We start from the raw sequence: 69,059 nt of genomic DNA, 5'->3' as shown, positions 1-69,059 counted from the left end.
CTCGAAGAAAGATATTGAAACAATAAGAGAGATGATGAAAAACTTGAGATATGCAAAAAAAATGTTATCAGCACTCTTGAGATAAGAACTGGAAAATAATAAGATTTGCATCCAAACTGTGTATATACATCAAATTGTTTGTCTGGTTCTGATAACCACAATAGCTAGTTTAGATAAAATAAAACTCTCCACCACTAATCATCTAGAGTCCCAATAAATAGAAACTCTATCTAATACCTATATCAATAGTATTAGACAAACTATAAAACAAAGCATAAATAATTAATAAAAGATAGTCGATGATGATGTTCACATTTCTAACCTGTAGAAAAAAAAAAATTTAATTCAGTGAAATTCCTTCCACATACAAATTCTAAACTGGAGAGTTACGTTACAGTAACCCAATTCAATTCCGGACATGTGAAGTAAGAATGAAAATCACAATAGAATTATAATAAAAGCAAGCACGACTCTAAAGCCTCAACCCATTTACAGACGATGCCAAATAGAGAAAAAAATATATACGATATCCTTTTTTTTTTTTTTTTAATATCTGTCTTGAGCCAAAACCATAGAAGAAGAAAAACTGCAATCTTTTCTTCTTGTATTGCTTTCTCCGTTTCTTCTCTTTGCTATATTTCTTCTACCTGTTGTGCAAGGGATTTGGACCAGTGGGGACTACTCTTTTGTCTTCAGAAGTAGAGTTGTTTTGAAAACCCTTGGATAAGTTGCAGAAATAAGGCTTCTTTGATTTGCACATATCGACAGTAACAGCAACAACCGACCCATGTGATCTTTTGTTCCCATCTCCGAGCTTTCTCCCAACATAGAAACCATCAGAAATGTCCACATGAGAGCCTAGTACCAACAGACAGGCCAAAACCATAGCCAGAACACACCTCATCTCGCCAAATTGGAAACAAAAATGTAAAACCCGGAGATGAAATGAAAAGGAGAAAGAGACCCACCTACAAAATGCTTAAAAAGTGATGGGAATTTTCTTAGAGAGAGAGAGTAAATGTGGTGAGCAAAAGGAATAGGTCGGTTGTATTGGAAGGAAAGGGGGTCATTAACTAAAGGTACCTCGGATTTACAGTTTCATCTGAAACATCCACATCATCGGTCAGGCCTCCACCAAACCTCATTAAAAGCCCTTCAATTCCTTTCCAGAAAACACAAACCTGATTTCTCCCTCTCCAACTCCAAGACCCTTTCTTTCTCTCTCCAAGACCCTTTCTTTCTTTCTTTGTTTCACGTGTCTGGATACCTCTGTCTGAAATTTCAAAAATGGAAGAAAAACTAAACTATTTTTGAATACATAATAGATGTTTTTAGTTTTCTATTGTATTGATTGAAGTTCTTTTGCTTGTAAGGCACGTCAGGAAAGAGGTTAGAGTGAAGGGAGGTTGGTTTTATTTGCCGGCAAGTGAGATGGAGGGCACCGACAAGTATCTGGGATAGGGCGGGTATCCTGCCGGCATGACCTCAGACACTAGGGTCGGCACAATGACCGCTCTTCTCCATTTTTACACGTAGGCTTAGGTACCCTTTGACCATATTTCATATGGTATGCCACTCTGTATTACTAGGTAGGCTTTGGGTGTAACCTTCATGCATTCATACTATAGTTTTTCCACATGGGACTTCACGGTGGGGCACCATATAGTTTCTCTTGCTATTACCATGGTTTTAAATTTGGGTTTAGGAATGCGTAGATAAGTTATCTACACTCTAGCTCAAAAATTCGGAATTTCGCCCAAAATCAGGTACACAATTAAAAAATAATATTTTATTTAGAGAAAACGGTTCCTACACTACACACTAGCTTAAAATACAGTGGAGGGCATATTGTTTGGGTGATCCAAACCTTTCATTTGATTGACCCTCACATTGATAGAGTGTCCATAAAAAATCAGTTCCATAGGATCATCCCGACCCTACGATTTGTGGAAGTAAAATGGACTTGTATAAACCTTTACAAATCTGTCAATTTTTTGCTCCTACGGTTCAAAGGGTTAGGATGATCCTATGGAGCTAATTTTTTGTGGACACCTTATCTATGTGAGAGCCAATTAAATGAATGGTTTGGATCACCCAAAAAATGTGGGCCTCAACTGTATTTTAAGGTAGTGTGTAGATAACTTATCTACACATGGGTGTAGAAACCGTTTTCTCTTTTATTTAATTCCAAATTTCAGTCGGGAAAATGGCTATTTAATTAAAAACATTGAGATTTTTGGGTTGAATTTCTTGAACTTTAGGACGAAATAATAAAACCACAAAATTTCTATCGAGTACCGTTTTGGGTATCGGCAGTGTCGAAATTTAAAACCATGGTTGTTACAGGGAGATGATATTATCAACCCCACTGCATTAACTCTTTTTGACGTGAACAGTGGACAACTTTAAAGCTTTTTTCACGTCAAATCAGGTTACAAGGAGGCGCATGTCGCGAGGGGGTGAAAATATCATCGCCCTTCTTATATCGTGAAATCGAAAATTTCGTAAGGAAATACACCTATCAGTATGCGTGTACGTATTGTTCTGATGTAATGTTTATAGGGCTAAAAAGTCAGTGTTTCGGCCGACAAATCCTATGTTTTGAGAGATCAACATACGAGGTCGAAGAAAAAGTCTTTAACAATGCGAAAATGATGGGATCCGTTAACCCTAGGCCGGTGATTCACTTTAATCGGTTAATCCTAGGCCATTGATTCATCAAGCCTTTTTCAGGTTTAGCCAACAAAAGCTAGACAGTTGGTTGTTTTAAGAAACCAAAGGCTACGACTGAGTTGGGATTGCTGCAACTCGCCACGTGGCTACTGGAAACTGTACATCGCTTCTCTCCAAGCAGCATTTGCCACGTACGTGTGTTAGTGAAAAAGTGCACCTTGCTCAACACGTGGCGCATTCTAGTTGTTGGGTTCTCCTTCTATTCTTATTCTCGGTTCTAATATCATTTTTCATTTTTTAAATAAGCATTGGATTTTCGTTCGGAATGAGATTAGTGTCATGATTTCCCTGAGATCAATTTCTTGATTTCATATACATATATCCCTGTGTTGGGCCCAAAAATTCCATGTTATAATGGGTCAACGACAATGATAGTCTACCTAAGTTGATCTGGAAAAACCTGCCCAACTACAAGTTTTCTAGTTCTAAAATAAGTGTGTGCGCCACTATACACATGCTATACACATGTGTGGTGTTATCAGGACCGCTGATCTGATGCAAATTCATGAGTTTCTGAGAATCATTGCTTGCCCGTTCATCTACCCGTCTCTTGGATGGGACAATGCTACACACAAAGCCAGTTGGATGGGCTAATAGTTTCCTTACTTCTCCACGATAGACATTTAGATCGTTAGATAGAAGTCTCTTTTACAATCAATGGTAAAATGCAATTTTCAGGCCTGAAAATAGGCCCCACTGGGGACGATCATCCTACGCCTAAGACGTATAAAAGCTTAAAAAATCAATTCTTTGGGTTTGTTTTTTGGGATGAGCTCTAAATAAGCTTTGATGGATCAAGGGCCAAGAATCGTCCGATCAAGGTTTTCTCAATAACATTTGGCCTGATATATGGTTGCCCTTTGGATCAGCAGATATGATCACTTAAATGAGCCAGAAGCATACCCAATTAAGTTTTTTTTTTAGGAGGGAGTTTCATTTTTGTATTTTTCCACGGAAATAATTTATTCATTGTTGAGTTTTTTTTTTCTTTAATTTATGCATGGGATTTGCTAGGCAATTTCGAGGAAAGCCATTCGCGGCTGACATTTGAAGGAGAGAACTGCCACATCAGATGAATTAAATGAATACCTTTATACATTTGTTTTGTTAATTAATGACTCTCCTTTGTCCTCTCTCTATCTTAGAATCTTCCAAGTACCCAACAGGAGTGCCATTATAAAAACAAAGGAGCACGGCTATCATCTTCAAATGCCTAGTTTTAAGTTTTAGGGTTTTGTTAACAAGGGGCACTCGTTAAGGTGCATTGGGAACATGTTTTCACAGTTATTTACAACCAAAAAGTTGTAAAACTGTTGGGAATATCTCAAAACATTATCGTAACATGAGTAACAACATGTTCCCAATGCACCTTAACGTTAGCAAAACCCTAAGGCTCTGTTCACTTGTGTTCCCTGGAAAGCAAATCTCTGGAAAACAGTCTCTTTTTTTTCTTGACAAGATCTTTACAAGACAGAATTCTGGTGTTAACTTGTTTTCTAGTGAAAATAAAATTACACATGGAATTTCTATAATAAGTCAAAAAATGACTTTGAAAAGCCCATTTTCCCCTTTCATTTCCGACAAAAACCACACGGATTTTGTTTCCCTAGGAAACTAGTGCAAAAAGAAGGGCAAGCAGTTTCCCTGAAAACCTTTTCCTGCGCAAGTGAACAGTCCAGAAACAGTCAAAGGAAACCTTTTCCTGCACAGATTCCATGGATTTCTTTTCCTAATGCCACGTCAAATTACCGGGAAACATTTTCTTTTCCTTTCCAAGGAAAACAAGTGAACAAAGCCTAAATTTTAACAAGTTTAGTCAACGACTGTCCTTCAATAAGCTGCCCAACTTTCCGCATTGGAGAGGCAACATGAAATAAGTATAAATAGAGGAATGATAGAACAAAGGGTGCCCCTGCAAAAATCAGCTAAGGGCGTCCTTATTAATTGATTTATGCAAAGTCAACACGGTTTTCACTTTTTCAGGCTCCATCCACTTTATTAGGCGCCACACTTTGTTGAAATTAACCAAGTGGGGCGCCCTTCATTCTATCAATCCTCGATCAGTTCTCAACCTCTTGTATATAAAAAGTTACCTAATTTCTTCTTGCTAATGACAGGAGAGAAGCACCCTCCTTTTAAATTTTAATGACGGTTTAGTGGCTCTTACCCAACCTCCAAAGACATATATTGACTGTTAATTGTAATAAGATTAATGATCTCATTCTTATAATATAAAACCAATTTTTTTTTTCAAATATGTTTTTAAAATTTTCACATGAGCCAAAGACGACCGGAGCGGCCATGGACGACGGTGCAAGCGTCAAAGAAGCAGGTTCTCGACGTCTGTTTTCTTATGGAATTATTTATAGAGATGACGTTGCAAAACGTCGTATCTTTGCCATATTCTTATGAAATTCAATGCGGTCATGATTTAAGAGTTGGGTCCGGCAGGAAAACAAGAGGGTTGGAAAAGCAAAAGCTTTTCAAATCTCATTTTCCATCTGGTTCTACTTATACCATCATTTTGCCTACGCATGCGTTCTCCACAAAGACAACAAACCAGTCAAACTCCCCATTATTTCATAACCTCCGCATCTTCTCTAATTCATCGCTCCCCTTTCTTTTCACAGCAACTTTTCCTTCTCTTTTTACAACTTTCCCGCATTTCCACTGCACGTTACAACCACCGGCATATGGCCCACTTTCTCATCCGACCAAATACCATAGTCAAAAATAAGTTTATCATCAATTGCACTTCATTAACCAAGTCCATTTTTGGGTGCCTTAATCATATGCTGGAGAGCCTATTTTTAGGGATTTGATAATCAAGGAATTGGGCTTGTCTTCAAATTTGAATGGGGATTTGATAATCAAGGAATTGGGTTTGTCTTCAAATTTGAATGGTAGAAAGAACCAAAAAGATAAAATATGGAGATAATAAGTAGGTGTCTTTATCCATCGATTGCACTTCATTAACCAAATCCATTTTTGGGTGCCTTAATCATGTGTTGGAGAGCCTATTTTTGGGGATTTGATAATCAAGGAATTGGGTTTGTCTTCAAATTTGAATGGGGATTTGATACTCAAGGAATTGGGTTTGTCTTCAAATTTGAATGGTAGAAAGAACCAAAAAGATAAAGTATGGAGATAATAAGTAGGTGTCTTTATCCATCGATTGCACTTCATTAACCAAATCCATTTTTGGGTGCCTTAATCATGTGTTGGAGAGTCTATTTTTAGGGGATTTGATAATCATAGAGAAATTGGATTTGTCTTTAAATTAATTAGAATGTGAATGCGATTTTATTTGTGGCCTGGTATTGGTGTAAACTCCGAAAATTTTAGATGGTATGAAAGCATGACAGTTGCTTTTTGGTTTCGTTTATTAATGGTTGGGCCGGCCAACGACTAAGACTATCTACTCTTGCTTCAACGTCTTCATGATTTTTGGAGTTAAAAGAACAACCCTTGAATATGATCTTTAATGCCCTAACTTGTCATTTCTTGAATAGTATATATAGCGGCTTCAATCTTTCAGTGGGCTTATAAGTTGGCGTATGTGTTTTTAAGGTTTGCAACCAATATGGACAGTTCCAGGGCTTTCTGTGCTAAATCAACCATGATTTTGTCTGGGCTTCTTAATAAGAAGGCTCTAGTAGACAAGAAAGTGCGTATATTTAGCGAGATGAAATCCACACCGTTGCTATGATACTAGAAGTCCACTCTTCATTAAACACCCATTTGATTAGCTGTTGATTAGGGGTGCAATCCGGATCCGGTTGGTTAGGGTTAAAGCCATTCCTAGCCCAAGTACCCTTCCCTCAACCCTAACCTGACTCAATACGAGCATCGCATTGAGGAGGGTCAACCCTAACCCAAAAACTGCCTCAAAAGTCCAACACAACCTGTCTATCCCAATTTTCCAAATAGGAACGGGTTGGGTTTGAGTTATGTTCGAGTTGGCCCTAGGAAAAAATACAAAAAATATACGGTATGATTTTAAAAATCCTAATCGTGATAAAATTAGAGAGATACGGTTGGGTTGCCCAAGGCCTCAACCCTAACCCAAACTCAAATTAAATCGGGTTGGCTTTTTCCAAACCCAACTTGAGGAATTGCCGACCCAACGCAAGCCAAAACCATGTTAAACCCGTCGGATTTATTTATTTATTTGTTATCAGTAACCTGTATTCAATTAAAAATGAACATTACAACCGGGGTAGCAAGAGCCACTACAATCATTTTTAACAATTACATCAAGCGGGGGAGGGATAAAGGATAGAGGAATGTCATCCCCTTTAATTGGGCAATCCAACTTGGACAAGTAATCAGTGCTTCTCACCATGTATGACTAATGTTCCAATTCTCGAAAAGCTAGAGAGTATCCCTAATAGTTTGACAAATTGTGATTTCCTCCAAGGGCATTTGAACTCTCCTAACATAACTTTGACGGCGACCATCGAGTCCGATTCTATCCACAGACAGTTTATGTTTCTGCTTCGAGCCAAATTGATTCCTTGAAAAATGACATCCATTTCGAGTTCATGGATGTTGGCACCTTGGGTGTTAATTGAGAACAAGCCAATAACCTTTCCATTTGGGGTGCGTAATACACCTCCAATCGCAGCTCCAATGCTGGTGAGAGAGGCGTCTGTGTTTAATTTGGTGAACCCATCGGGCAGACTGATGCAGCTGCACGATTGCTGAATCCTGTGTTTATGAAACATCGGCAAGTTAAGATTCAGTGCAGTCAAATTGCGGTTGAGCCCAGCCCTAACTAAGTTGTAACAGTTCCTTTGCCCTGTTTGGATTACAGGAAAAACATTTCTGATGAAATATTATTTTCTGTGGAAAGTTTTTTTCACAATTTTGAGGAAAATAGTATGATTATGGTTAATTTAGAGGAATATCATCATAAATTGAAGGTCCCTCTAATTAAAAATTGAATAGGGCTGGTTCAAGTTTTTTTTTTTTTCATGGGTTAAAAAAGTAGGCAATTTTACAAATATTTTTCCTTACCAAAATTTTCCACAAAATTCCACCAATCCAAACAGGCCTAAGTGGAAAGAGGGGAAATAAAGCCGGAAGAGGCTGTTCTATGCCATTCCCCATTGGTGGATTAATGGAACCTCCCTGGCATGATATGATGCACCCCATCCTCCCCCCATGTGCCACCTCCACTTAAATGCAGCAAGTACTATGGGGATCCGGTTGGTACGTTACTTGGCCCCGCCATGGATACAATGGTCCAAAATCTAACTGATCAAGAGATTTTAATTCAGCGACTTGGAATTAGATGGATAAAACTAAAGTGGACAAACTTCCACAGTCAATAATCAGTAGTCCATTAGGCAGACAACTAGGATCCTCTAATAGTTAAAATATCTCCACTATGGCGATTGATTATTCTGATTACATTACCTTAAATTTGGGTCAGATAAGTAAGGTGGGTGTGGCACAACATATGTTCACTTTTCTGTTAAATCTGGTATATGTGGAAACCCATTATGGTCATTTTAAAGATATTGATGGGAGATGAAGAGACTTCTTCTTATGATTGAGGAGAGGGTAAGAAGTCTTTAAAAAGCCGGGGAAAGTTAAATACTTTGATTATAGTTTTTCTTTTCATTTTTTTCAGACTTTTCTAACCCTCTCCTATCTTAGGCCTTCTCTCCTAGTCCTTAGTGTTAGAGAATTTCCAAAATGCAAAGTAGTATTTGGAAATTAAAATATTTTTACAAGTTTTTAATTTTAAATATAAAAAGAATTTAAGACAAGGCCGGTCGACCGGAGTTTTCTGGGCTACCGTGGATTGGTTACTGGAAACTTAATTGATTTCCAGAGAAGTGTCGGAGGTCGACCGCGGTTCTTTGGATCGTAAAAAAATAAAATCGACAGAAGCATTCCGGCGGGTGACCGCGGTAGCCTGGTCGACCGCTGCTGTTCGAAAAACTATCCGTTGGGAGAAAATAGACATGGCTTTTCACTTCCGCTTTTCGTCTTTTCTTCATGTCTTTTGCTTCCCAAGAGTCATGGATGTTTTTCAAACACAAAGGACACTTTGTGGGTGATCCAAGACACTTAAATCACCAAGAGTTGTGATCAAAATGGTCATTATTCAAACCAATCAAAGGGATGTTTTTAAGAGATGTTTCTCTCAGTGAATAGACATCAAAGATTCTATAAAAGAAGCAAAAACCTGTCTTTTAAAGAATGAGAAAAAACAGTTATTGCTGTAGTTTTTCTTCTCTCTCTAGCAATCTCTCTCTCTCTCTCTCTCTCTTGTATTTTCAAGATAGTTTTATTCATAAAACAGTGCACTAAAATCTGTTTTTCTACAGAAACAGTTTTAGTGATTTTTCTCTAAAGCTTGAAATTCTAAAAAGGTGTTTTGGGTTTGATTCCGCTTGTGGAAAGCGTCATCAAACATTTGTAGAATTGTTCTACAAGGCTTCATTGTATCTTGGAGGCAGTTCGCGGATCCCCTTTGCACACAACTGGTGGGGGCGAATATTGTCTTAAGAAAAGCGATTACGCGCCTTGAAGCTTATCTTCTTCTTTTCATATCCTTGACTGAAGGACATTACCACCAACACTTGGCCACTTGAAAAACTAAGGGTTGAGCCTCTAGCTCGATATAGTAAAAAGTTTTCTTAATCAACTAACAGAACGGAGGTTCAATCCCAGCTTACCTACCAAAAGAAAAAAAACTAAAATTCCATGGGATAAAATTTCATTGCAGCCAAACATGGTTTTTTTTTTTTTTTTGATGATGTAGGGTGTCCCCACACCACTTTGTAGAGTGGGACTAATTCCCTCCGGATGCGCGCAATCACCTTGTTGTACCATATTATTAAAAGTAAAATAGGATATGGAAAATGTTGAACATACCGCCACATAATAGGTGCTAACTTACCATTGAAAAAAATATAATCGGTGCGAACTCACCTTGTCTTATTTGCTTAACCAGTTTTATCAAGTCCAAAAACACTGTCCTATCAGCAGCCTTTGAAAGCTGGTTAAAGTATCTACCACAGGTTGAGTTAGTGCCTATTACATGGTCGTGCCTATATAATTTGCCTCTATATAATTGGAAAGTTTGATATGGAGTCTAATGAAAATGTTTGTATGCCCTGGCATTTTCTCTGTCAGCTTATAAGGAAGTCGGATCTTAAGAAAAACCTTCGTTTCCCATCCTTGGACTTGTTTGCAAAAAAAAGGTTGTCGGTTTGGAGAGACATTCTAAAAATGTCTTCTCTATTCTAGTTAAATGTTAGATTTAGAGTGTATAGGGGCGATAGAATATCATTCTGGCAGGATGTGTGGTGTGGGGATGTGTCCTTTAAGTGTAGATTTTCGAGATCATACAATATGGTTTTAAATAGGGAGGCCTTTGTTAGCGATTGCTTTGAGTGGAATGAGGGTGTTCTTGTGTGAAACCCGGGGTTTAGAAGATCATTTTTTGAGTGGGAGGTGGAATTGGTCTCTAGCCTGCGGGCCCTTCTTGAGGGATGTTACATTAAAAGGAATGGGGAGGATAAAAGACTTTGGACTGAGGAACCTTCTTGGACTTTCTCGGTTAAATCTTTCTATAAAAGTATTATGCCCATTTCTAACCCTTCATGTTCGGCAAAGGTATGGAAATTTCATTGCCCACCTAGAGTTTGTATCTTTGGTTGGGTGGTTTGTCGTGAGAGAATACAAACTATTAATTTTCTGAGAAACCGTGATATGTGGCTTATTGATCATTGCCCACTATGTCTGCAAGATGGGGAATATGTGGTTCATTTGTTTATGCATTGTTCGGTCACTAGGATCATATGACGATTCATCTTCATGAGATTTGAGATTTGTTGGATTTTTCCAAAATCTATTCCGTCGCTATTGCACCAATGGGGAAGGGTTCCTTGGAAGGAAAAAGGAAAAACCTTGTGGAATTTTTGTTTACTAGCTACGTGGTGGTATATATGGAATGAGAGGAACTCTAGAGTCTTTGAGGGGAAAGCCATGAATCCTCATTGGATTTACTTGAAGATCATCACCTTGGTTATATCTTGGGTGAGATGCCTCCCCTCCTTCCAGTTTGTATAGGCTTTTGATCTTTGGGAAGGATGAAGGGAGGTGTGCTTTAGTGTTGAGCGGAGAGATCTTATTTCGCAAAGGTGGGAGCCCCCTGCTCAAAACATGTATAAGGTTAATTTCGATGGTGCGAGTTCCAACAATATCCGGGTCTGGCAGGAGTGGGAGGGGTTTGTCATAATGATAAGGGGGATGTTGTGTGGGCATACTACGACTCTATTGGTGTGTCTGATTCCTCAGAAGCGGAAGTGAGGGCGGCACATTTTGGCATTTTGAATATTGATCGAAGGTTGATGGATCAGACAATTGTTGAGGGAGATTTGTTAAATCTGATTCGTTGGCTGAAAGATGGGGTGGCTCCTCCATGGAGATTTCTTTCCATTTTTTATGAGATTGAGGACTTAACTGCGGGGTCCACTATCGGCTTTCAACATGTTAGAAGATCGGCAAATGATAAGGTGGATGCGCTAGCTAAGCATGGTGTTTCTGGTGGTTCTATTATGTGGTTCGACCTCCTTCCTCTCTGAGGAGGGGTTCTCTCTGTATTTTGTTTTTTCTCCGTTCCTGTTTTTTTGTTGTTTCCTATTGTAAATATGGGGGGTCCATCTCGGCCTCCTATTTGCTATGATATATAATTATTGCCTTTTCAAAAAAGAAGAAGAAGAGGGATGCTAGAGAGGAGGTGAGGTAGATGGAGATTAATTTATGGCAAAAGAGAAAGATGAGGATAAGGACAGAAAAAGAACAAGGCAGACTTGAGTTTTTTCAAACTGGAGTCTTTTCGTACTTGAGTTTTTTCAAGCAACAGGATCCGGTTTTTCTTTTTCTTTTTTTTCCGTCGAAACAGGACCCGTTATAGCAGAATATTTGAAAATAACCAAACAATTTATTACAGGAAATGGTATCAGCACTACTGTATTTTGATGATAGTCCTCCTCACTTTATTAAAAGTACGGTATGGCCCCACCGTAGGATGATCCAAACCATCCATTGGATGGGCCACACAGCCTAATAGGTTGTGCCTTAAAAATCATTTCCATAGGTTGATCCTAACCCTGCGATCATCATCAAAATACCGTAGTGCTGATAACATTTCCCTTTATTATGGCTACTTACATTGACACTACCATGTTTTGATTATTAATTGCACAAACCCATGTTGTCTTTTATTAATTAGTTGGTTTCTGAGAGCATTTTGGGGAACTGTAATAACCCTAATAATAAAAGTCAAGATGGGTTTGTGCAATTTTCAAAAATGGTAGTGCCAATATCAGTAGGCCTTTATTATTCACGAGATCCCATATTCTTCAAGGTACCTAGACCTGTTATATAGTTGCGATGGGGAGGGCTAGTTGAATTGGTCAGCTGCCACAAAAGTCATGCGTTGGACAGGAATGGCTTGTCACGTACCTTATCCCTCGTGACAAGTCACCACTTTTGGCACCAGGTCTCAGCCATCTAGAACAATGTTTCGTCCATCTTGTTTTATTTATTTAAAATGCCTCAAAACAATCCCAGCTAACTTTTACTATATTAATCACTTTTGGGTCCCATATAATAATGTTCCCAGCACTTTGATCTATTAGATCTTATTTATGAGTCTGCTATGAAAGCTAAACTGTTGATTGTTTTTATAGGTCTAATCTAATGGATGAGATGCCCCTTCCGCATAAAATCAGAGGTCCAGAACCATATGGGTCACCTCGTGATGGTCTGGTAGATAAACGGTCCTGTTCACACTTGCATGTCCCAGTAGGAGACCCACTGTTTATCATTAGGATTGATTCTAACAATGATATTTTAAGTAGTCATATTAGCTAGCATTGTATAACAAAAGAAATGATAGAAAAGGAAAGAAGAAGAACATATCTATTGGTAGTCTGTATCAACCTTCCAATTATTCAAAGTGGGTTGCTGGGCCTCTCGGAAACGCTGAACCTTCTCAAAGACTAGTGTCTCCACGCTACCTAATCTTTCCCTTTCTTACCCGTACAATGTATGGTTTCAAATAGGAAAATAATATCAGCACGTCCTTGTTTTTATAAGGGCACACTCTCTTTGTGTTGCACTTCTCTGATTAACACAGCCAACAAGAAATTAATGTGATTACCAAAGGAGAGGAACGCTTAAGTGGGGGCACAACCTCAGTCTATTAGAATGGGGTTCGCCCACTATGTCGTAGTGGGTCCCACCTTTGATATATCCGAACCATCCATCTGATATATCTTGATTTGGATTTCCCGTGGCCGGAAAACTATGTAAATCACGATCGCATGATTGCAACATCCAATGGCTTCGAACTTTTACTCGTTGAACATGGATGTCAAGAACTGCATCTAAGCAACGGTTCAGATCCAGAAAAAATACACATTATTGGAAATTAGGATTGAGTAATTGGAATGACTTTTGGGCTATAAGAGATCCAAAGTAAAGTCCATTAAATGGATGGTTTAGATCATTCAAAGGTGGGCCCCACTATGCTATAGTTGGCCTCCCTCCTTTCATTCCAACCAGGTCGTACGTGCCCTACGGGAGTAATCCTCTATCAAAGGGAGGAGTGCCATTATAAAAACAAGGGACTGCTAAAACTATCTTCCTTCGAAATATAGAAGAACCAATTAATTATGTGCATGCATTATCAACGAGGATTTTAATGATACAACCCAAAAGCTACGAAATCTACAGCTGTTTCATGAAGCATGCAAACCTACCACCTCCTACCAAGGAAAAATCAAATTCAAGAGCCCATTTGATTTCCAAAAAAGGCAGCAACCAGCTGTACAACATTCACTGCTGCCATTCTTTGCCTATATAATGACATCAATACAATCCTACTTTTCAACATGAACCCATTTCTCAGCGTTCAAAAATGTCTAATCATTCGGTTAAGTTGCTGCTTTTGTTGCTATCAAGCTCTATGATGGCTGCTTTTGCTGGTAATTTCTACCAAGACGTCGATATTACGTGGGGTGATGGTCGCGGTAAGGTATTAAACAACGGAAAACTGCTTACCTTATCCCTAGACAAGCCTTCTGGCTCTGGTTTTCGATCCAAAAATGAATATATGTTCAGCAAGATCGATATGCAGTTGAAGCTCGTCCCAGGGAATTCAGCTGGGACTGTTACCACCTATTACGTGAGCTTCCCTCACCCATATATTTCTTACACTAGTATTCAATTTCTTCTTGGTTACCTTTAACTTCTTTCCATTTCGATGTTGCAGTTTCTAAAAAGTTGCAAGTTGACACATCTAATAAAAATGCCTAAAATAAAGGAGAAATTATATGATGCCCGACCGTCAAAATAAAAGGCGGAGAGAGACAAACCCCCTCTCCCTTGATTTTTAATCCAAGGGAAAGCACCGTTTTTTTCACTTTTCCTTGGTTCAAAAACCAAGGCAGCAGGTTTTGTCTCCTTCCGGCCTTTACATTTTGACGGTCGGGCATCATATAATTTCTCAAAATAAAGAGCTATAAAAACAAGGGTATGTAAATGCCTGGGGAATTGTATCTTGCCCGGCTAGATAGAAGTACAGAGGATGACCATTTTTTTTAATCATCCAGACCAGTGTTTAAAAACACAGATGTGACACACAAGACGGCTAAGAAAAATCCTTGTCGACTCGGGGCGGATGCGGCCAAGAATGCAGTTGACGCGGTCATAACTCGGGAGAGTCGAATGAGTTTATTGACTCAATAGGGTAAAACGCGGAACACGGCCAAGGCAAAAAGGAGTCGACTTCGGGGAGTTCCTTGTCGAGTCAAGGAGTTTTTAAACACTGATCCAGACAATTACTTTGTTATTTAGGATCATCTAGTCGCTGAGATCCTCTTGAAGTGGCCACCGTCAACTTCAGGAACCCATTGCTTGGGGGCTCCCAAACCTGAGAATAGGTCGTCTTCTGATTAGAGCCGCTACAAATCTCTCCAAACTTTCGACAATTCAAATGCTGAGACAAAGCGGAAGCTAGGCAAGAACTTATCCTAAAAGATGGTCAGCGTGATTACCTTATTAAAGAGGAACTGCAGGGACTTCACTAAGCCTCTAAATACTTTCTAGTGACCATATGCATGCTACCTAGGGATGAAGTATCTGACTACCATTTTAGGTCTCGTAAAAAATATGTTTAGTTTTTGAGAAATCTGCTGGGTAATATCCTATCAGTTCGTGTGCAAAGAAACGTAACAGTAGAAATAGACAAACCACAAAGATGTGTATACCGAGAGATTTGGCTTAGCCAGGATGCCTACGTTTACGATCTTTCACTGTTGGTTTCAGTATTAGATGACAAAAAATACAAGGATTACAACAGATTAACCAAAGCCCACAACTTTCCCTTTTTCCTTGCCCTCTCCACCAAGACTGGAGCAACCCAAGAGAGAAACGAAAACACACAAACACAGCCCACAACTTTCCCTTTCATGGACCGACTGTTGCAGGAGAGAACTGTTGCATCAGATTTTGTCTTATTCATTTAATTAATTCAGCTAACGTGGTTGCTTTCTCATGCAAAGTCTTCGAAATGCCTTATGGGATGGTCCCTAGCAAATCCCTAGGTAATATGATGGCATGAAAAAGCAACGGCCAACAACTTGGTTCTTGGATTCCCCTACCTGGCTACCTTCGGGTTTGGGTTCAGTCTTGGAGGTTTACAAATTTCTTATAATTCCTGATTCGGGGCATGTTTGGTAACCATGCGAAGTTTTTCCGGAAAAAAATTCTTAAAAAACGATATTAATTTCCGTGCTTGTTAATACCAATTGTAGGTAAACAAATTTCAGTAGAACATTCCCCTAAAAAAGAGTTGGTAAACCTTGGAGAAAAACATTTTCCAAGGGAAAAATTCATTGTTGCGTAACATGCTTTTAGGCCCTGTTTGGATTGTAGGAAAAACATCTCTTGCCGAAAGCTGTGTCCGTTTTTTTATTTCACAATTTATTAGGAAATGATATGGTTATGACTTATTTAGATGTATATCATTAGGGATTTGCCAGGGTCCATCGCAAAAGGCATTTCGTGGCTGGTCTGTCACAGACAATAGCATTATATACAAGGTCCATGTATATAAAACTTTAATCGAGGTAGTACAAGTTACTTTTTTTTCATGTTTATATAATGAAAAACAATGAAAAAGCAAAAAAATCTAGAAAAATTTCTTTCCCAACATTTTCAAGAACATCCCTGCAATGTACATCAAAATAAGTCAAAAATTATTTGCAAGAGGAATGCTAGCTGCAGAGGTGTATGCAGATGCACCTCAAACACGCATACACACGGAGACCAAATCATGTTTTGAGCATCTTCATGTTAAAAAACATAGGAAGTATGCTTCAAGTTAGGGTGCATCCACAGACATTTTATCTGTAGGTAAGCATGCTTCTATTTTTAAATAAAGCCATATGTTGGTGGTATTGAAAAGAGTCCCTAGCTAAGAGAGAATATTATATCCAGAGAGTTTTGTTGTTAAACACAATTATCTGCAAATAATGGTTATAATAGTTTTAGAAATGATGTAGCTAATGGATTACAAAAAGGCCTTAATGTCCCATTTGTAAATATGATTAAATTAAAACAACCTTAAGTGCAAATACGAACTAATTTTGGTGACATCCCATGCGAGAGAAAACAAAAGATAATGGAAAACTCTCTTATTGTGAGAGTTGTAGTATATTATTTTAGAATCACTACTCTCAACATAGAGAAGCCCAAGTTTCAGATTTGGAAGGTGGAAATTCATTCAAACCAAATGTTTTTCTTTTTCGATTCGTAATTAGTACATTTTTGCCGAATCATTGCGACTGGTTGGGGATGCACTGATTTGCAATTTAACATTTTAAAAGCTAATTATAAGTGCATATATTGCAGCTTTCATCTACATCGCCAAACCAAGACGAGATCGACTTCGAATTCCTTGGAAACCTTAGTGGAGACCCTTACATTGTCCACACCAATGTCTTTACCCAAGGAAAGGGTAACAGGGAGCAGCAATTTTATCTATGGTTCGATCCCACCAAAGACTTCCACACATACTCCATCTTATGGAACCCCCAAAATATAGTGTAATCACTCATATCCCTCTTAATCCATATAATTATGAATTAAACACCCATTACTGAATATCCTCTTTACATTAGATCATAACTCAGTGGTGTTTATATCTTTCTTGTAGCTTCTCTGTGGACGGAATTCCCATCAGAGAATTCAAAAATGCAGAATCAAGCGGCGTTCCTTTCCCAAAGAACAAACCCATGAGGGTCTACTCGAGCCTTTGGAATGCAGATGATTGGGCGACAAGAGGAGGGCGTGTCAAAACCGATTGGTCTCAAGCGCCCTTCACTGCCTCCTATAGAAACTTCAACGCTAATGCATGCGTGTGGTCTTCTGGCAAATCTTCTTGTGCTTCCAACAGTTCCTCTTCTTCATCTAATGCCGCTTGGTTGTCTCAAGAGCTTGATTCTACCAGTCAAAAGAGGCTGAGATGGGTGCAAAAGAATTACATGATCTACAACTATTGTACAGATTTGAAACGCTTCCCACAAGGCCTCCCTCCAGAATGCTCAATCGCGTCTTAGAGGAGTTGATGATTATTGAATATATTTTGCTGTTCTGTTGATCAATATGATGTTAGTTATTTTTCAACATTATTCTTGTTGAAATAGGATATTGTAAGGCAGATAATTTTTTTGTTGTCCGTGAAGTGAAGGGAATGTAAACCAAATACTTAATTTGATTGATTACTCAATACAAACTCAATATGAATAGTTTGGGGCCTTCTTATTTCGTGGGTTTTCTTATCCGTGTTTGCTCTCACGGTAATTGTGCTACGAGTACGTTGTGTGTATGGATGGATATCCAAAGTCGTAGATCCAAGGAATGAATTTTTGCTATCGTGGCTTGCAACCTAGTGCTTATATCAAGCACTTAAGAGATACATATAGAGTTAAGAATAAGCAAAGAAAAATATACTCTTAATGCAACCTACTACTTATATCTTTGTTCTTTTAAGATTATGACAAACGATTGTGAGCCCAAAACCAACTATTGGACTCAAAATTAAACACAATTTTGAGTCCAATACTTGGTTCTGGGCTCGCAATCGGTTGGCATAATCTTAAACGAACATGGCCTTAACCTAACATAGTTACCTAGTCTAACACCTTGATGATCTAATGGTTAGAAATTATGATGATATCTGACAAATCGATTAGTAATGATTGTATTCGGGCACTCTCGGATCTTACCAGATGGTCTGCTAATCATACGCAATAGAAGATGAATGTGGTGGCTAGGGCAGGCAACCTGGCATTGGACTGTTGGAACTGGAAGTAGTAATATAAAGAAGGGCACTCCCTGTAATTTTTGAACTGATATCCGCACAACCATGTTTTAATAACCTTACTTTATATTTATTTAACCAGCTGTCAAAAGCTATTACCATCCCCAGAAATCTCTCAGCAACCAATTAAATAAGTGTGAGACAGGATGATTCGCCCTCTTATTAAAACATGGTCGTGCTGATATCAGACACCTACTTTTTATAGAAACAATTAAAAAGGACAACCTAACTAGCTTTTTTCTCACAAAAATAGGAGATGATATCAGCACAACCATATTTTGATATTTTCACTACCTAGGCACTATATTCACTGTACTTAAGACCTTCCCCCAGAGAATGATCCTAACCGTTTGCAAAAGGACTTGTGGGTGGATGACATGACACGTATTTAGTGGTTCGGATGGACATGTATTGGGTCCCAACATGGGAACACCCTAGCCATTCAGTGGTTTCAGATATACGGTTGAGACACAAAAAATCCCAAGAAGTCACATAACAAGCGAAACCCCATGGAATGAACTAATATAATCTTTCAAAAATATCCCCATGGGTCCCACCAGATGATGAGTTCTGATAATAATACATATATGTGCATCTATGTGCCACGCCTATGGTCAGAGTTCGTAACATTTCGAACCTTCTAGGTTGCTATGACCCTCGTTAACAAATGCTTATAAAGTATAAGAAACGTTAAAATACACTGCTGTTTTGTGACGTGTGCTTTTCCCACGGCCAACCACAGAACCGCGTGACGCGGAAACAAAGCCTAACACAGGCAGCTACTAGCTGTCTCAACAACACTCGCGGATCTCTAAGTCACTCTCACACACCTACATGGAAATTTCATCCCCCCTTTCCCCACCGCCTCCCTAACACATATAAATAGGCATCCTTACTCTCTATTCCACACCATCTCAATCCAACTTTAACCATTTCTTTGCATTCCTTCTCTCAATCTCCTCTTTCAAACCTATTCGTCTAGCTTGAAGCAGGTCTTTGAACAGTACTTGCTACGAGAATGGCGTTCTTCTCTTCTTCTTTTAATCATTGGATAGTCATGTTGCCCTTGCTATTAGCAAACTCAATATTGGTTGCTTCTGCGGGTAATTTCTACCAAGACTTCGACATCACATGGGGGGATGGCCGGGGTAAGATATTAAATAATGGAGAAGTGCTTACATTGTCTCTTGATAAGGCCTCTGGCTCTGGTTTCCAATCCAAAAATGAGTATCTCTTCGGCCTGATTGATATGGAGTTGAAGCTCGTCCCCGGCAACTCTGCTGGCACCGTCACTGCCTATTACGTACGTCTCTGTTTCTTCTTCATTTTATTTCCTTCATAGCTTATGCCTCTCTATTTGTGACTAACATGATTGATGGTGTTGCAGCTATCATCTAAAGGGTCTACATGGGATGAAATCGACTTCGAATTCCTTGGTAACCTCAGCGGAGACCCTTATATCCTCCACACCAATGTCTTCAGCCAAGGAAAGGGTAACAGAGAGCAGCAATTCTATCTCTGGTTTGACCCCACCACAGATTTCCACACCTATTCCGTCCTCTGGAATCCCGACAACATCATGTAAGCCCTCCAATCAAATTCCCTTTTAAAAATATACCCAATCATCAAACACCCATGACTTGAAATAGATTGATTTATCTATATATACAGTGGTCTTGTTATATGCTTCTTACATTTTTGCTTGGTTACCCTCTTTTCCAGCTTCTCTGTGGATGGCACTCCCATCAGAAAATTCAAGAACTTGGAATCAATTGGGGTTCCCTTCCCAAAGAACCAAGCCATGAGAATCTATTCTAGTCTGTGGAATGCAGACGATTGGGCAACCAGGGGTGGACTCGTCAAGACTGATTGGACCCAAGCGCCCTTCACCGCCTCCTACAGAAACTTCAATGCCAATGCCTGCATATGGTCGTCCGGTGCCTCTTCTTGTGGTTCCACATCTCCCTCATCATCTTCTTCCGCGAATGCTTGGCTCACCCAAGAGTTGGATTCTGCGAGCCAAGAGAAGCTAACATGGGTGCAGAAGAATTACATGATCTACAACTATTGCACCGATTTGAAACGATTCGCTCAAGGCCTCCCGCTAGAATGCTCTATTGCCTCTCAATCTTAGAGAGAGAGAGAGAGAGCTTATGTACAGTCATTCATTTTTTGTTGTCTTCTTGTGTTAGGTTGCATACCAAATTCTTTTATTCATGACCATTAAAGTCATTAAAGTCATTGTAACACAAACAGCTTGAAGGATTATTTTGTTAATTTAATAATCTCTCTCTCTCTCTCTCAAGTCGTGAAAGCAAAAGGGGTATTGTATATTGTACGTCATACAAAGGTAGTCCAATTAAAATTAAGGGTTCCAGTATCAAATCCATATTTGTATTTTTCAATTTTGAAGTATTATAATAATTAAGAAAATAGATTATGGAATTGATGTACTAGCAAACTTCACTGGGCCTCACACTCGACCTAATGATCAAGTTGCAATCTGCGTTAGAGGAACCATTTATTTGATTACCACCAATTGAACATTTAGGCGATCTTCACAGTACACATAGAAGTGATTACATCCTTGAGATATCAATTTCCAAAGGCCCTGTTCGTTTTAGAATTTGACAACCGATTGTGAGACAAGAACTGATTTTGCTTCCAACAATTGCATTTAGGTCTTGCTATGGATGGGTCACGCACCTAAATCCATTCTAACCTTCTACTCTGCGTTCGTGAACACAGACTGTTCCTTCATTTTCTCACTGTACATTCAAGGCTATTTGCTCAATTATCCAAACCGCCTATAATGTAGGCCTTTGCTATGGATGACTTGGGCAAAATCCGCACCCATTGATGAGTATTATTAAAAGGTTCTGACTATATATTTGGAAAGAAATAAACAATTGCATCTTCAAAGAGCAAAAGCGATGATCTGGATGAATCATGTTAGATATCAAGACCGATCTCATAACGTGGAGTAGGAATGACAAGGATGCTGTATGCTATAGCAGGGAAGAGATCCTCAGAAATTGAAAGAGGATAGTCTTTGAGAGAAAAAAAAAGGCTCAAAATGTTGCCAAGGTGGAACCTGTCACCTATTCCATGGGTCAACGTTAATTTTGATGGGAGCTCAAAGGGTAATCCGGAGCGTAGGTGGTCTATTCCGTGATTCCAATGGGAGAGTAATCCAATCTTTTTTCAAATTCCTCAGGAGGTGTGTGTGAATCCAATGAGGCGGAAGCAAGAGCTCTTTTATGGGCTTTGAGATGGTTCACATTCATTGCTCCAATCCGTTAATTGTCGAAGGTGACTCTTTGAATGTTAACGCATCGGCCCGGAGGTGATGTGCGAGGCTGGTTATGGTTGTTGTTCCCTTGTAAACCAGCTCCATTCCCATTCTGCACACCACCGCTAGAATCGACTGCACTTTCGTTCGGTCTAGCGGTTCCAAGGTCTGTTTTTTTTTTTTTTTGATAGGTAAGCTGGGGTTAGGCAAGACCCCTACCAGATAACATTAAAAAGATAGAAACATTACAAGGGGGGCCAAGAGGCCAGAACATAAGGGCCGACAGGCCGGGCTTCAGCCCTTACAATCTAAGATACAATGATCCATTCATGTCTTCAATTACAGCTGAAAGGAGGCTTTGAGTAGCCAAAAAAACCGTGGAAGGAAAGCCTTTATGTGGGTAATTCCTTTTTGACAGTTGATCCACAGGGCAGTTTCCTTCTCTCCAAGAATGGGAAATTCTCCAATTCAGATGATCCAGATAGCTTCTGATTTTTCTAAGCGTTTGTTTTTGCTTCCAAGGGACACGTACAATTCCAAGGATGATATCCACCGCGAGTTATGAATCCGATTCGATCCATAATTTCAGACAGTTCATGGACAGGGCAAGGACGATCCCTCTTTCAATAGCCTACAATTCCAGCTCATAGATTTCCTTTTTGTCTACATTGATTGAGAAGAGATTTTTAATCATACCTTGATTATCTCTGATAAGGCCCCCCAGACCGCCTCCAAGTGAATCCAAAGATGCGTCCGAATTCAGCTTCAGTTCATCTTCACTTGGCGGAGACCAAGAGCAGTATCTGCTAGAAGGATCGTCAGGGATGTGTTTGTATTTAAGATTTGTGGCCGTTGAGATGTTTCTTGGAGAGATCTTGTCTTTGATTTTCAGCCCATTCATCTTGATGCTGATCTCCGTGAGGATTTGATTAAGAACTAACCTCTTGTGCTTCTCAGAGGATTCAAAAATTCTTTTGTTTCTTTCCATCCAGATGTTATGAATCAGAGAGCTGAAGCATAGCTTGAAGGCCACTGTGGCCTGCCCTTTCCCTTTTGAGTGGTGTCTGAGCCAATCTTCTTCAGCCAGAAGGGATTGATTTTTAGCTCTATGATGACCATTCCGCCATAGGATTGATTTCCAAAGCTAGGCTGAATAGCTGCATTTGAAAAAGAGATGATCAATTGATTCTGCTGCTGATTTGCAGAGGGGGCAGATGGGATCAATAACAACACCCATTTTTATAAGTCTGTCTTTTGTACTGAGTTTCTGCTTTAGAGCCTTCCACGTAGTAAGGGCATGGGTAGGAGTATTTCCAGCAAACCAAACAGAGGATATCCAAGGGGGCTTACCAGATTTCATTTTGAGAGTTTCCCACCCAATCTTTGTTGTGAAAACTCCATTAGTGGCCGGCTTCCAAATAGGAATGTTTATCGCATCCGAGTTAAGCATGGCTTCCATTATCAGAGTTTTTGCTTCACGGAGAGAAGGATTGTCTAACAAGGGGTTCCAGGTTCCATCTTTGAAGATTTCAGAGAGGAGATTCAGGGAGCTGAGGGAGTAGTCAGTCCGGCTTCTCGGGATAAGGGAGGATAGGGTGCCAGAAGGGTGCCAAGGTTGGTCCCATAGGTCAATATCAACCTCCAAACCAATTTCATAGCAGGTAAAAGGTTTTGCATATTCTCGAGCTCTGAGGATCATCCAGGGTCTGTTGGTTTGCCACAAAGGACCTCGCTTGCTGTTTAGGCATAGTGGAAGCAAGGTCATTGACAATGGTCATGCTTGGTGGGGAACAATACTTCTTCCTTGGAGTCCTCTGTGTTTACACAGATGAAAGGACTTTTTTCAGTACAGATGAATGTAGAAATGTCCACACACGCAAAATGTAAACGACATGCTGACACACGCAAAAGGTGAACGACTCGCGTTAGAACATTGATGCGCGCAGAAGGCAAACATTGCCGTCGATGCATTGCAAGTGACTCTTAGGGCCGACAAATTGTCCGACTCAGCTAAGTGAAAATGTAATGAAGGTGAAACACCAATGCAAGGGATAGTTGAATTAAAGAGAAAGAATCACCCAAGAATATTAATTCACTATTTCCTTAATCCAGATAAAAGTTACATCTACAAAAAGTAAAAGGTACAATACTTAAAAGTAAAGATAAACTGCTAAAGCATGTTTGGATTTGGTTCTTAGACCTCTTCTTTGGAGATAGACGTCCATCTATAGCTTTATTCAGGTAACCGTTTCTCATTACCCCATGTTCTCTTGGAGGAATTTTTTTCGTAATTGCCCATTTAAGGCTCCCTTACTTCCACATCCTCCATTCTTCCAAGTGGTTATCATCCACCTTCTCTCAAGTGACAACTGAAGTGCCACTTCTTTGACCAATCCAATTGGGTGGTTATTCAGCAACCCGGTCACAATTGACTGATCGGGTTACGAGATTGGTATAAATAAGAGGGAACTTTTGATAACTGTTCAATCCTTAGGTTCCACTATTTGCACGTGCCCCTACTCCTATCAAGAGCCAGCCAGACACAAAACTTCAATGACTTGGTCCAAATGAGTCATCTAATAATAAAAAGGACTGATAATGCCCAAAAATGGGTGTGAACACTACCAAATTCACTTATGATGGGTGGGCCATGCCTAAAATCTCTTCCTCAATCATTCCTACCGAGGCTCTATCTCCACTATACCTATGACCTTCCCCCAGGTGAATGATCCTAGTCGTCTGTGAAAAGAATTGTCAGTGGATGACATGTCATGTATGTAGCGGTTGCGATGGACATGTAGTGGGTCCCAACATGGGAACATCCTATCCCTAGCCATTCAGTGGTTTTAGATAGACGGTTGAGACAAAAAAGCTCCAAGAAGTCACTTAACATGCAAAAGTCCTTCGAAACGGATTAATATAACCTTTCAAAGGACCGTGTGACGCGGAAACAAAGCCCAACACAGGCAGCTTCTAGCTGTCTCAACAACACTCGAACTCACTCACACACCTTCATGGAAATTTCATTTTCTCCTATATAATTAGGACTCGTCGCTCTCTATTCCACACATCTCATACCAACTTGAACCATTTCTTTGCGTTTCTTCTATAAATCTCCTCTTTCAATCCTATTCCAATTTTGTACCATTTTTTTTTTTTTTTTTTTGCATTCCTTAGTTTCCTCTTTCAAAACTACATAGAACATCACTTGCCTCAAGAATGACGTTTTTCTTTTCTTCTAATCCTTGGTTAGTCATGTTGCCGTTGCTATTAGCAAGCTCTTTATGGGTTGCTTCTGCAGGTAATTTCTACCAAGACTTCGACATCACATGGGGTGATGGCCGGGGCAAGATATTAAATAATGGAGAAGTGCTTACATTGTCCCTAGATAAGGCCTCTGGCTCTGGCTTCCAATCCAAAAATGAGTATCTCTTCGGCCAGATTGATATGCAGTTGAAGCTTGTCCCCGGCAACTCTGCTGGCACCGTCACTGCCTATTACGTACGTCTCTGTTTGCTCTTCACTTTCTTTTATAGCCTTTTCAAGTCATAATGGCAAATATGCTCTTATTGGGCCTATAATACAGTCACTTTTCCTCCCTATTAGTAACTAACATGACTCTATTTGTTGCAGCTATCATCTAAAGGGTCTACATGGGACGAAATCGACTTCGAATTCCTAGGTAACCTCAACGGAGACCCATATATCCTCCAGTGTCTTCAGCCAAGGAAAGGGTAACAGAGAGCAGCAATTTTATCTCTGGTTTGACCCCAGCACAAATTTTCACACCTACTCCATCCTCTGGAATCCCAACAACATCATGTAAGCCCTCCAATCAAATTCCCTTCTAAAAATGTACTCAACATCAAACACCCATTAGATTGATTTATCTATATACAGTGGTCTTGTTATATGCTTCTTACATTTTTTCTTGGTTACCCTCCTCTTTTCAGCTTCTCTGTTGACGGCACTCCCATCAGAAAATTCAAGAACTTAGAATCAATTGGCGTTCCTTTCCCAAAGAACCAAGCCATGAGAATCTATTCAAGTCTCTGGAATGCAGACGACTGGGCAACCAGGGGTGGACTCGTCAAGACTGATTGGACTCAAGCGCCCTTCACCGCCTCCTACAGAAACTTCAATGCCAATGCCTGCATATGGTCCTCTGGTACCTCTACTTTCGGTTCCACATCTCCCTCTTCATCTTCTTCCGCGAATGCTTGGCTCACGCAAGAGTTGATTCTGCGAGTCAAGAGAAGCTAACATGGGTGCAGCAGAATTACATGATCTACAACTACTGCACCGATTTGAAACGATTCCCTCAGGGCCTCCCACCAGAATGCTCTATTGCCTCTCAATCTTAGAGAGGAGATTTTATGTATAGTCAATTCATTTATTTCTGTCTTCTTTTGTCCAGATTGCACACTCCAATTCTTTTATTCATGACTATAAAGTCACTGTTATTCAAACACCTTGAAGCATTATTTTGTTGACTTAATAATTCTCTCTCTCTCTCTCTCTCTCTCTCTCTCTCTCTCTCTCCACATGAAAGCAAAAGAATTATTTTATATTACACATCATACAAAGGCAGTCCAAGTAAAATTAAGGGGTTCCAATATCAAATCCATTTTATAACTTTCAATTTTGAAGCATTTTAAGAACTAAAATTTAAAATATGCACTTGACCCACATTTGAGGAACCATTTGTTTGCTAACTACCGATTGAAATTTTAACGATTTTCTGATCCTCGTCATATTTTTACTAATGGAACATTCAATTACTGTGGCCCAAAAATACAACAGGGTTACTTTTATTTTCCCTGTCCTTACTTTTCTTTGGAAAAATAAATATGTTCATCCATCATACAAGAACCACACTGAAAATGCTCCTTTTTTTAATTTCAGACATATTTAGAAGGTGCAAGTGGTTCTCTCGGTGACATTGGTTTTTCTCCTCATCGGGTAGACTGACTACAGTATATGTTTGGATGCGAGGGGTAGTATATGTTTGGATGCGAGGGATGGCTCACACTAGTGGAATAAGAAGTCAAAAGTGAGGGGACAAGCATTGGATTTCGTTAGAATTACCGCTCGGAGAATAGTGGTAAGTAGTGTTTGGTAGCGGCATAGGCTTGAAGACTAGGGGAATAAGTAGGGCTGCCATTACCAATATAGAGTGTGTTGAGAGAGAACATTTTTTAAGATTTTTCAACCAAAACTCCCTCTTTTTGGTAGATTTTGGATCAAAAGTGAGAAGGGGACATGAATGCCATATGGGCAGACAAGCAATAATTGTATTCGAAAAATGTTGGGGACTCTCTTAGAAGTTCATTGCGATATTGGCAACAAAATAAAGAATCGGCTTTACTTTTCTATCAAAATTCCAATAGATGTCATTGCTAGCATCAGGATCCTATGATCAGCCTTGAATCCCTCATGTTGATGCATTTTCAGTTCAGTGTCAGCAGTTTAAAAAGCAGCCACCCAAGAACTCAGAGCCACGCCCTTACTTGCATTAGGGTACTGATAGGCCCGCACACAAAACTTCAACCTTAAAAGCTAAATCAAGACAAGATCACCAAAATTTTGGTAATCCAATGGCCCCCGACACTCTAATATCACAGACAGGCATTCTCAAGAACTTTTTCTTGATTGGTCTCCAACAAAACTCAGACTGACAGATCTTCATCTCTCATCTCCAGTGTCCCAATTTTCTAGAATCAATTGCCAATTAGAAAAAAACAGACCTATTGGAAGAATTGAAATCTTAGATCAAAACACTATGCTTCAAAGCGATACAGAAATAGAAGCTCCAAATACAGCAGAATTTGCAGGCAATCCCCATATAATCATCAGCAATTGACATCAATTCAAGAAGTTCACAATTGTGGAATAGATGGAGAATTTGAGCCCGATGCCCAAAAATTGCATCTTTAATTGATAAATACTCGAAACTGGTATTTGAGCGAGACGCCAAAAAGTTATTTTGTAGGGCTGAATACCTCAAAATTGCCCCTTATCTTAAAAAAGAATCTTTGAAATACCCTCAAAATTCAGTTTGCAAAAATACCCTCTACCTTTTTAGAATTCCCTCTTGTCCTAGACGCATCTATAAGTGATCAATAATTAGAACTAATCAAGAGCAAAATAACTCTTTCCCCTTGGTGAGAGCCATTTTAAGAACTCATTTCTCCTATAAATAAGCAAAAGTGTCTCACGTGGAGGGGCTTCTGGACATTGAAAACCTTGAAAAGTCACTTAAAAAAAATCCTCCCTCTAATCATTATCTTAATCCATATTAGCACTCTTAAACCAATCTTTAAATAAAAAACCTTTATGTTTGGTTGCGGAGCATAGACTCGGAGTAAGTAGTCAACAGGGAGGAGAGAAGCATTGAATTTGCCTAAAATTACCTCCGAGAATAACAGTATGTAGTTTTTAATTGAGCAGCATAGACTCCGAGAGAGTAGGGGAATACGTAGGGGGTGTCATTAGACTCATTAACAATAGAGGGAAAGGAAAGAGAGAAAAAGATTGAAAAAGCACACTTCCCAAGACATATCAAGTAAACTTCCACTTTTTTATGGATTTTGACTTGGATGTTATAAGCGGGGACAGGAATGCTACCAAGCAATAATTACCCAGATAGGAGACGGGGAGTCTCCAGAGAGTTCAATAGGAATTTTGCTGACATGGCGCCCAAATGGTAGGTGGGCCAAGCATAGAATCCCTACTTAGGCTCTATGTCCACAATACCTGTGACTTCCCTCCACCAGTGAATGATCCTAGCCGTTAGGAAAGAAAAATTTGTGGGTGGATGACATGTCACGTATGTAGTAGTTGGGATGGACATGTAGTGGGCCCCAACATGAGCACATCCTAGCCATTCAGTGGTTTCAGACAGACGGTTGAGACAAAAAAAAAAGATAAAATCGAAGTCACTTAAAATGCAAAACTCCATCGAACAGACTAATATAATCTTCCAAAATGTCCTCATGGGACGCCCACCAGATGGCAAGTTCTAAGTTCTAACAATGCATATACGTGTCACTATTAAGGTGGAGATCGTAACATTTCGAACCTTCTACGTTGCCATGGGCTTCATTAAAAATTCAGAAACAAATGCTTATAAAGTATAAAGAAACATTAAAATACACGGGGTTGTTCTGTGACGTGTGGCTTTTCCCATGGCCAGCCATAGAACCGTGTGACGCGGAAACAAAGCCCAACACAGGCAGCTGCTAGCTGTCTCAACAACACTCACTCCCTCACACACCTTCACAGAAATTTCATCTCCACTTTCCCCACCGCCCCCATACAAATTTTCCCCTATATAAATAGGCCTCGTTACTCTCTATTCCACACCATCTCATTCCAATTTGAAACATTTCATTGCATTCCTGCTCTCATTCTTTCTTTGAAACGTAATCCAACTTGAACCAGTTCTTTGCATTCCTTCATTTCTTCTTTCAAACCAACACAAAACAGCACTCGCTACAAAAATGATGTTTTTCTCTTCTAATCTTTGTATGGTCTTGATGCCCTTGCTATTAGCAAGCTCTCTATTGGTTGCTTCTGCTGGTAATTTCTACCAAGACTTCGACATCACATGGGGTGATGGCCGCGGCAAGATATTAAATAATGGAGAAGTGCTTACATTGTCCCTTGATAAGGCTTCTGGCTCTGGCTTCCAATCCAAAAATGAGTATCTCTTTGGCCAGATTGATATGAAGTTGAAGCTCGTCCCCGGCAACTCTGCTGGCACTGTCACTGCCTATTATGTAGGTCTTTGTTTGCTCTTCACTTTCCTCTATAGCCTTTTCCCTCTTCTGTTAGTAACTAACATGATTGATGGTGTTGCAGTTATCATCTAAAGGGTCTACATGGGACGAAATCGACTTCGAATTCCTTGGTAACCTCAGCGGAGACCCATATATCCTCCACACAAATATCTTCAGCCAGGGAAAGGGTAATAGAGAGCAGCAATTTTATCTCTGGTTCGACCCCACCACAGATTTCCACACCTACTCCATCCTCTGGAATCCCAACAACATCATGTAAGCCCTCCAATCAAATTCCCTTCTAAAAATATACTCAATCATCAAACACCCATTACTCAAAATAGATTGATTTATCTATATATACAGTGGTCATGTTATATGCCTTTTACATTTTTGCTTGGCTACCCTCTTTTCAGCTTCTCTGTGGATGGCAATCCCATCAGAAAATTCAAGAACTTAGAATCAATTGGTGTTCCCTTCCCAAAGAACCAAGCCATGAGAATCTATTCGAGTCTGTGGAATGCAGATGACTGGGCAACCAGGGGTGGACTGGTCAAGACTGATTGGACCCAAGCACCCTTCACCGCCTCCTACAGAAACTTCAATGCCAATGCCTGCATATGGTCGTCTGGTGCCTCGTCATGTGGTTCCACATCTCCCTCATCGTCTTCTTCAGCGAATGCTTGGCTCACGCAAGAGTTGGATTCTGCGAGCCAAGAAAAGCTAACATGGGTGCAGAAGAATTACATGATCTACAACTACTGCACCGATTTGAAACGATTCCCTCAGGGCCTCCCACCAGAATGCTCTATTGCCTCTCAATCTTAGAGGGGAGATGTTATGTATAGTCATTCATTTATTTTCGTCTTCTTTTGTCAGATTGCACACTCCAATTCTTTTTTTCATGACTAATAAAGTCACTCAAACATCTTGAAGAATGATTTTTTTTAGTTAATATTTGATCTCTCTCTCTCTCCATGAAAGCAATAGAAGTAATTTCTATTACACATCATAAAAAGGCAGTCCAAGTAAAACTAAGGGGTTCCAATATCAAATCCATATGTATAACTTTCAATTTTGAAGCATTTTAAGAATTAAAATTTAAAATATGCACTTGCCCACATTTGGACCATTGAGCCAGGAGGTGTCACTCGACCCAGTGATCAAGTTTCGATCTGGGTCTGAGGAACCATTTGTTTGCTAACTACCGATTGAAATTTTAAGGATTTTCTTATACATGTCATATTTTTACTCATGGAACATTCAATTACCGAGGCCCAAAAATTCAACAGGGTCACTTGTATTTTTTTTCCAGTCCTTATTTTTCTCCATCATACAAGAAACACTGAAAATGCTCCTTTTTTAATTTCAGACATATTTAGAAGGCGCAAGTGGTTCTCTAGACTCTAGGTGACATTGGTTTTTCGCCTCATTGGGAAGACTGACTACACATGCTCTGTTTGGTTGCTTGTGGATGGGTGGGAGATTAGGAGAAGAAGTCAACGGGAAATCAAAAGGAGATCAAAGAAGATCAGTCAACGGGGAGATTAGGATAGGATGTAGGGAGGGTTGTTTGGTTGCTTAAGATTTGTGGGAGATTTCCCGGACGTCTTCTCAACTCTATCTCCCCGAGATTTTCTCCTCAAATTTCTACATTTTGGTAAAATTTGGGGACCAAATTTAGAGGGAGCCAGTCGGGTTGTTTGGTTGCTTAAGATTTGTGGGAGATTTCCCAGACGTCTTCTCAACTCTATCTCCCCGAGATTTTCTCCTCGAATTTCTACGTTTTGGTAAAATTTGGGGACCGAATTTAGAGGGCGCCACAACACCTGACCGGCTCTCTACAACCTCGGTGGTCAGAGACCCCAAAATTGCTAAAATGGCGACCAAACAACCATCGGCAAATTAGGAGAAGATCATTCCCCCATATTTTTCTCAAAAATAAGTAACCAAACAGAGCAATATGTTTGGATGTGAGGGAGTGGCTCTGAGTAGTGGAATAAGAAGTCAAAAGCGATGGGACAAGCATTGATTTGGCTAGAATTACCGCTCGAAGAATAGTGGAATACTGGTAAGTAATGTTCGATTGTGCGGCATAGGCTAGGAGAGCAGGGGAATAAGTATGGGTGTCATTACCAATATAAAGAGTGATGAGAGAGAAGAACATTTTTAAGATTTTTCAACCAAAATTCTCCCATTTTGATAGAATTAAATGGGATAATTTGGATTGATAGTGAAAAAGGGTATACATATGCCAAATAGGCAGACAAGCAATAATTATGTCAGAAAAATGTTGAGTCTCTTGGAAGTTCATTGCGATATTGGCAAAAAAACAAGTATCGGCTTTTCTCTTCTATCAAAATTCCAATAGATGCCACTGCTAGCATCAAGATCCTATTATCAACCTTAAATTCCTCACGTCTATACATTGTCAGTTCAATGTCAGCATCTTTCTTTAGCAAGCACGACACCCGAGCACTCATAGCCATGTCCTTACTTGAATTAGGGACACGTGGGCCCACACAGAAAACATCAACGTTAAAAGCAAAATAAGACAAGATCACCAAAATTTCGGCAATCCAATGGCCCGCGACAGTAATATCACACACAGGCATTCTCAAGAACTTTTTCTTGATTGGTCTCCAACAAATCTCGACTGACAGATCTTCATCTCTCATCTCCAGTCCTCGATTGACCGTGAATTATTATCATCAATGGCCCCAATTTTCTAGAATCAAGTGTCAATTAGAAAAATCAGACGTATTGCACTCGAAATAGTGAAATTGAGCTTAGAGAGCTCTAGATCTCTCAAAATTGAGCATTTGATGGGTCAAAGTGATACAGAAATGGAAGCTCCAAATACAGCAGAATTTGCAGGAAATCCCCATATAATCCTCAGCAATTGACATCAATTCAAGAAGATCACAATTGTGGAATAGAAAGAGAATTTGGGCCCGATGCCCGAAAATTGCATCTTTAATTGATTAATACCCGAAACCGGTATTTGAGAGAGACCCCGGAAAGTTATTTTGTTGGGCTGACCATACCTCAAAATTGCCCCTTATCTTAAAATAGAATCCTTGAAATACCCTCAAAATTCACTTTTCAAAAATAACGTCTACCTTTTAAGAAATTCCCCTCTTCTCCTAGACGCTGCACAACCAGACATAACTCTTTCCCCTCGGTGAGAGCCATTTTAATAACTCATTTCTCATATAAATTAGCAAAAGCGTCGCAAGTGGAGGGGCTTCGTTTTTTTTGTTTGAAAGATGACTTTTATTGATAAGATAAGGCAAGATGTCCGACCAAGTGGAGGGGCTTTTGAACATTGAAAACCTTGAAAAGTCACTTACAAAACCCTCCCTCTAATCATTATCTTAGTCCATATTAGCACCCTTAGGCCTATATTTCAACAAAAAACCTTTATGTTTGGTTGTGCAGCATAGACTCGGAGAGTGGTGGCATAAGGTAGTCAACAGGGAGGAGAGAGCACCCTCATGGATTTTGAATTGGATGTTATAAGGAGTAGGGCTGCAACTCGAGCCGGGTAAAACCCGACCCGAAAATAGCCTGGGTCGGGTTCAGGTTTCATGGGTTTCGGGTCGAGCATTCAAAAGCCCGCATGAATCTCGGGTCAAGCCGGGTTTGAAGGGGCCCGACCCGAGTTACATAAGTTATAGTATGTACATTTTTTTCTATTGTTAGTTAAAAGTTAAAGGAATAATTACATTTACACCCCCTCTAGTTTCTGACACATCCACTTCCACCCCTATAGTTTAAAACGTGACAAATACACCCTTGTAGTTTCAATTTGTTTAAGGTAGGCCCCCTCAGCTGAAGGTTCGTCCATAGATTGAAGGGTTAGGATGATCCGATGGAGCTGATTTTTTTGGCACACCCTAACTAAGTCAGGACCCATCAAATGAACGCTTTGGATCATCCAAACAATGTGAGTCCACATTATTTGGATGATTTTTTGGTAGTGTTTGGATTCGGGTAGGGGCCCACATTATTTGGATGATCCAAAGCGTTCATTTGATGAGTCCTGACATAGATATGGTGTGCCCAAAAAATCAGCTCCATCGGATCATCCTAACCCTTCAATCTATGGACGAACCTTCAGCTGAGGGGGCAAACCTTAAACAAATTGAAACTACAGGGGTGTATTTGTCACGTTTTAAACTATAGGGGTGGAAGTGGATGTGTCAGAAACTAGAGGGGGTGTAAATGTAATTATCCCAAAGTTAAAAGTGAAAACCCACGCACCCACTGTTACTGTATGTGAGTGTAATTTCTGCATCTATGAGTTGAGTTAATTCAAGTGTTTGATTCAGCATTGTTTGATTGTAATTACAACATTGTTTGATTACAGCATTGTTTGATTCAAGTGTGATGTGAGTGTAATTACATCATTGTTTGATTCAAGTGTAATGTGAGTGTAATTTCTGCTTCTATGAGTTGAGTTGCCTTGCCAAACAAGAATTTTCCTTAAAAATTTGAGTCAACGTGAAAAAACCCGACCCAGCCCGAACCGACCCGAGATTTATCATGGGTAGGGCCGGGTTTGGGAATCGTGGGTTTTCCGAAAAAAAACCCGACCCGACCCGACCCGAGATATTTCTCGGGTAGGGTTGGGTTCTCCAAAACCCGACCCGCCCGACCCGAGTTGCAGCCCTAATAAGGAGGGATAGCAATGCTACCATGCAATAATTACCGAGGAGATAGGAGACAGGGAGTCTCCAAAGAGTTCAATAGGAATTTTGCTGACATGGCGCCCAAATGATAGGTGGGCCATCCATATAATCCCTACATAGACTCTTATCTCCACAACACCTGTGACTTCCCTCCACCAGTGAATGATCCTAGCCGTTAAAAACAAAATTTGTGGGTGGATGACATGTCACGTATGTAGTGGTTGGGATGGACATGTAATAGGCCCCAACATGAGCATATCCTAGCCATTCAGTGGTTTCAGACAGACGATTGAGACAAAAAAAAAAAAAATCGAAGTGACTTAACATGTAAAACTCCATCGAACGGACTAGTATAATCTTCCAAAATGGCCCCATGGGACCCACCAGATGACTAGTTCTAATAATGCATATACGTGTCACTATTAAGGCGGAGATCATAACATTTCGAACCTTCTACGTTGCTATGACCTCCATTAAAAATTCAGAAACAAATGCTTATAAAGTATAAAGAAACATTAAAATACAGGGTTGTTCTGTGACGTGTGCTTTGCCCATTGCCACCCATAGAACCGTGTGACGCGGAAACAAAGCCCAACACAGGCAGCTGCTAGCTGTCTCAACAACACTCGCACTCACTCCCTCACAAACCTTCACAGAAATTTCATCTCCACTTTCCCCACCGCCCCCTTACAAATTTTGCCCTCTATAAATGGGCCTCGTTACTCTCTATTCCACACCATCTCATTCCAATTTGAACCATTTCTTTGCATTCCTTCTCTCAATCTTTCTTTGAAACGTAATCCAACTTGAACCATTTCTTTGCATTCCTTCATTTCTTCTTTCAAATCAACACAGAATAGTACTTGCTACAAGAATGATGTTTTTCTCTTCTAATCTTCGGATGGTCTTGATGCCCTTGCTATTAGCAAGCTCTCTATTGGTTGCTTCTGCTGGTAATTTCTACCAAGACTTCGATATCACATGGGGTGATGGCCACGGCAAGATATTTAATAATGGAGAAGTGCTTACATTGTCCCTTGATAAGGCTTCTGGCTCTGGCTTCCAATCCAAAAATGAGTATCTCTTCGGCCAGATTGATATGGAGTTGAAGCTCGTCCCCGGCAACTCTGCTGGCACTGTCACTGCCTATTACGTGCGTCTCTGTTTGCTCTACACTTTCCAATTATAGCTTATACTTCTTTTTTGTAACTAACATGATTGATGGTGTTGCAGCTATCATCTAAAGGGTCTACATGGGACGAAATCGACTTCGAGTTCCTTGGTAACCTCAGTGGAGACCCTTATATCCTCCACACCAATGTCTTCAGCCAAGGAAAGGGTAACAGAGAGCAACAATTCTATCTCTGGTTCGACCCCACCAAAGATTTCCACACCTATTCCATCCTATGGAATCCCAACAACATCATGTAAGCCCTCCAATCAAATTCCCTTCTAAAAATATACCCAATTGTCAAAACACCCATTACTCATAACAGATTGATTTATCACTTGCTATATGCTTCTTACATTTTTGCTTGGTTACTCTCTTTTCAGCTTCTCTGTGGACGGCACTCCCATCAGAAAATTCAAAAACTTAGAATCAATTGGTGTTCCCTTTCCAAAGAACCAACCCATGAGAATCTATTCAAGTCTCTGGAATGCAGATGACTGGGCAACCAGGGGTGGACTCATCAAGACTGATTGGACCCAAGCGCCCTTCACCGCCTCCTATAGAAATTTCAATGCCAATGCTTGCATATGGTCGTCCGGTGCATCTTCTTGTGGTTCCACATCTCCCTCGCCATCTTCTTCCGCGAATGCTTGGTTCACGCAAGAGTTGGATTCTGTGAGCCAAGCAAGGCTGAGATGGGTGCAAAAGAACTACATGATCTACAACTACTGCACCGATTTGAAGCGATTCCCTCAGGGCCTCCCACCAGAATGCTCTATTGCCTCTTAATCTTAGAGAGGAGATTTCATGTATAGTCATTCATTTATTTGTGTCTTCTTTTGTTAGATTGCATACTCAAAATTCTTGTATTCATGAGTCATGACTATTAAAGTCACTGTTATTCAAACATCTTGAAGGATTATTTTGTTAAATTAATAATTGATTACTCTCTATCTCTCTCAAGCCCTGAAAGCAAAAAGAGTATTGTATATTACATGTCATAAAAAGGCAGTCCAAATAAAATTAAGGGGTTCCAGTATCAAATCCATATTTGTAATTTTCAATTTTGTTCAAAAAAAATGTGTAATTTTCAATTTTAAAGTACTTAAAGAATGAAAAATAAATAAATTATGAACTTGACCTACATAGCAAACTTGACAGGGCCTCACCCTCGACTGAATGATCAAGTTGCAATCAGGGCTAGAGGAACCATTTATTTGCTAACAACTGATTGAACTTTTAGGATCTTCACAGTACACATGCAGCAAGTACATCTGTGCAATATATTTTTCCTAACACATCATAGATAGTTATAGTTGACAACTTCGTCAATCCTAACTAGGTGGGTAGAAGTAGAGGGTAGCTCTACTTATTCAATGAGCCAAACCACTTATCTGTTAGGCCTTTCTATGGATGGGTCATGGGGCAAAATCCAGTCTAATCCACTAATTTATGGCTAAGAATACAGACCAATTCTTTGTTTTCTCACTGTCCATTTAAGGCTATTTTCCCAATTATCCAAACCGTTCATAATGTAGGCCTTGCTATGGATGGGCCATGGAGCAAAATTTACCCCATCGGACGATTCTAATACTCCAATTTGTAGAGGCCTTCTTGTAAGAATCCAACTGAAAATGTGCATTGCTTTTCATTTCAGGCACATTAGAAGCTGGAGTGGTACTTTTCGTGAGACTGGTTTTCCAATCCTAATAGTAGCGGGATCCTAATGATAAGCCATGAATCCCTCATTAACATGATCTCACTCAAAGATTAATGCCTAACAAAATCAACAGTTTAATAGGCGTGTGGAAGGATTTGGAGATCCGGTGTTCCACCAAGATTGGAGGCTTTCGATGAACGGTGGCTCTAAAAGGGATTATGTATGTGATTGTCTCAAAAGAAGAAATTTTCATATGGCCAATTGGTGTGTCCTATGCAGGAAAGACGAAGAGTCACTGGAGCATCATATGGTTCACTGCCCGTTCTCCATCTTCTGTGGATATGGATCATCAATAGCTAGTCTCTCTTGGTCACTCCAGAGAACTAAGTCAGGGGCGGAGGCACATATAGCACATATAGCGGCCACGGCCCCCCCAATGACTTGCAAAATCCCTTTTGATTGGAGCGGGTAGATCTTTATGACAGTTGGTGCCCTATGTTCTGATTTGGCATAGTTAGAAAGAAAGGAACAATTGCATCTTCAAATAGCAAAAGAGATGATGGAGAAGAATCATGCTAGATATCAAGACCAATCTCATATCATGGAGTAGAAGTGAAAATGATACACATGCTATAGTGTGGGCGAGATCTTTAGAAATTGGAAGACAGTAGTGTTTGGGAGAGGGAAAAAAGAGGCTCGAAGTGTTGCCAAAGTGTAGGTCAAACTCAATTTTGATGGGAGCTCAAAGGGCATTCCGGGGCGTGCGGGTATGGGCATCCTATTCAATGATTCCAATGGGAGAATAATTCTATCTTTTTTAGGTTCAGCAGGAGTGTGCGACTCCAACGAGGCGGAAGCAAGCTCTCCTCTATGGGCTTTGTGACGGTTCCGAGCCATTGATTATAGAAGGTGACTCTTTGAATGTTATCGCATGGGCCAGTAACAAAGCTGCTAGAACTTCGAAATTAGCACACATTATTTCTGAGATTAGGGATCTAGCCACGTCATTTGCTCCAAAATTCAAGCACGTGAGCGTTCACCTAATGAAGAAGCTAACAAACTTGCGAACGACGGTGCAGATAGGGAGGGGATGGCGATTGTTACCTCTGATACCTAATGCCTGCAGAATTTTTGGTCTAAATTAGGAAAGGATTATTGGGGAAGGAAATGTTTGCCTTGATGTATCTGTTGCATCTATGTTCTAGTGGTCGTTGTTAGCCCAGGGGACACCTTGCCCTCTGGGAAGCTTTTGTGTTATCTCTGGTTACATTTAATAAAACTGTTACCTTTCAAGAAAAAAATATCGGGTAGGGAAGAACGTCGATTCCCATGTATAATAGGACAGTAAATAGATCTTATGGTATTTACAGTTTTACATAATAATTTGCAATCATGACACATGGAAACACAAGTATAGATGTAGTGGATCCAATTATTTCATGCATTGGAATTATGGAAATCCCAAATTGGCTCAACCCAAGGATTGAAGTGACAACCACGGGGCAACCATTTTCCTTTGAAGAGAAAAATCCTTTTTGTACTCACATTGCAACACAATTAGGATGAGTAGCCGGCCATACAAAAGAGTTAGCTTGCATAGATAAAATTATGCATAATGAGGAGCAATGCAACAACTTGTGCTACCAGCAGTCTACGACACTGAAATACAGGGATCTCGCATATGAGCATTGTTTGAAAAATGACGTAATAACTGGAATCAAATAGATGGTAAATAAATGGCTACAAAGATTTATTATAACTGGAAGATGTGCAAGTGTTTTAAAATGTTTATATGAATCAACTCACAAAGGAACAACAAACATAAATTAAAGTCTACTTATGATATCCATAAATAATACACGGAAAATCAACTCGCAAAGGAACATCAAACATAAAATCAAGTCTATGTATGGTTTCCATAAGTAATACACGCACCAGAACATTATTATTCTGTAGTGGTAAAAGCTGACTGTAATACTTCTTCAAGATACTTTTCAGCAGCTGCATATTGCCTCCTTTTATCCTCGATAGCTAAAGCAGCAAGAGCTTTATCCTGAAGAAATAGGACCAGTGAGATTCACATTTACCCTAAAATCCATCATTTGTATATAATGATTTCACAAACGATTGAGATTAGGAAGTACAGGAGGCAAGTCTTGATAGCTCCTCAAGGTATCCAAAATGGGCTTCGTGTTCTTCTCAAGCTCCTTTCTATGCTCAGCCATTTCTATCAGCACCCCATGGCTAATCTCTGGAGTGTAGCCCACACGATTAAGTAATGCCTGTTCTCAACATGCTCTCAAGAATGAGTTATATAAAAATCAAATTTCAGATAAAAAGGAAAATGGGGCGATAGATGCAACTAGATCTTATTGTGAAAGTATGCATATGACATGAATGAAAATCAATGTAGAAGCCCCCAAAGATACACCAAAAGTGTTCTTATCCATAGAAACTAGTCTTCTCGAGGCTCGGGCAATTGAGCTGTGATTTTCTATATAAAACAAAAAAAAAGGAAATAGTACAGGCCACAACTTAAAGAAATAAACCTTTAAATAACTTAAGATGGATGCCTTTTTATTTGAATGGCATTGGTACTAAGATGTAACCTAAATCAAATAAATAGCTTAAAAGAATAAAAAAAGTGAAAATACTTCAGCTCCTTCGCATCAATACCATGCAAGGTTTTAAATGTCAGTTTTGGAATACATGTCGGATGACATGGAAATGGAAATATGTCAGTTTCGGTCATAGATTTCAGAGGAAATTCTGTAAAATCAAGGAAGTTTATGGAAATATATCCAAATGATGGAAATTTAAGATGAAAGTTCAGGAAATGCTAGAATAAGCACAAATACACAATCTTTCAAAAAAAAAAAAAAAAAACGCAAATGCACACTAAGAAATCATGACAAAAGCAGGATAACAATCCATAATGGTTTAAGAAGATCAAATACTGAATGAAATGCGTTGTGGCACATGTCTAGAACAGTAAGGTCCATTCTAAACTGAAAGTGTATACAGACACAAAAACATACGCTTCAAATAAACACAAAATGTAGCAAATAAATAATTAACTTCATTAATTAATTTCATAATGAAAGTACAATATAATGATAGAAATTCAAAATGCTCATTATAAACTAAAAATGTATCCAAACATATAAAATACGCTTCAAATAAACACAAAATGTAGGGAAAGAACCAGGGAAGCAGGATTCGTACCTGAGGGTGGGGATTCACGATTCCCCGAATCGCGAATCGGAATCGTGATTCGATTCGATTCTCCGATTCTAGGGAATCCTGAATCGATTCCGTCGGAACCCAGATTCCCAATTTTGGGAACCCCGATTCCCAATTTTTGGGAACCCCAATTCCCAGGCGAGTCCCTGCGAATCCCCAGCGAATCCCAACTCCCCAGCGACTCCCAGCGATTCCCCGGCGATTCCCCGACGAATCCCCAACGACTCTCTGGCAAACCCACGATTCCCGCTTCCAACCATCCCAGGAGCCTTCGATTCCCGAATCGAATCCCGCTTTCGATTCCCGCCGTGGCAACCTTGGAAAGAACTAACTTCATTCATTAATTTCATAAAGAAAGAACAATATAATGACAGAAATTAAAAAGATTTTCTATCAAAAATAAATAAAATAATGAAAAAAATCAACTCCGTTAGTCAGTGGGTCGAGCAATAAAAACTTGCATATAAAAAAATTAGAAGTTAACATACATATATGGTATGTTTTTTTTACGAAAATATAGCTTTTCTTATTTTAAAGGATTCTCTAACAAATATAAAAAATAATTAATTTTTGAAATGAAAAAAAAAAAAAAAAATCTAACTTCCTTCAATTGGTAGATCAGGCGAAAAAAAAGGGCAGCCCAATGCATGAGGCTCCCGCCATTGCGGGGTCTGGGGAAGGTTAGATGTGAGCAACCTTACCCCTGCTTTGCAGAGAGGCTATTTCTGTGACTCAAACCCATGACCCCCAGGTCACAATGGAGCAACCTTACCGTTGCGCCAAGGGTCACCCTCTTAGATCAGGCGAGAACTCAAAAAAGAAAAAATAAGAAAGAAATAGACACTGACATGCATATAAGATTAGGTTTTATTCAAAAACATTTTTTTCCTAATTTTCAAAACCATATATCATGAAAAATAAAAAGTCATGCACTAGTCCATGTGCAAATGCATCAAATCATTGTTGCAAAAACAAGCAAACGAATAAGTACCTACCAAGCAAAAATGTGAAAGCCCAAGCTTCTTTATATACTATTGTCAAAATTTCAACATGCGGCAGAAGTTGTAATTTACATACTAAAGTAGTAATTTTTTGGATGGCATGACCAAAACATTACCAAAATCTATACATATGAACAGTGGATTTTCGTTTCGGGAGAGAGGAGGGGGATGAAAACATGTCGGCTGTTTAGTGTCAGTTTCGACTGATATTTAGAAGCATGAGGCCATGATGTGTGGAACTTCAAAAGTCTGATGATGCACACAATAAATAGGCACACAAAATATGGAAAGGTGTCATTATTTACACTCATTTCATGTGCATGAGTAGAGGTAAGTGGTTTGGTTTGGTATTTGCAGACCGGCATGGTTTGGCAGGACCTAAACTTCAAGATATGGGATACAACTACATTAATGGGTCAAATATGTGTGTGTGTGCGCGCGCGCATATGTATATTTCCATTAACAATGCACATGAATATTATCATGCAAAACTAGTGGAGTTCAAGATGGGTTCACTGCATTGAAATAAAGGTAGCAAAAGTTAGGAGCGGGAGGAAATTCTGAAGAGGAAACAGGACTTTGGAATGGCACAAACACCTTAGATAGACAACTCAAAGGGGCATTTGAATAGCATCATTTTAAAATCCTGGTTTCTTCAATATCGAAGATTGAAGAAAGTATGATTATCGAATCCCGGATTTAATAATATCACATTTGAGTAAATCCTGTAATTTCAAAGGATACAATATTATGCTGCTTGGATATGCAATGGTCCTAATGTTTCCATCAAGCCAGAGTGCTAGTTCTCAACAAGCATCACGTACTGAATTCATCCTTTTAATATATTTCCCGAGCTTACAATTCAAATATATATGTGTATATATGTGTGTGTGTATATATATATATATATATATATCCCGAGCTTACAAAATCCTTCTCACAGAAATCTAGCTAGCAACTTAGATCTACGTATATGCCGAGAACCACAACAAAAAATAAAAAATAAAAAAATAAACCAAGAAGCCCAACTGCAAAGAGATACCATTGATGATGAGAAACCCTAGTAAACATATCCAGCAACAAAAAGATGTAAGAAAAGCTCTAGAACAAAAGAAGAAGAAGGAGAAGTCTGGTCGAAGTGCAGTGAAATATCTCATGTATTGTTACCCAAAAATAGATTTAAGTATAAATCAGTGTTTAAAAACGCGGATGTGATGCGGAATGCGGCCAAGAAAAATCCTTGTTGACTCGGCGCGGATGCGGCCGAGAACGTGGTTGACGAGTTTGACGCGGACATAACTTGGGAGAGTCGAAGGAGTTTATTGACTCTGTAGGACAAAATGCGGAATGCGGATGTGGTGCAATGCGGAACGCGGCCCAGGCAAAAAGGGCCCAGGCAAAAAGGAGTCGACTCGGGGGAGTTCCTTGTCGAGTCAAGGAGTTTTTAAACACTGGTATAAATAGATCTGCTCCCCCTTCAATAGATTTAGGTATGTTAAAGTATAAAAGATTAAATAACGCCTTTTCCAATAGCTTTAGCTTTTGGAGATTCTGGTTGTTTCACATGGTATCAGAGCCAAAGGTCCTGAGTTCAAGCCTCCTTGATAGCAAAAAAGCACATGCAATGGCCAACCCAAAAGGGGGGCCACATGTGATTGATCTAAGAGCTAAAATTGATGCAATACCAATGGTTGGGATTAAAATAGGAAGTTGAGGTGTTTTAGGTTAATTCATATGGAGTTTTAATGTACTTTTCAAAAGGTAAATGAATAGTTACGAGTTTTCCTGTTTGGGTTTTGGGTTCTACCCTACCTAGAAAACATTTGGATCAAAGTAGGGTTGTACCCTGCGTAGATAATGTTTGGCTAATAGCATTGTTTGTGAGTAACTATTGGAATATTTGTGTGATTGTTCATTTCTCTATCAAGGTTACCACTTCTAGCAAAAGCTCATATTGACTTTGTATTTTCAATCCAGCAACGACGAAGTCCCATTTATCAACCAATTGTGTATAACGTACAAAAACATAGCCACAAACTACAACTCAATACTCAACTCAACTCAACTAAGCCTTTGTCCCAAACTAGTTGGGGTCAGCTAATGAATCCTTTAGAAAATTTTCATGAAGAAGGTGAAAGGATCTACCCGGCTCAAATTGACTAAGTCTAATACTTATACTAGTTGGGTTCGTCTACATGGATCATTTTCTTCCATTCTATCCTATCCAATGTCATGTTCTCTGTTATGTTCCTAGCCCCTCAAGTCTTTCCTCACTGTTTCTACCCAAGTTGTTTTCGATTTGCCCCTACCTCTTTTTACTCCATCAACTTGGCACGAGTCACTTCTTCTCACTGGAGCATTCAAAGGCCTATGTTGGATATGCCCAAACCATCATAAGCGGCTCTCTCATCTTCTCCTCAATTGGTGCCACCCCCACCTTTTTATGGATGTCTTCATTCTTAATTCGATCTAACCTTGTGTGGCCGCACATCCATCTAAGCATTCGCATCTCCGCTACATATCTTATGCAAATACTGCTTCTTGGTGGCCCAACATTCTGAGCCGTACAGAATGTACGGCTTATAATGTTAAATAATTAAATAATTGAAACCATTGTGAGCCAGTTTCTAGGTCTTTACTTCATCTTGAAATTATAGAACGGTTACAGAGAGAAAATCATTTATTGAGACAAAGTCATTCTAAAGGCCTAAAATAGAGGACTCTAGATTGGTGAATTTTTATTACTCTACTTGGGTGATGCATTTTTAAGCCCAAATGAATGACTGAAAATTGGAAACCAACTCCTTTTTCTGATCTCCCCATGCATTCATATGTTACAAAAAAAAAACATAAAAACAAGGAAGTACCTTATAGTTGGAATGTTGTTGCAAATATTGCCGCTCTTTTGAGTCCATGATAGCCAAGTTAGTCTTCCAATGAAGCGTTTGAGCCTCACAGCTAGCTACTTCATCATCCAATTGGGTAAGAGTTCTGTAGAGAAATAAAAACATTTCTCTTGAGAATCATCACACATGACCTTGTGAATGCTAACATAATAAAAACATGCATAATATGCCTTTTCATACTTCATAAAACACACAACTACATTAGGATGTTTCCATAACAATGTGTAAAGAAACCAATATTAATGTCAAACATCATTATCATACCAAGATTAAAACTTTGACTCATTAACTGTCAGCTGATTTACTTCAATTGCACTTGATGTTTTTTTTGAGTGGGTAGCATTGCTAATAAAAGAAATAGAAACTTCAAAAACGAATAAATTTTCTAATAATAACACCGTTACCATTAAAAACAAATGTACATAATATTAAATAGTATCTTATTCATTTTCATTATTTTGTCAAATTATTCACATCCTACTGATGCAGTTTTGATGTAGACCTCTTTATGTAAGATATATTGTTCTATTAACTTCTGCTTGTGTTAAGTATTACTCAGTATTTAACTAGAATATATTTGACCTTATCATACAATTGAATGTTATTCGGTACATGATAGTTCACAATTGGCCATAAACAGATAAACATAGTCGTGAGTCAGCCAATGCACATGGGTACATTGTGCTAGGTAATCTCAGATAACTGGTCCATTGCAACTATGAATCCACCAAACCTTGACTGATGTCTTCTGCAGACCATTTCATAACAATACTTCTATGGAAATAATTCCTATGAAAGCTGCCCCAAGACCACTTAGGTCCTGTTCATTTGCGATTGTGACAACCGATTGAGAGCCTCAAACTGATTATTGGACTCAAAATTACGTTTAATTTGGAGCCCAATAATCTGTTTGGGGCTCGCAATCGGTTGGGACAATCCCAAACGAACAGGGCCTTAGCCTCTGTGCCAGTCAATTATCTAGGCTATGATTAAGGAAGATGCAGTTGTGGACCATTCAGAAAAAAAGAAGATGCAGTTGTGGGGTACAACAAAAACCCAACAAACTCAACCTTACAGACCTGTTACTCTAGGCAACAACCTCGCATCTTTCGACTAGTGTTAGCATCAGTTCAGTTATGTCTATTATTTCCCTTCAACTCAAAACCTTTTGGCAGAATAAGTTCTCCGCAAAGTTGTAGACAGGAATTCTGGAGATATGGTGAAGAACCAATCTCATAATAGGAATGCAAAAACCCTAGAAGCGCCTCAATAATCTAAGAAGCAGAGAACATATTTGCAAACAAAAAATGAAAATGACTATGAAATACCTTTTTAAATATGTCAGCCTCGCAAGGGCCTTCCGAGTGTATTCAAGAAGAACTTTTGATTCCTTCTGCACTTTAGCCCTCTTCTCCTCTACGCCAGTCTTCCTCAAAGAAATATCTCCCATTGCTACAAGAAAACTAGATATAGATATTCCCCAACATTATCATCTAACTCACAGAAGTTTCTAAAAAATAAAAGAGCCATGTTTGAATACTGTTTTTCCCTAATGATCATCTTGCCAAATTGGGTGCTTTTACAAAAAAAAAAAGAAAAAAAAAGGAGAGGAATACTTGCCTAGTCATTTCGGTATCTCTTATATTTAATAAATTCGCAACATTTGCAAGAACTTGTGCAGACGTGACAGCATTTGGCGACAAGCTCTCCTGCGCCAATCCCACATTTTCCAATATCTCTCTGATTCTTGCCGCTGCATTGAGATAATTTTCAGTTAGAAATCCTAGGGAGATGTAGGTTTCAAATATAAGACAGAGAGAATGAATAAGAAACCCTAGGAAAGGAAGAGATTATTAAAAAAACCCTAACCTTGGGAACGGTATTCTGCGGCTTTCTGCCGGAGATCAGCTGCGACGATTCCAGCCGCCTGAGTCTTCGCTTGGGAGATGGTGGCCAAAGCGTGCAAGTGAGCAACGCTTCGCGGCGTGTATTCGAATTCCGGCACATCTTTTCCGGCAGCATCGAATTGCGAGACAAGCCAAGCTTTCACTTCGGCAATTCGAGCAGGATCAAAATTGCTCTTCACGTCCCCAGTAGAGGGATCAGATGCAGAAATGAGATCACTCATTTCTCTGTTTCTTCTTCGATATCAAAACCTGTAGCGGGCAAACGAACTTGCTGAGATTTGAAAAGAATGTGATTCCGGTTAGGAGAAAAAAAAAGGGGGGATTTGACGCAAAAGGGTTTTTCACAAATACCGGTGTCGAGATTTCCAAATGTATGTTCACCGAATCGTTCTTAATTCCAAATGGATTCGAACGGGACTACACCATCTTTCTCCCCGTCCAACAAATTGTCATGATTTAGTCGTGTGCAATTTCCTTCCCTTGTTTCAAATATAACATCTGGATACTCTACATCAAGCAAAAATGAAAACAGATTTAGAGGAACTACATAATGTCCCTAATGCATAGACATTATCAACATACCTTGATGCGACCTCCGGCTAGAAATCTGGCGAGGATGTGGTCTCCCTCGATAAGCTCCTTGGCAACTCGACCTGACCCGGACCCGACATCTATCCTCTAATTTTATCTTTATTTTATTTGGTTTATGTTTTTTTCTTGTACTTTTCTGTTTGGCCCTAGGTTAACCCAAACCCAACCCGACTCTGCCGACCTGATTTTGGGTTAGATGGGTTGGGTTAGGGTTGAGAGAATTACATGAGGATTGGGTTAGAGTTGACAATCCTCAATCAGAAGTTCAGGTTGGGACAGGTAAGGGTCAGAGGAATGCTATCTCGGGTTGGACTAGGGTTGGCCTCAACCCGATCGATCCAAGTTGCACCCCTAAATGGAAACGAGTGGGAACTTATTGTATGGTGCAATTTCTGAGTTAGAGCTTGTATGATATGAAAAAACACAAGTAGCCCTATTTTGATTGAAAAAATAAATCAAGCTAAATGATCTGCCATTAAAAGTTTCAAAGTAATTCATGTTATAGCTAAGGCCATGTTCGTTTAAGACTATGTCAAGCGACTGTGAGTGCCAAACTGGTTACTGGACTCAAAATTATGTTTAAATTTAATTCCAAATTTGGTTTGCACTCACAGTCTGTTGCCTTAATCTTGTATTATCTTAAATGAATACGGGCTTAGATTTTGTCAATCAATTGTCAGCCCACAGACTATTATTGGAATCAAAATTTTTTGATTCCAATAATAGTCTGTGGGCTGACAATCGGTTGCCATGATCTAAAATGAACAGGGCCTAAGAGGGACCATGTGAGGTGAACAAAGTTTCCGATAAGTCATCAATTGCCCATCACTTGTGAGAGTTGTATCTCATGCAACCTGTGAGCGAGGTCAACATCGGGACATCCGCAAGCATCAATGATGTAAAGAAAGACAGATTTCACCATTCTAGGATATCCATTTTCAAGGAGTGAAACCAAAGTTTACACTAGCCCAAGATCTAGAATTGAAGTAGAACAATATTCACACACAAATACTTCAATATATATGATAGAAGAATAGGAACACAAGATAATAACAATAAAAAAAGCCTTCGAAGCATAAAGAAAACGGGGTAGGTTGCCACTTTGGTTCAGATCACAAGTATGCCCACAATGGGGCTTCAATGGATGTCTTTCTAATTGAAAAACTCTACATAATTCCAGCAAATAGAAGTCAATACGGCTTGAGGTGGTCAATAAAAATGGAGAATTAATAGCTTAGGGAAGATGTAGTGGGTATGGAAAAGTTGAGACTTAATTAATGGCTTATGAGAGCGGTGGTGGGTTTGAATTTGAAATGGGAGGGAAGTGGGAAGATTGAAGACAAGATGAAGCAAATATGTGTGACTCTCACATGTGCAAGCTAGGCAAACAAAATGACCAAAAATGCCCTTTGAGACAAAATTCTTTGTCCTCATTACATCTGTCAAAAATAAAATAAAATAAATCTAAAATAAACAAAATTAGCTTCCACAAAATACACTTTAAAATTTAACAGATGGTGTTTAGTGGCATGAGATTGCAAGGAAGCTATGCCTACATGCTTCCCTACCATCTTACATTGAAGTTGGATTAGTTGTTCACTCAAAGTTAAGCGGTGCACTTGTTTATTTTGCCCCTTTAACCATAACGTGTACGATATTGATTGGAACACCTCTGCACAAAAGCATGCTCGAAAGAGAGGTATTAAAGGATTGGTTAGATGAAGGAGTGTAAAGTGAATCATTTAAAGTTGAGGAAATAGAATTACTACTTTATTGGGTCAATCAAAGCCCACGATGTGTATAAAAGATGATTATTCCCTATTAATCTCCTTATTAGTGATCCGAAAAGGAATGTATGTATTTACTTTTATAATTGTGAAACAAGTAGAAAGTAACGAACACTCCTTCGATACACAAACATGAAAAACATATGATTATAATACAAATTATTGCTCTAAGTATATGAATATAGCACAAATTATTCCTTTATCAAAATAAATATGCAAGACATGACCATATACAAAACCTAAGATATACATGTGGAGTCTCTAAGGGTTGACAGAGCATTCCGGGGGAAGCCCTTGAGGGAATCGCTTTGCATCATTGCAATAGTTGTAGATCATGTAATTCTTTTGAACCCATTTTAGCCTTTGTTGGCTTGTAGAATCCAATTCTTGTGTTAGCCATGTGTAGTTGGACGAAGGAGATCTTGAAGCACAAGAAGAGACTCCTGAAGACCAAACACAAGCATTGGCATTGTAGTTCTCGTATGAGGCAGTGAAAGGTGCTTGTGTCCAATCGGTTTTGACGAGCCCGCCCCTCGTCGCCCAATCATCAGCATTCCAAAGGCTTGAGTAGATCCTCATGGCTTGGCTCTTTGGGAAGGGAATTCCAACGGATTCTGCATTTCTGAACTCTCTGATGGGAGTGCCATCTACATAGAACCTGAAAGGAGGACCAGAGAAACTAATTTAGAAAGATAGAGGACCACCAATTGAAGAAAAATAATGTGAGTCAAAGGCCCACTAATGGTCAACTTTTGGGTCCCATAATATGTATGTGTAATCAAATCAGAACCCTTGATCTTGTAGACCATCATGAAACTAATTTGAACTCTTATTTTTATATCAGCACGCCTCTACTTTAAACTTTTATGATTTTTTTTTGAACGGTACTGATAGCTTATTGAGGATTTTAAATGCCAATTGGGAAAGTGTAAAGATAGAGGATGCCAATATAAAAAGGGGGTCTGGAAATCATCTCCTTTCTTTAGATCTGTAATCAATATTCACTACTTGTAACATGATTGGATATGTTTAGGAGGATTGAGGGCTCACACTATATGCTGAGGATTCCACAGGATGGAGTATGTATGGAAGTCTTTAGTGGGGTCGAACCACAGATAAAATTGCTGCTCTCTGTTACCCTTTCCTTGTGTATAAACGTTGGTGTGGACGATGTAAGGGTCTCCGCTAAGGTTACCAAGGAATTCAAAGTCGATCTCGTCGTGGGTTGCCCCTTGAGAAGAAAGCTGCAACACAATTTGGTATTGAGATTGGTCGTAATAAGTTCAATGAACTACAAAACTAGTCCAAATAGATTAAGAGGAAGAAAAGAAAAAAGATTGTACCAAGTCATGGACACTTACATAATAGGTGGTGACCGTGCCAGCAGAGTTTCCAGGGACAAGCTTCAACTGCATATCGAATTTTCCGAAGAGATACTCGTTCTTGGATTGGAAACCGGAGCCCGATGCCTTGTCTAAGGACAGCGTAAGCAATTCGCCATTATTCAATATCTTACCACGACCATCGCCCCATGTGACGTCCACGTCTTGGTAGAAATTACTTGCAGAGACCACTATTAGAGAGCTTACTATGAGCAACCCAAGAAGCAAGGTCATAGCATTAGAAGATGAGAAAGAAGAAGAGCCCATGTTTACAAGGGGGGGAGACAATTGAAACCCAAAAAGAGAATATTGATGGTTGAACGAAGCTGTGGAATTAGAGACTGGCTAGGATGATTTATATAGTGATCGGGTGTATGGGAAGAGGGAAATGCGTGGGAAGGTGCTTTTGTGATTTGGACGAATGGTGTTTGGCGTTGGAATTTGAAAAAGGTTGTATATGAGCTGGTTAGTGAGTTGCAGACACGGTTCTGGAACCGCTGTTTTGATGATTTCTAGAGTTCACAAAGTGGGGTCCCATCTGGGTATATCTGGTTCTTATTTTATGGGGAAGGTCTATTGTTTCAAAAAGAAGATCATTTCCATATAGTTATGAAGAATCATACTATACACCCAAATCCATTGTATATACCCATTCCCATCGATTTGATGGGTTACCTCTTACGTGGGCCATGACCCCAAAACTGCAATGAGCAATTGATACAGACAATCTAGTCAATTGTTCCCATAAATTCTATTAGACGGCCAGATTGGCCTGGAGAACAAGGGTGTTTCATTGATTTTGAAAATCAAAAGGTAGTTTTAGTAATTTTAGCTACATGAGAGGGAGGATTTCAGATTCTTGGGTTCTGAGTTGTTTATACACCCGATTCCCTTATCATTTTTAATTTCTAATCTATGAACCGGTTCATTTCTTTATTTCTCTGTCACAGGTTTGTTTGTTTTTTTAGTAAAAATAATTTGGACATTAGCGATTGCATAAGATATCTATGAACAATGGATGATGGTGACACGTTGGTTGTGGAAATTGAGAGGCCATATTCATTCATCATACCACCACATACCCTTTGACTCGCTTTGCAATGATAGCCAGGAATATAGAAATAACGAGTGATGCAAATGCTACATATGGGTTGTGGTGCTTGTCGAGGTGGTATGATGATGACGAATTTTCTAGAGATCTCTCTTAATGCGCCACCTAAAGCTTCTTCCCTTGTTATTTTCTCTACCAACCCCCACCTTCTTTGAAACGAGTCCTACTCCAATATCCATGTTTACAAGGTGGTTGGCATTTAAAAAGTCAGTATTGATCAAGGATAACACGAATGCGTCGCAATAAGATGCAATTTCTGTCTCAACGTACAAGTGGGTGGTCTCATTTAAACGAGGAAAACACTTCTGGTGTTGAAAAAAATAAGAGGGGGGGTGAAAATGACAGACGATTTGCTAGGGACCATTGCAGAAGGCATTTCGCGGATGGTTTCTTGCATGAGAGAGCAGCCACCTCATGAATAAAGACAAAATCTGTTGAAAAGTGAGCCTATGTCGCTCCTCTCTCATGCAACAGACCAACTGCAAAATGCCTTCCGCGATGGTCCCTACCAAAAAGACAGGCCTGTGTTAAGTTAGGGAAGAAGCTTGAGTGTAGATTACAAGTTATAAGTGTAAAGATGACTTTGTGGCCGATTAAAATTATAAATTTTACGGATTTATTATATGATTTATTCGTGTAGATTAAGATTTTGGAAAAATATCTACATAAATTGGATTAGCCTTTAGCTGAGTTGGTTAAGGCTTTGTTCTCCAATACTGAGGTCAGGTGTGTTCAAATCCAGCTAACCTATCAAAAATAATAAAATAAAAGATCTACAAAATTTTTATTTAATTTGCAAGGGACCATCTCAGAAGGAGGTGGCTAAATCTCAACTGGCTTGCGAAATGCCTTCTGCGATGGTCCCTAGCAAATCCCAACTCAAGATAGAGTTTTAAAATTTTAAATACACTTTTAGCATTATCAAATTGAGAAAATATTTTGCTGGGAAAACTAATCACCTAAATAGGAAGTGTACCCTTAATTAAGAGAAAATACTTGGAAAGCTAGAAAAATTTAGCTTTTGAAGCGAGCTCCCCCGCCCCCCAAACTAAGAAGCTTTCAATAGTAATAGAATGCACACTTAAGATTATCTTGTGAAAGCAATTTTTGAGCTAGGACAATTTGAGGTGGCTCCTCTTTTTTTTTTTGGGGGTTGGCCATACACGTGCAATATGACCCCTCATTTGGGATGACCACACATGTGGATTTTAAATATCAAGGAGTTGTTGAGTTTTGAACCCAAGATATGTCGTGAGGCAATTGCTCTAATACCACGCAAAATAACCAATTGCTCCAAAAAGCTCAAGCGGTTGAAGATGACGTTTCGAGTTTACACGATTTCGGTTACATTCTCCACCGATCTGAAATTTCAGGTTTCGGTGGAGAACGAAACCGAAATCGTGTAAACTCGAAACATTACAAAATTTCGACCTAAATTTCAGCCGAAATTTAAGGAAAATCCCAATAAATAAGGAATTTTAACGTTATTTAATATCCTCCGGAAATTTCAGCCAAAATTTTAGGATGAGATAAAATACAACTATATTGGTTTCGTTTGATTTCATCCAAAATCTCGAAATTTAGGCTGAAATTTATTCCGAAACCGAAATTTAAAACCTTGGTTGCACCATATAGATTTTGATAGTCAAGCCCATAATTACTGTGCAACAAAGAGGTATTGGGCCAAGCTTGAGCAATTATCGGTGAAGAACGGTTAAGTTTTGAAAGCTTGGTAAAGATTCTAGTGAAGAGGAGCTTGAAGAATTTCATCACAAACTAACCTTTGTTTTAGAGCTCTGTGTGGTTTACTTTTGATTTCTTTGATTTCAGAGGTGTATGAATGGATTGAAGGATGTTCATATGGATTGGGAGAGAGTGGTAAATTCTAGAGATTTCACTAAACTTGGATAAATTACAAAGAGAATCAATGCTGCTTATATAGAGCACTTACATGATGAACATATAAAGAAGAATATAATAAACATGGAAAGAGATTAAGTGAGAAGGGAAAGAGATAATTTAAATCTAATCTAGTTACCTAATAAGCTTACCTACCTCAATTTACCACCAAATTAAATCAAATCTTAAACCCTAATTTATTAAGCTTGCTCCATCCAATCAACTTTCCTAATCTTCCACCAAGATGATCCAACGATGGGATTTCATACTCTAACAGAGAGAGCAATCAAAATTCGCTCAATTTTTGAAAGACAATATTCTCTGTCTAGTCGATTGACATAACGTATGACCGGTCACATTCACTGATGGACACTCTCTTGCAATGCAACTATTAATTCGGTACAATAATCTCCCAAAAACATAAAACTTAGTTGTAGAAAAAGAAAAAAAGAAAAAAGAAAACCTAAGTATTCTACTATCCAAACACAGCAATTTCAATCAGACACATGAACATGCATCCTCATGCCCACACCCACTCCTAAGCTTGTGCCCACACTCACTTGTATGTGCACGTGCACGTGAATGCAGGGACACACCTGCCGGCATCCATATAAGAGAGAGAGAGAGAGAGAGAGAGAGAGAGAGAGAGAGAGAGAGAGACCGTTACACAATTGAGCCTTTTAAACCCAAAGTTTAACCTTATGAACCCAATTTGGCTCTAGACCATCACACAATTGAGCCTTTCGAACCCAAAGTCTAACCTTCAGCTAATTCCACCATAATTGGATGATTAAAAACCTTTATCAAAACAAGTGCCTTTAGGACTTAGAAGCCCGTTGAAGAAGCTAAATTGCACGATAGTCTCGGGCCGCCTGATGAGGATCTATCAAATCAACAGTTCGCCCATAAAATCTACGTGGGATTTGACCTTCATCAATAAGATAGTATATTAATAATGATCATCTGGCTAGTAAACTCCTAAATAAATCTCTGGAATTTTAATGACGATAGTGTGCTCATACCTTGCACTATTTTTTGTATAATAATCCTTCCTCTTATTTAATTTAACATTGTCAATGCCGTGAACAAAAAATAATTTGAGTACTTAATCAAACAAAAGAAGACAACAATAAATGAATGACTGCATTCCTTCCCATATAGTCTCTGTCTCTAACATGGGGAGGCATCAGAGCATTCACGTTTAAGGCCTTGAGGAAATCGCTTAACATCGGGGCAATAGTTGTAGATTATGTAATTCTTCTGCACCCATTTCATCTTCTCTTGGCTTGTCGAACCCAGCTCTTGCATGAGCCAGGAGTTTTCCGAGGAGGGAGATGTGGAACCACAAGAAGAAGCACCAGAAGCCCAGGCATTGCAGTGAAGTTTCTATAGGAGGCACTGAAGGGCGCTTGTGTCCAATCAGATTTTATGAGCCCACCCCTTGTTGTCTAGTTGTCTGCATTCCAAAGACTAGAGTAGATCCTCATGGGTTGGTTTTTTTAGGTATGGAATGCCAATTGATTCCAAGTTCTTGAATTTTCTGATGGGAATTCCATCCACATAGAAGCTGAAAGGGAGCAAAAATGTAAGAAGCATAAAACAATTACTTTTCAGGAGTGGGTGTTTGATGATTAGGTATATATATACTTAAAAGGGCTTAGATGATGTTTTTGGGATTCCATAGGAAGGAGTAGGTGTGAAAATCTTTGGTGAGGTCGAACCAGAGATAGAATTGCTGCTCTCTGTTACCCTTTCCTTGGGCCAAGACATTGGTGTGGACGATATATGGTTTCTACTGAGGTTACCAAGGAACTCGAAGTCGATTTCGTCCCATGTAGACCCTGGTGACTTTAGCTGTAACAAATTTGAGTCATGTAGCTATAAACAGAGAGGCATAGACTATGAAGGAACATGAAGATCAACCAGAAGCATATGTACTAAGTAGTGACGGTGCCAGCAGAGTTACCGGGGACGAGCTTCAATTCCAAATCAATCTTGCAGAAGAGAAACTCATTTTTGGATTGGAAACCCGAGCCAGAGTACTTATCGAGGGACAATGTAAGCATTTCTCCGTTATTTAATGTCTTTCCACGCCCATCACCCCATGTGATGTTGAAGTCTTGGTAGAAATTACCAGCAGAAGCAACCCTTAGACAGCTTGCGAATAGCAAGGGCAACATGACCATCCAAGTATTAAAAGAAGAGAAAAATATCATTGTTTTAGCAAGTGATGTCCTGTGATACAGAGATGGAATGAAAAGAAATTTGGCAATGAGGCCTTTATTCAGCGAGGGTGTAAGTGGTGGTGAGAAAAGGGCGATGAAATTTCCGCGAGTGCGCTTGGGAGGCTTATGGTTTCCGAGTCAATCGCACATATCATTGTCCTCAAAATGCGTCCTTTTGTTGGCCTTTTTTATGTTGAATGTGAGTATGTGACCATCTATCAGTGAATCACTAGAAATCTCTAGAAGGTTAATCTTGTTTCTATGTTGGGACCCACCGGCAATCTAATCGTCAAATGTCTAGGATTAGGATCACACCTACGTTTGATTGGGGGAAGGGTTTCACCAAAGCCTCACATCATAGGATCCACCTGGTGAATTAGGTAGATTATCCTATGGTGGGACTCAGTTTTACGGAATACTATAGGGCACACCTGTATGGATGATCTAAACTATCCATTTGGCAGTACCCACCATATATGGGTTGTGCCCCTACAGTTTAATGGCTCACATTATCTAGAGAGCTGGCCCTCACCTTACTTTTTTGTGGTCGTGTATTCACTCGCAAGAGCGAAAAAAAAGTAGGCTCTTTTATTTCCATAGGATGTTCCGTTATTTCAAAAAATACTCTACGGCCTGCACTATAGGATGATCCAAACTGTCCATTTGATGGGCCCCAATCTACATAGGTTGTGCCCAAAAATTCATTTCCATGAGATGATCCTAGCCCTCCAATCTATAGAGGAACCACAAATGGACGGTTTGAATCATCCTATGGTGCAGGCCGTACGGCACTTTTTGAAAAATACTGGAATATATGAGCTTACACCATATCAAATCTCGTGGTTGCAGGGAGAGCAACCTTCTTTTTATACCTGCGAATAGATCAAATATATCAATATTTTCGCCTTCCACCGGGATTTGTTAGGCAATGTTGCAGGAGCTATTATGCGGCACAGTTTTTCATGAGAGACAGCACCTCCGATGAATAAATTGAATAGGACCAAATATGCTGCTATGTGGCTGTTGTCTCTTGCAAAAGGGAGCTTTCGAAATAGCTTTTGGACTGGCTGGGATTGATGGAATCCTTAGAGATGAAGAAGGAAATACTCTATGGGCATTTTCAGGCCCAACAAGGGTAGCCGACTCAAATAAGACGGAGATGAGGGCGGTGCGCCAAGGTATAATGATGCTGGAGCAATGTGATTTAAACTCTAAACAATGTTATAGTGAAGGGTGATTCATTAAATGTAATTAAGTGGGTCATTAAATGTAATTAAGTGGGTCGAGGGATCTTCTTGTCCTCCTTGGAGGTTAGCTCTGTGGATGGATGAAATATTGGAGCAAGTGGTGGGTCACTCCTTTTCATTCCATCTTGTAGTGAGATATATCGGCTAATTCTGAGGCCGATAGGTGGACAAGGTTGGAGTTGGAAGTGTTTGATTTCCTACCACATTGATTGCATTTTTGTGGCACTGCAGACTTTTTTTATTGTTTTGATCATCTCGATCGGTGGTGGTTTTCTTTTGTTTTCATTAATACAAATCTTTGCCATTCCAATAAAATAAAATAAAATAGCTTTTGGCGAATTAGCCTAGTAAATCCCATAAGATCGATAATAAGATTAGATGGATCATATGCAATTTAATTAAACTAACTATATAAACGAGTTAATATAATTACACCTAGAACTATGAGAATTACATGATTACTTGATCTAGCTACATGCAAGAAAATTAAAGTAATTTAATTAATGCATGAAATAATATAAAATAAATTAGAAATTAGAAATAAATTTAACCTATAATGGGCCCAGGCTGCAATCCTTATCTTGAACCCATGGAGAACTGGAGAACCCTTTCATCTTTGCCTTCACCCAGGCAAATTTGGCGAGGGATTTGGTAGCGTCCATCGCAGAAGGCATTTCGTGATGGGTTCAAGGGGATTGATGTCTTGATGATCTAGATAGCCTTTATATATGCTGGGGATTTATGAGCTAAATCCTTTAAAAATCTGTAGTCTAATTTCAGAAAAACCCTCTCGGTAGGCAAATCTAAAGATTAAAAAGTCAGTTTTTTTCATAAAAAAGCAACTAATTTGCTCAAACTTGTGGAAGAGATCAAATGTTATTTGTAAATAGTAAAACCCTAGTTTTAGAGTTAGATTCTGTGGTTCTAATCTTAGAAAGAGTTGTAGGAAATAATAAAACCCATTTTAGAAGCAAATCCACATCTTTAGAAACTCTTAAAAGTGATCAATGAGGCAACTCATAAATCAATGAAATAGACCATCAATCAAGGGTTGGAGAACTGTCAAACACAGTTTTGTACCAAAATTGTCTTGAAAGCTTTATCTATCAGTAAGGGCAATCCTCTCAAGGGTTTATTGCTCGGAAGTCCTCGATCTGTGTAAAGTATATGTACCTCAATGACTCAGAAATACTCTAATCATCGGAATGCGACTCCGCGGGTTTTGACTAATCTCAGGTAAGTCCAGAACAAAATGAGCTGTGCACGTATGATGAGGCTTTTTTTTATTTGCATAGAAGGCCTTTCTTTGTGTTGACAATCTTAGGTAGAAGATCCTGATTCAGTGATTTGGAAAGACGGTCAGACAAATAAGTGGCCCTTCTAGATACAAGGGAAAAGGAAATAGAACCATATACACCAGGGGCGATGCCAGAAATTTTGAATAAGGGGGGCAAAAATTATAGTAATTTTTTTTCTCCAAACAAATGAAAGCAATATTATAGTTTCCAAAAAAAACCCTCATATATATTCCATCACCAACATACATTGAGGTAAACAAAAATGACATCTTACAATTTTAGAGTGCAAAACCTAATAACATGACCATAAGAAAATTTTATAGGCTTCCTCGACGCGGTCTCATTTTTTGGAAACGACACATGATTGTCTCATCATCGATGTTACCAAAAATATCCTTCTCAACATATGGAATCAAGCAATCAGCCATAAATTGATCCGACATTCTATTGCGTAATCGATTCTTCAAGATCTTCATGGCAGAAAAGGCCCTCTCAACGGTTGCAGTTGCTACTGGTAAAATTAGTACCAATGTGATGAGCTTGTAAACAAGTGGATACAAGGCATGCTTTCCCTTCTCAACCATTTTTTCAGCAAGATCTCCAATTCCTTTCAAATTCACAAAGTGAGTATTAGACCTCATATCAAGAATATATGTTTCAAGTTGGTTGTCTAATTCTTTTGTAGAATATTGAACTTCCGGAAATTCTTTTAGATAAAACTTAGAGAGTCGAATCAACTTCTCTTTATCAAATGCATAAAATGAATCACTTGGATTCAAACACGCTACTCATAGAAGCAACTCTGTATTTGCTTCATTGAAACGACCATTGAGCTCTTGAAGTTGCAAGTCTATAACTTGAAAAAACAACTCAACTTGAAAATGGTGCAAGACCGTTCTTTTATCTACATGCCGTCGCACTCTTCCGGGAACAACATAAGTATCAACCATGTTAGGGACTTCTATGTCATGTTTAGCACAAAATGAAGAAATGTCATCTAACAAAGAATTCCATCCATTGTCTCGCATCAATTGTAGTCGTTGTTTTGATATTCTCACTAATGTCATGGCATTCACAATATCTTGATCCTTCCTTTGTAATGCTTGCGACAATTCATTTGTAATTCCCAATAAACTTATCATCAAATGAAGGGAAAATGTGAATTCAAAAGTTTGCAATGATTTCAAGAGATTATGTGCTTCATGCCTTTGATCTGAACTTAACTTCATATCTTTGACAATAAGATCAAGCACATCAAGAATAGAGGAAAACATATATTCCAAACTAACCAGTGTTCTATAGTGTGAGCTCCAACGTGTATCCCCCGCACGTTTGAGTGTGGTCTCTTGATTAAGTCCTTGTCCATTTGAAAGCTCACCATTTTCAAGTGCTTCCTTAATTTTTGCAAGTTGAATCTCCTGAAGAATATCATGGCGCTTACAAGAACCCCCAACCACATTTACTACATTTGTAACTAAAAAAAAGAGATCGGAGATGTTCATATTTTTTTTTGCAACACCAACTAATGCCAACTGTAATTGATGAGCAAAACAATGAACATAGTAAGCATATTCATTCTCCTTCAAGATTAGTGCTTTAAGACCATTAAACTCCCCTTGCATGTTACTTGCCCCATCATATCCTTGACCACGAAGTCTCGATATGCTCAATTTATGCTTGGCCAATATTGCTTCAATTTCTTCCTTAAGGGATGTAGCAGTGGTGTTGGGAACGTGAGTAATACCTAACAAACGCTCAACCACATGCCCAAGCTTATCTACATAACGTATAACTACGGCCATTTGCTCCTTGCTAGAAAGATCACGAGCTTCATCAACCAAAATAGAAAACAATGAATCCCCGAGATCTTTAATGATTGAGTTAGTGGTTTCAATTGCACATGCACTCACTATATCCTTTTGGATATCTGAAGTCACTAGTTTGAGATTCCCAGGACACTTCTCCACACAAACCCTCTTCATATCTTCATTAATCATGGTCATGAACTTCAAATGCTGACGAAAATTTCCTTGGTTAAGCGAGTCACAAGATTCATCATGCCCGCGAAAAGGTAAACCTTGTTCTAAAAGGAATCGAGCATTCAAAACTGAAGCATGCAAGCGAATTCGATAGTCACTTTGTTGTTGCTCTGTTTGCTTATTTACCAACGCTTCAATATGTTGCTCTTGATTCCTAAGAGCTTCACATTTACTCGAAGCTTGATTATGAGCACTATTAGGACCCCCTATATGTTTTCCAAATCTTTCTACTTTCTTCCAATTAGAGAACCCCTTAACAACAAAAGCATCACAACTTCCCACATGCTCCTTACTATCCGATTTAAAAAGATAGCAACACAAACAATAAGCCGCGTCTTTTGCAATGCTATACTCCAACCAAGTAGGATAATCATCAAACCACTTTTGATTAAACCGCCTATTCTCTTTTCCTTGCATAATTTGAGGAAAATCATGATTACGTGGTTGAATTGGACCCATTCCTAAGTATATCATTCGAACTTTTGGCGCCTATCATTATGATGATAATCAATTATTGGCCTTCTTAATCCGGGATCAGCAGGAGGATTTTTAGGATCAAGTTCCAATCGAATTCTTTTAGAATTTTCTCGTTCTTTGGTGGGGATAATTGAAGTTGTAGGAGGGGTTATCAACCTTAACGACGGTACTCTCGAAAAATATTTTTCCATACCTAAAAAAACAAACAAGAAAGACAAAGAACTTCTATCACTATATCAAAAAAATATTTAATTATCAATCACTATATCAATGTAAAAGAATGCTAAAAAAATTATTCACTAACTATTGATTCAATAACAATTAGTAATGACTTACCCTAAATAAAAAGCTTCCACAAATCAGAACCCAATAGATTGAAAACCCAACAAAAATAAACTACAAAACTTAACCATTGTCATAATAGTGGTTAGAAAGATCTAATCATACCTTTTAGCTTTTCTTATCCATTTAATTTCATCTAGACTAGTAACTTTTCAATTGTACTATCACATTGTTCAAGTTATATATAATTTTCATGTGGCTAAAATTTAAAATGTTTGGTGAAGTGATTGAAATCATGTGGTTAAAAATTTTATTGTTTACGCCCAGAAATACACCAAAACAGGATACTTGCTCCCTGCACATGATTGTTGATACATTTAACAATTGAAAGTTTTACTTGCTCCCTGCACATGATTGTTGATACTTTCATTTTAACAGAGCTAGAGGAAATGAAGCAGATGGTTTCTATGGAGGAATTAGGAAACTACACAGCAAGGGGGAAATCTCAATGTGGAAGCAACTGTGGCCAAAAGAAATCTTGGAATAAGTTATGATGAACTCAAACAATAGAGCTTTCCGCTCACAAATTCACAATTGCTCTGTAAATGACTATATGAGCCCACTTGTCTGAAGTTTCTACTCCACACCAATGAGCTGTGTATTAGCATTTAATGATAGAATGATTTAGGAGCTTAACACAACCTTAACACAGCCTTCAATTTTAGCTTGGGTCCACATTTAGAGAATTAGAGGTCATGTTTTTTTACATCAAGTGAGAATCGCAGCAGCTGTTTCATTATTGTTGGATGCAAGCCTAATCATCAGACTTATTCTATCTTAATCAAACACCTCCTCTATGAAAAGGGAGTCACTGGACCAAGCGGTGAGATGAGTGTCGATTCATTTTCAAATGGTGCCTCAGTGCCTCTAGTTAATGTTGATGCGTCATCAAACAGTAGAGGGCCGCAAAAGTAATACAGAATGCTCTGAATCAAACAGATTATTGGAATTTGGAAATTTCTCTTTCTCTCCCAACTAACTTAGAAAATGTAGTAGTAACAAAAAACAATAAATTTACAGGCAGTAAAGGCCCTCCTTTATGACTTTCCACCACATGCCGTTATGCGTGGAACAAAAAACCGAATGAACCAAAAACCGAATGAACTAAAAACCGAATGAATCAAAAACCCCCAAATCAGAAATTGAACCCTGGCTACCATGAAATTGTTGCAAAAAAATCAAAAAATGAGAGCATATAGAAACCCCCAAATCAGACCCAAAAGACTAGAAAGTCTAGAATAGTAGATTAGCAGAAATGTCTGCTTGAAGTTTCAACAAAAAAACGGGCAAAAAATAAAGAGAGAGAGAGAGAGAGAGTGAGTACCTGGCTGCAAAGTTTACGTTTTTGCCGGAAAAATGAAGCTGCGGCATGAACAGCCGGTGAGAAGTGAAAACTGAGAAGAGGCAGCTACTCAGCTAGGGTTTTCTTTTGCCTTGAACCGTTGAACGGTGAACTCGTGAGGAGTGAGGACAGAGGAGGTTTATAAGAAATGAAAGTTATAACTTATTACTTATAAGTGAAAACAATAAAGTATAAAAAAAAATATTAAAATATTCAAGTAGATATTTTTCACAAAAAAATAAGGGGGGCAATTGCCCCCCTTATGCTTCAAGTGCCATCGCCAGTGATATACACATAGATCTTTTATCTCATCTAATCAAAGTATCTTATTTATGTGATATTTATTACACCGGACGAGTACATTTTTTAACATTTGAGAAAAATGAAGCAAATAGAACAAACAACAATTCAAATAAAGAATGGGTCTGAAAGCAAAATCTGTGTGTACTCGGAACAATAATAGGGAGAATGAATTCCAATGATTTCTTTAGGAATTAGGCACGGCTGCATTCCGGTGGGAGACCTTGAGGAAAACGCTTCAAATCAGTGCAGTAGTTATAGATCATGAAATATTTCTGCACCCATCTCAGCCACCGTCGGTTCGAAGAATCGAAATCCTGGGTCAGCCATGCGTTGGACAATGAAGAAGGGGAGTTTGAAGCACAAGAAGAGGTGCCAGAAGACACCACACATGCATTGGCAATGAAGTTTCTGTATGAGGCAGTGAATGGGGCATCCGACCAATTTGTTTTGACAAGCCCACCCCTCGTTGCCCAATCATCTGCATTCCATAGGCTGGAGTAGATCCTCATGGGTTGATTCTTAGGGAAAGGAATCCCAATAGACTCTTGATTCTTGAAGGTTCTGATGGGAATACCGTCCACAGAAAAGCTGAAAGAGAGCAAAGCAAACATAAGAAAAACAAAATTAAGGTATGTGTAAAGAAAATCATTTGGTAAGATCATTGCAAGTGTTACTTATTAAGGGATTTGAGGGCTTACACAATCTGAAGTGGATTCCATAATACGGAGTAGGTGTGGAAGGCTTTGGTAGGATCAAACCAAAGGTAGAATTGCTGCTCTCTGTTTCCCTTTCCCTGAGTGAATATATTTGTATGGAGAATGTAAGGTTGTCCACTAATGTTACCAAGGAATTCAAAGTCAATCTCATCCCACGTTGGCCCTAGAGATGATAGCTGCAATAGATTTAGAACACATAGGATATCAGTTACAATAATTGAATAATTTAGACTATTCAAACATGATGTAAGTACATAGTAAGAAGCCAATGGATTCAACACTTACGTAGTAGGCTGTGACGGTGCCGGCGGAGTTGCCTGGAACGAGTTTCAGGTCCATATCGATCTTTCCGAAAAGATATTCATTATACGATTTAAAGCCAGAGCCAGAGTATTTGTCAAGGGACAATGTCAGCAATTCTCCATTATTTTGTATCTTAGCACGGCCATCACCGAAAGTGAGCTCGAAATTTTGATAGAAATTACTAGCAAAGGTACCCATTAAAGAGCTAGCTAATAGCAAAACCAACAATGTTTTCATGGATATAAGAGAAGAAGAAGCCATTTTTGCAAAATAGGCAGTGATGGAATGGGGGTGGGTGTTAGAGACAGATGATGAGATGCTTTGATAGATAAAGAGAATGGGTAGTGAGGCATTTATATAGGCAAGTTAGAGAGAGGGAAAGGAAATATCCGTGAAGGGTAGAGCCTTTTGATCTAGTGCAACTAATATTATGAAGTGCTGTATAGCTGGCACCTTCGGTATTGAAAGCTGGAATTAGTTTCCACGTCGCGTGTTTTGGTTTTTGGTGCTTTTGTTTAGTTGCGTAACGAATAGAAAGAAGCGTTGTAGACCTGGAAGCCTAGTATTGAAAGCTGGAACTTGTTTTCGCGTCTTGTGGTTTGGGTTGGTGCTTTTTTGTTTAATAGCATGGTGGAACCTGCTTTATTTCTAGGCGTATGTGGTTCTAGCTAGGAGTCATGGAGGACTAAAATATAGGTTCAAACGAGGTGGACAGATCCCAGATACTTAAAATCATTTTGAAATGCTAATGCTTCTTCCATAGAAGGTTCGAAGTGGGTAGGACTAAAATATAGAGTCAATGGTTTTGCCAAGGAGGCATAATAATTTTGTTTGATTTTTCCTAACAATTATTAAGTCATTTACACAAACAAAATGGGGTAGAAAATGTAGTAATAAAGATAAAGTTAGGGAAATGATCTTTTCACCCCCATGTCGTACTTGGGCGGTTGGGCCTCACCCCTTCCTTCTAGTGTATTTAGAACTACTCTTGTTACACTAGAAGGGGTATGGCTTAACGCACGAAAAGGGGGTGAAAATATCACTTCCCTAAACTTATGGCACAAACAAAAGAGTGGAAATATCATTTCCCTTTGAACTGAATGAGTTAAAGAATGTGTGGAAACCTACACAATTGTTTCCAAGTACTTCTCCTATATATATGTAGTAGTCGGGCAATGATTCGTGCACGTGAGACATTCATGAACTTGTGATTGGACTATGAGATTAGAATGACCATTCATATTGTGAGTCCTATTTTGGATAAACCATAAATTTAAAATTACATTCATATGTGATCCTAACCGTAGTTAAAAATTGTGCATATGATTGAAAAAAACTACTGATATTGACACTATCATGTTCTGATAATGGGGTCGAGCTCATTGTTTATTTTAAAGGGAAATGATATCAGGACAACCATGTTAATAATCGCACAAAGGAAGGAAGATTCAAACTTTGTGATTGGACAAAACCACTAAAGGACAAACTTGTAATTTTGAATTAAAATTTGATATAGTGCATTGGCAACTAGAATGGGACCTTCTATTAATATTTTAGCTTTACTATTTTATTCTATTTTATGTCTATTTACATAAATTAATGCATATGCCAAGGTCTGAGGCAAAGGCAGAAAATGCGTAGGTACTCCTACAGAATTATATAGAAAAATAGATGCTGTTGCTGATCATACGAGAAGTGACCAGAATAGAAGACCTCCTATTTAGTATAAAATCATCATAACCAGTACACCTTACATATTATATGCATTAAATATACGAATAGATTCTCCATACCTTAGTGGCTTAGTAGGAACTACTAGGAACAAGTGGCGGAATGCCATGCGCGCGAGGTGTGTTTCCCATTCAATCTAGGATTCTTATTTTAGGAGTGTTTTATTCTAGAGTCTGAGGTTGGTTTGGGTTTTAGAGAAACCATGCATATTAGGTTTTTGGTCTAACAAGCTCAAGTAGAGAAATTGTATTTTCTTTGATTGATAGCGACCTAGTAATATTTTCATCTATTGTTTTCTCCCTTAAGAGGAGGGGGGGGGGGGGGGGGGGGACATGGGTTAGTCACACGGGATTTTAAATCCTATGGGGACTTCTTGGATTTTGGGTCACTCTTAGAATGTCGGGACACCTCAAGCAGGGACTTTAGTAGGGATTTCAGAGTGATTAGGTCTTTGAAGATTTGTGTTAATCTTGGAGACTTGAGAGACCGTGAGGTCCTAAAAAGTTTTACTTTCTAATTTTTCAAAATTACCATAGAGAGCTTGCAGGCCTAGAATGTGGATCCAAATAAATAAATGATGTTCGGTGCACAAAAATGTGTCCTAATTAATATTTCTACTCACATTTCATTCGGTTGGGGGGTTTGTTCTATTTTGATTATCTTATGAGATGAGTGCATTTTTATCATTTTTCATCCTAGGATTTTTTTTCTTTGTAAGATTTTTCTAACCTCTCATTTTCTACAAGACAAGGGTATTTTGGTTATTTTTCATGCAATCGGAGTATTTTACATTTTTTCCTTATTTTAGAATTTTTTTTTTTTTAAATTTCTTTTATCATACTTGTCCATTAGATAAGGGTATTTTAGGCTTTTTTTTAGTTAAGGGCATTTTGGTCATTTTCCCAAAACATATAGGCAGTTTAGGGTTTTTTCCTTTTTATATTTTTTTCCCTTTTTTCCATGTCTCTTATTTTCCATGAGATAAAGGCATTATAGCTATTTTGTATGAGATAATGGCATTTTGGTCATTTTTCATGATATATGGGTATTTCATGCTTTTTAGAAATTTTTCTAATTTTAAAATTTTATCATTTCCAATGTTATAAACATGGTTTTAAATTTCTGCAGAAATCCGAAATTTCGGATTTCGGTGGGGACCGAAACCGAAATTTTCCGAAATTTCAGATTTTGCCATTTACCAAATTTTGGTCCGAAATTTTGATTTTATGTCATTTTATTTTATTTTTTTTAATTGTTACAAAATTTCGGTCCGAAATTTCATATTTTTTAAATAAAAAACTCTTACAAAATTTTGGGGTCCGAAATTGGTACCGAAACCAAAATTTAAAACCTTGGTTATAAGAGTATTTTGTTCATTTTTTTACGTAAGGGTATTTTAGGATTGTTTCCTTTTTTAGTAAATTTTTCTATTTTTTTTAAAAAAATTATCATGTTCTATGAGATAAGGGTATTATGGTCATTTTCCATGAGTATTTTATGATATTTTACATTTTAGAAAAATTTTCGTTTTTCTTTTTTCCTTTTTTTCTTTTTCTTGAGATAAGGTGTATTGGTAACTTTCATGAGACGGGAAAGAGCTGCCGATTATAATTTTGAAGTTCAACCCGTTTAAAAGGATTCTCTGTTGAGAAATTTAACAAGCGAATGAGATTTTTATGGAAACGTTAGGCAAAATCTCGGACCTCCCGACTAACTTGGGTTTTTATTCTGGAAGCTAAAAGTCAAATCCCCCGGAATCCCCCAAAGGAGTCCCCAAAGTCTAACACGACTAATCCCCCTTTTCTTGGGGCTATTGAAGAAATGTCCTTCCTTCATGTTTCATGCAGCCACTATGGTAGGATCTAACTAAGTTTTCGTTGCGAGACCTCCTTGTAATACAAAATAGTGGGTTCGATCGTTAATTAATCAAAAGTTTAAATAAAGGAAAACGCTTCTAAAAAGTAATTCCTTTCCATCATCCGTTATTTTGAAAAAACCAATTTAGAAAACGTTAAACGCTCATCTCATAGAAAGTGGAAATGACAGAAGATTTGGTAATTTCCACAGTGCTTTTTTTGTTTATGGGGATTAAGTCTATTTTTAGAAAACGGATCTCCATTTTGCTAGCAATCCTATTAAATAAAATTAGCATGATAATTGCATCATATATTATCATATTTAAACCTAAAAAGTAAAAGCAAAAAACTTAGCACCTATCATTTGCCATAGTTATCCTATTAACTGCTATAAAATCTATTTTAAGGCTATTTAATCTTCTAACATTATAAATTAGTAGTTAAGGATCAGGCACATGACCATCACTTGGTTGCTTTACTTTTCTTTTCTTTTTTACTTTTATGTATTTTCCATTTTCTTTAATTGATCTAAATTTTCTGCTTTTTAAAATTTAGAATTAGATTATTAATAGCATCACAGTTCAACCCATGTTGAACCCTGGTTGGACCTACTCGTGGACCGAATGGGAACATTCTCAGTATTGATCAATCAAAAGTGGGATGCACTAGGTTACAGTCGTAAGTGGGAGCATTCCTAAGGATGGGGCTGGGTAGCACCTAACCTAGTATGAGACAGGTTTAAAAGGCTTAATCTAACACATCATTAGGCAATTTGGAGGCTTTGGCATAGTCGTTAGGTCTCAATTATTAGGGCAGTCACCACATCACGTGTTTAAGAAGGGGAAGGGGCAGCTTGTGGATAAAACTACTTAGAGAGGGCTAAACCAGAGTGAAAGTCGCCAGAGGGAAAGTTACTCTAGAGTGGACTGCCACGGAATGGGCCACTTGTGGAAAGGGCTATCTTCAAAGAAGGCCAGAGTGAAAGCCGTCAGAGTGTGGGCCGCCGAAGATATGGCATGCTAAAGGGTAGACTGGGTAGTAGAATGTTAGGGTCTTAAGTGGGGGGGGGGGGGCTGCTACATAGATATAGGACTAGGTGGGACACAACCTGGGATAGATTCAAAAGGCTTAAATCTAACGAGTTCCATCAGACCTAGTATGGGACAAGTACACCAATATGCCAACAGGTTCAAATGACTGATGGAACTCATCAGATTAAGCTCTTTAATCCTGACCCACACCAGACCGCGTCCCACCTAGTCTTCTTCCCAGCGGAATCTCCAATTGTGAGACGAGAGAGACATGTAAACCTTCTAATTCCACAAGTTATCGAGTTAAGAATATAAAGACATTAGGAACCAAGAAAAAAATCAAAATAATGAAATGAGAAAAGTGAAAAAAAAAAGTAACTTGAATCAAAAACCCTAAAATGAGGTTTAAATACATGAGATTGGGAGTAGCGGTTCCTCTATGTCTACTTCCTCTTATTCTCGATCAACTTCTTCAGTCCAAATGACAAACCCTAAAAGACTAAGGGGCCGTTTGGATACGTGGATTTTAGAATCCAAGTTTTAGTTTGAAAACAGTGTAAAAGATGGTTCATGATCAAGCTGCTCCATGCTATCCTAGCAGCGTTTCTTGGATTTTGACTAAGAAACCTCATGATGGGGGAGAGGTTTCTAAAACCTGGTTTTCTTACTCAAAATCCAAGAAACGCTGCCAGGACAGCATGCAGTAGTTGGATCATGAACGATCTTTTACACTGTTTCCAAACTAAAAACCCGGATTCTAAAATCCGCGTATCCAAACGCCCCAAAGGATTTCTGCGATAGAGAGAGAACGGAGGGACGGTTAGAGCACCGAGGGAGTTAGTTATTCGCGCTTTACTTCTTTAGAACTTTTCTTTTGAAAATACTTCGGTGTACGTTTAGGCCCCTCTTTTCTCAACCTCACACTGTCCAAGGTACACGTTTTGCAGAGAGGGAAAATGATAAATCCACCCCCTTTTATTTCCTCTCACGCCCCCGTTTATCTTTCGGTAAAAACTAAAAAGAGGAATGCTAGGGACGGTAAGATACGGTAATGAAGGAAAGTCGGCTCGGATGTTACGTGTCTATTTCTTCAAGTTGAATCATAGGATTAAGTTGGCTAAATTCGAGGATAGTCTTGCCTCAGCTAAATTCAAGTATAGCCTTGCATCTTTAACATTTCATTTCGGATTAAACTTGGATTATTCATCAAAGATATGGATTTCATTTAAATAGGATAAATGACATAAAATGCATTTAATTTATGAGATGACACATGAACTGTACCTTCTTCACTTCTAATATCCGGATGGTGTTGTGCATGTAAAACAACCAATTACTCCAAAACCTTAAGCAGTTAGAGTTGGTGTTATTTAATCTTTTACACTTCAACAAGCGAGACTAGGTCGATTAGCAAAAGTGACATACAACACACTCACCCAAACAAACATGCAGAAGGATGGAGTGACAGGATACTGCCTAGAATCCATAGGATTTGATCCCCATATACAAAACCTGAGAACACACAAAATTGAAAGCCTTACTGTTCTCTCTCTCTCTCTCTCTCTCTCTCTCTCTC

At 38.9% G+C, this 69,059-nt stretch overlaps 8 protein-coding genes, 1 long non-coding RNA gene and 1 pseudogene across 12 annotated transcripts; 5 read left to right on the top strand and 5 right to left on the bottom strand.

Annotated features, from left to right (window-relative positions):
- Positions 1 to 263: 263 nt before the first annotated feature.
- Positions 264 to 1,513, bottom strand: LOC143878390 (uncharacterized). The gene is made up of 2 exons (XR_013250948.1): positions 1,084 to 1,513; positions 264 to 978 (listed from the first exon to the last, which is right to left on the bottom strand). It is a non-coding gene; the product is annotated as an uncharacterized LOC143878390 (long non-coding RNA).
- Positions 1,514 to 13,573: 12,060 nt separating this feature from the next.
- LOC143879750 (xyloglucan endotransglucosylase/hydrolase protein 22-like) lies at positions 13,574 to 17,589 on the top strand. Its single transcript, XM_077382286.1, has 3 exons — positions 13,574 to 13,948; positions 16,678 to 16,871; positions 16,982 to 17,589. The coding sequence occupies exons 1-3, from the start codon at positions 13,682 to 13,684 to the stop codon at positions 17,382 to 17,384; spliced, it is 864 nt and encodes a 287-aa protein (XP_077238401.1). The 5' UTR covers positions 13,574 to 13,681; the 3' UTR covers positions 17,385 to 17,589.
- Positions 17,590 to 19,045: 1,456 nt separating this feature from the next.
- On the top strand, positions 19,046 to 20,510 carry LOC143879749 (putative xyloglucan endotransglucosylase/hydrolase protein 23). The gene is made up of 3 exons (XM_077382285.1): positions 19,046 to 19,451; positions 19,536 to 19,729; positions 19,871 to 20,510. The coding sequence occupies exons 1-3, from the start codon at positions 19,167 to 19,169 to the stop codon at positions 20,280 to 20,282; spliced, it is 891 nt and encodes a 296-aa protein (XP_077238400.1). The 5' UTR covers positions 19,046 to 19,166; the 3' UTR covers positions 20,283 to 20,510.
- A 2,248-nt stretch (positions 20,511 to 22,758) lies between these two features.
- Positions 22,759 to 25,941, top strand: LOC143879748 (putative xyloglucan endotransglucosylase/hydrolase protein 23; annotated as a pseudogene). The gene is made up of 3 exons (XR_013251385.1): positions 22,759 to 24,941; positions 25,074 to 25,262; positions 25,394 to 25,941. The product of XR_013251385.1 is annotated as a putative xyloglucan endotransglucosylase/hydrolase protein 23 (transcript).
- A 2,832-nt stretch (positions 25,942 to 28,773) lies between these two features.
- LOC143879747 (putative xyloglucan endotransglucosylase/hydrolase protein 23) lies at positions 28,774 to 30,181 on the top strand. The gene is made up of 3 exons (XM_077382284.1): positions 28,774 to 29,221; positions 29,304 to 29,497; positions 29,638 to 30,181. The coding sequence occupies exons 1-3, from the start codon at positions 28,943 to 28,945 to the stop codon at positions 30,047 to 30,049; spliced, it is 885 nt and encodes a 294-aa protein (XP_077238399.1). The 5' UTR covers positions 28,774 to 28,942; the 3' UTR covers positions 30,050 to 30,181.
- Positions 30,182 to 34,426: 4,245 nt separating this feature from the next.
- Positions 34,427 to 36,121, top strand: LOC143879743 (putative xyloglucan endotransglucosylase/hydrolase protein 23). The gene is made up of 3 exons (XM_077382279.1): positions 34,427 to 35,068; positions 35,149 to 35,342; positions 35,470 to 36,121. The coding sequence occupies exons 1-3, from the start codon at positions 34,790 to 34,792 to the stop codon at positions 35,873 to 35,875; spliced, it is 879 nt and encodes a 292-aa protein (XP_077238394.1). The 5' UTR covers positions 34,427 to 34,789; the 3' UTR covers positions 35,876 to 36,121.
- Positions 36,122 to 38,470: 2,349 nt separating this feature from the next.
- LOC143879739 (AUGMIN subunit 1-like) lies at positions 38,471 to 46,546 on the bottom strand. Of its 3 annotated transcripts, none has more exons than XM_077382275.1 (8): positions 46,386 to 46,541; positions 46,155 to 46,310; positions 45,766 to 46,052; positions 45,517 to 45,649; positions 45,225 to 45,359; positions 43,858 to 43,981; positions 38,891 to 39,028; positions 38,471 to 38,799 (listed from the first exon to the last, which is right to left on the bottom strand). In XM_077382275.1, the coding sequence occupies exons 3-8, from the start codon at positions 46,022 to 46,024 to the stop codon at positions 38,692 to 38,694; spliced, it is 897 nt and encodes a 298-aa protein (XP_077238390.1). In that variant the 5' UTR covers positions 46,025 to 46,052; positions 46,155 to 46,310; positions 46,386 to 46,541; the 3' UTR covers positions 38,471 to 38,691. The 3 variants fall into 3 exon arrangements, with proteins under 3 accessions (XP_077238390.1, XP_077238391.1, XP_077238389.1); XM_077382274.1 differs by lacking the exon at positions 38,471 to 38,799 and adding an exon at positions 39,972 to 40,305 and having other exon boundaries at positions 46,386 to 46,546; XM_077382276.1 differs by lacking the exons at positions 43,858 to 43,981; positions 45,225 to 45,359; positions 45,517 to 45,649; ... (1 more) ...; positions 46,155 to 46,310; positions 46,386 to 46,541 and adding an exon at positions 39,972 to 40,105.
- Positions 46,547 to 48,363: 1,817 nt separating this feature from the next.
- LOC143879742 (xyloglucan endotransglucosylase protein 7-like) lies at positions 48,364 to 50,141 on the bottom strand. Its single transcript, XM_077382278.1, has 3 exons — positions 49,543 to 50,141; positions 49,232 to 49,425; positions 48,364 to 48,839 (listed from the first exon to the last, which is right to left on the bottom strand). The coding sequence occupies exons 1-3, from the start codon at positions 49,828 to 49,830 to the stop codon at positions 48,443 to 48,445; spliced, it is 879 nt and encodes a 292-aa protein (XP_077238393.1). The 5' UTR covers positions 49,831 to 50,141; the 3' UTR covers positions 48,364 to 48,442.
- Positions 50,142 to 58,131: 7,990 nt separating this feature from the next.
- On the bottom strand, positions 58,132 to 59,841 carry LOC143878740 (uncharacterized). The gene has a single exon (XM_077380983.1). It carries the CDS (start codon positions 59,839 to 59,841, stop codon positions 58,132 to 58,134), a length of 1,710 nt encoding a protein of 569 aa, XP_077237098.1.
- A 2,003-nt stretch (positions 59,842 to 61,844) lies between these two features.
- Positions 61,845 to 63,204, bottom strand: LOC143879744 (putative xyloglucan endotransglucosylase/hydrolase protein 23). Its single transcript, XM_077382281.1, has 3 exons — positions 62,848 to 63,204; positions 62,545 to 62,738; positions 61,845 to 62,434 (listed from the first exon to the last, which is right to left on the bottom strand). The coding sequence occupies exons 1-3, from the start codon at positions 63,124 to 63,126 to the stop codon at positions 62,038 to 62,040; spliced, it is 870 nt and encodes a 289-aa protein (XP_077238396.1). The 5' UTR covers positions 63,127 to 63,204; the 3' UTR covers positions 61,845 to 62,037.
- Positions 63,205 to 69,059: the final 5,855 nt, after the last annotated feature.

The sequence above is a fragment of the Tasmannia lanceolata genome, unplaced genomic scaffold, assembly GCF_043159265.1.
Source record: "Tasmannia lanceolata isolate RefF3 unplaced genomic scaffold, GAP_Taslan_0.1 ptg000006l, whole genome shotgun sequence".
NCBI lineage: Eukaryota > Viridiplantae > Streptophyta > Magnoliopsida > Canellales > Winteraceae > Tasmannia > Tasmannia lanceolata.
Note: the sequence above shows the minus strand (reverse complement) of the source record. Positions and strands in the feature narration are given on the sequence as shown.

Excerpts from the sequence above, each read along its gene's own strand:
- LOC143879750 (XM_077382286.1), top strand. The coding sequence starts at position 13,682 with ATGTCTAATCATTCGGTTAAGTTGCTGCTTTTGTTGCTATCAAGCTCT. Across the intron at positions 13,949-16,677 it reads GGACTGTTACCACCTATTAC|CTTTCATCTACATCGCCAAA; the intron begins GTGAGCTTCCCT and ends CATATATTGCAG. Across the intron at positions 16,872-16,981 it reads TGGAACCCCCAAAATATAGT|CTTCTCTGTGGACGGAATTC; the intron begins GTAATCACTCAT and ends TCTTTCTTGTAG.
- LOC143879749 (XM_077382285.1), top strand. The coding sequence starts at position 19,167 with ATGGCGTTCTTCTCTTCTTCTTTTAATCATTGGATAGTCATGTTGCCC. Across the intron at positions 19,452-19,535 it reads GCACCGTCACTGCCTATTAC|CTATCATCTAAAGGGTCTAC; the intron begins GTACGTCTCTGT and ends ATGGTGTTGCAG. Across the intron at positions 19,730-19,870 it reads TGGAATCCCGACAACATCAT|CTTCTCTGTGGATGGCACTC; the intron begins GTAAGCCCTCCA and ends CCTCTTTTCCAG.
- LOC143879747 (XM_077382284.1), top strand. The coding sequence starts at position 28,943 with ATGATGTTTTTCTCTTCTAATCTTTGTATGGTCTTGATGCCCTTGCTA. Across the intron at positions 29,222-29,303 it reads GCACTGTCACTGCCTATTAT|TTATCATCTAAAGGGTCTAC; the intron begins GTAGGTCTTTGT and ends ATGGTGTTGCAG. Across the intron at positions 29,498-29,637 it reads TGGAATCCCAACAACATCAT|CTTCTCTGTGGATGGCAATC; the intron begins GTAAGCCCTCCA and ends CCCTCTTTTCAG.
- LOC143879743 (XM_077382279.1), top strand. The coding sequence starts at position 34,790 with ATGATGTTTTTCTCTTCTAATCTTCGGATGGTCTTGATGCCCTTGCTA. Across the intron at positions 35,069-35,148 it reads GCACTGTCACTGCCTATTAC|CTATCATCTAAAGGGTCTAC; the intron begins GTGCGTCTCTGT and ends ATGGTGTTGCAG. Across the intron at positions 35,343-35,469 it reads TGGAATCCCAACAACATCAT|CTTCTCTGTGGACGGCACTC; the intron begins GTAAGCCCTCCA and ends CTCTCTTTTCAG.
- LOC143879739 (XM_077382274.1), bottom strand. The coding sequence starts at position 46,024 with ATGAGTGATCTCATTTCTGCATCTGATCCCTCTACTGGGGACGTGAAG. Across the intron at positions 45,650-45,765 it reads CGCAGAATACCGTTCCCAAG|CGGCAAGAATCAGAGAGATA; the intron begins GTTAGGGTTTTT and ends ATCTCAATGCAG. Across the intron at positions 45,360-45,516 it reads AGAGATACCGAAATGACTAG|TTTTCTTGTAGCAATGGGAG; the intron begins GCAAGTATTCCT and ends ATCTATATCTAG.
- LOC143879742 (XM_077382278.1), bottom strand. The coding sequence starts at position 49,830 with ATGGGCTCTTCTTCTTTCTCATCTTCTAATGCTATGACCTTGCTTCTT. Across the intron at positions 49,426-49,542 it reads GCACGGTCACCACCTATTAT|CTTTCTTCTCAAGGGGCAAC; the intron begins GTAAGTGTCCAT and ends ATTGTGTTGCAG. Across the intron at positions 48,840-49,231 it reads TGGAATCCTCAGCATATAGT|GTTCTATGTAGATGGCACTC; the intron begins GTGAGCCCTCAA and ends TCCTCCTTTCAG.
- LOC143878740 (XM_077380983.1), bottom strand. The coding sequence starts at position 59,841 with ATGGGTCCAATTCAACCACGTAATCATGATTTTCCTCAAATTATGCAA.
- LOC143879744 (XM_077382281.1), bottom strand. The coding sequence starts at position 63,126 with ATGGCTTCTTCTTCTCTTATATCCATGAAAACATTGTTGGTTTTGCTA. Across the intron at positions 62,739-62,847 it reads GCACCGTCACAGCCTACTAC|CTATCATCTCTAGGGCCAAC; the intron begins GTAAGTGTTGAA and ends AATCTATTGCAG. Across the intron at positions 62,435-62,544 it reads TGGAATCCACTTCAGATTGT|CTTTTCTGTGGACGGTATTC; the intron begins GTAAGCCCTCAA and ends GCTCTCTTTCAG.